This window comes from Gymnodraco acuticeps, unplaced genomic scaffold, assembly GCF_902827175.1.
Source record: "Gymnodraco acuticeps unplaced genomic scaffold, fGymAcu1.1, whole genome shotgun sequence".
Lineage (NCBI taxonomy): Eukaryota > Metazoa > Chordata > Actinopteri > Perciformes > Bathydraconidae > Gymnodraco > Gymnodraco acuticeps.
In genome coordinates, this window is record NW_022990722.1 from 884,190 (window position 1) to 940,472 (window position 56,283).

At 41.5% G+C, this 56,283-nt stretch overlaps 3 protein-coding genes across 4 annotated transcripts in view; all 3 read right to left on the minus strand.

Moving 5' to 3' along the window:
- Positions 1 to 16,536, minus strand: part of asap3 (ArfGAP with SH3 domain, ankyrin repeat and PH domain 3) — a 21,773-nt gene extending 5,237 nt beyond the window's left edge. For both annotated transcript variants that reach the window (XM_034231734.1, XM_034231733.1), the window contains exons 1-17: positions 16,155 to 16,536; positions 12,751 to 12,823; positions 10,237 to 10,382; positions 8,430 to 8,504; positions 7,558 to 7,607; positions 6,944 to 7,058; positions 5,643 to 5,728; positions 5,247 to 5,322; positions 4,119 to 4,205; positions 3,788 to 3,897; positions 2,943 to 3,012; positions 2,755 to 2,842; positions 2,369 to 2,417; positions 1,442 to 1,608; positions 1,122 to 1,255; positions 878 to 969; positions 469 to 649 (exon numbers count right to left, since the gene is read on the minus strand). In XM_034231734.1, the coding sequence (XP_034087625.1) occupies positions 469 to 649; positions 878 to 969; positions 1,122 to 1,255; positions 1,442 to 1,608; positions 2,369 to 2,417; positions 2,755 to 2,842; positions 2,943 to 3,012; positions 3,788 to 3,897; positions 4,119 to 4,205; positions 5,247 to 5,322; positions 5,643 to 5,728; positions 6,944 to 7,058; positions 7,558 to 7,607; positions 8,430 to 8,504; positions 10,237 to 10,382; positions 12,751 to 12,823; positions 16,155 to 16,280 (1,725 nt within the window). In that variant the 5' untranslated portion in view covers positions 16,281 to 16,536. The remainder of the gene's footprint in view (positions 1 to 468; positions 650 to 877; positions 970 to 1,121; positions 1,256 to 1,441; positions 1,609 to 2,368; positions 2,418 to 2,754; positions 2,843 to 2,942; positions 3,013 to 3,787; positions 3,898 to 4,118; positions 4,206 to 5,246; positions 5,323 to 5,642; positions 5,729 to 6,943; positions 7,059 to 7,557; positions 7,608 to 8,429; positions 8,505 to 10,236; positions 10,383 to 12,750; positions 12,824 to 16,154) is intronic.
- A 6,036-nt stretch (positions 16,537 to 22,572) lies between these two features.
- e2f2 (E2F transcription factor 2) lies at positions 22,573 to 33,861 on the minus strand. Its single transcript, XM_034231729.1, has 7 exons — positions 33,055 to 33,861; positions 27,653 to 27,752; positions 26,572 to 26,791; positions 25,949 to 26,110; positions 25,707 to 25,821; positions 25,401 to 25,599; positions 22,573 to 24,474 (listed from the first exon to the last, which is right to left on the minus strand). Exons 1-7 carry the CDS (start codon positions 33,328 to 33,330, stop codon positions 24,209 to 24,211), a joined length of 1,338 nt encoding a protein of 445 aa, XP_034087620.1. The 5' UTR covers positions 33,331 to 33,861; the 3' UTR covers positions 22,573 to 24,208.
- A 5,495-nt stretch (positions 33,862 to 39,356) lies between these two features.
- On the minus strand, positions 39,357 to 41,257 carry id3 (inhibitor of DNA binding 3). The gene is made up of 3 exons (XM_034231730.1): positions 40,841 to 41,257; positions 40,522 to 40,595; positions 39,357 to 40,115 (listed from the first exon to the last, which is right to left on the minus strand). The coding sequence occupies exons 1-2, from the start codon at positions 41,138 to 41,140 to the stop codon at positions 40,542 to 40,544; spliced, it is 354 nt and encodes a 117-aa protein (XP_034087621.1). The 5' UTR covers positions 41,141 to 41,257; the 3' UTR covers positions 39,357 to 40,115; positions 40,522 to 40,541.
- Positions 41,258 to 56,283: the final 15,026 nt, after the last annotated feature.

Below are 56,283 nucleotides of genomic sequence, written 5' to 3' on the forward strand. Positions count from 1 at the left end.
AGACGAGGTGTCGAGCAAAGACAGTCGAGGCGGGAAAACAAGATGAATGGATGCTAAGAGGAAAGGGGAGGAAAGATTGAATTAGAGACTAAAAAGAGAGGGGAGGGCCTCGGATTTATCCACCCACGTGAACCATGCACACAACTGGACAATTAACACATACTTCACATACTGCAACTATCCCCACACACCCATTTAAGAGGGTTTGAGAGGATTTAAGTCTATTTTAAGCTATAGGCTAAAGCAACATGTTAGTGACTTTTTGAAAACATTGCAAAATGTATGTGTAGCTATGTAACACGTGGGGTGGGGTGCCTTGTCGGGATGCAGCTGTCATTCATCCTAAATGCATGACATCTGTGGGAGTTTGTCAGAAGATGATGTGAATTTATCACGCCCATTTCGACCCCTTCAGGACATGAAAAACGCTAGTGTGGGAATCGACGTGTGGCTGTAAATGATCCTCACCTGTCCGTCAGACAGTGTGAGGGGTTTGGAGAGGTCCCCTCCCTCAGCGTAGAGCTGGAGAAGAGAGGTGAGGTCTCGGCTCCTCACAGCGTCGTACAGCCGGCCGGGGTCGGACTCTTCTCTGCACAGGACATACCGGCGCTCAGCGTACTTCGCCACAATGTACTCCTTTCTGGCATTCCTGGTCAATCAGAATCAGAATAAGAATCAGAATCGGTTTGATTACCAAGTAGGTTAACATATGGGAGGAATTTGCATTGGTTTAAATGGTGCATACAGAATACGTTTTTTTAAATGTTTCTATTATTAAAGTTGTTTATTTTGTGTAAAAAAAAACGTCAATCGCCAAATTCTTGTGTACTCCTTTTGAACACTCATATTGTTAGTTTGAAAGAAAACAGGGACTCACATGTCACTTTGTGGCAACGGTTTGACGGAGTCATTTGGAAGGCCCGCCTCCATGATATCGTTGAATCTGGTGTTGCCAATACTGACGGCCAACTGAAGAGACACACAAAGCAGCCACAAAGATGTGACATTAAATGAAAGGCAGATTGTTAGATAATGTCCGTAATTAGGAAAGCCTGACAAAATTCATGTGGACTGTGTCTGTTATTGTGGGAATCGTGTGTTTCCATGTGTGGATTTCGTACAAGAAGCTCAGAGGTGCTCAGCAGGTCCAGAGTGAGAGACTGGATCCTAGAGTAATGGACTCCCAGCTCTCTGTGGATGCCTGAGCACTCGATACAGGTCAGGATGCCCAAATTGGTCGACAGCCATGTTGGATCTGAGACATACACATAGCAGAATAAATCAGTTAGAAACCTAATCACCGCTCCACAAACACAGCTTGAATTGATAAATGTTCTTTCTGAATATTGTCAAGCTCATACAAAATAAATTAAACCGGTTGTAAAACATTATCAGTGTTTCATTCATTCTGCACAAATCATTAAATCAACGAGTGGCCGACCATGTGCTCCACAGTCAGCGCAGGCCTCGTTGCCAGGCATGTGTCGCAGCTCGGCGATGATGGATCTGGATAGTTCCTGGAGACCGCTGTCCTGGACGTGGAGCTGGTCTCCTACCAACGCTGTGTTCAGGGCCTCCTCCTTACTGTTCTGCAACACTGACACCCAACTAAAGCAGAGGAGCAGACATACAGAAAAAAGTTCATAAAAGAGCCTAAATGAAAACTCCCAAGTCCTTCATGGTGTCATGGCTTAATAGGAGCAAAAGTCACAGAGTTTGTGGCACCACAGCTAAACAAAAGATTGATCATTTCAGTCCTTTCCTCCAAAGATCAAACAACGTCCTGCATGTGTTTTGCATTTGTATTTGCTCACTTGTCTAGTGAAAATAAATCATCATCATGCTTACTTTCTCCATTTCATAAATACCACCCAGGCAATACTGAGCCGGACCTTGTGGCTTTGATTTCCGAACCTCCAGTACTTTTCCCTTCAACCCATCTCTAAACTCACACAGCACACCAGAGGACCTGCCTGGAGGCCCACACACAAGGGGAGGGTAAGGGACAGAAAACCCCACATCACAAAACACAAAGTTCCCTTGCTCGCAGTCTGTGGCTGGAAAGTGAAGTCCCACCCAAACGCAGCTGGGCCAAGGGGCTCCGAGAGGACACATTTTTCTATCTGCATCACTTTAGTTTCTCTCCTTTTTTGGGGTTGTCAGCTCTTTGCTGCTCTTCACCAGACACTAAAACAATCTTTATCTTGTATCATTAGGTCCCTTCTCTTCTTTCTGACTGCTATTTGACCATGCAGACCTGATCTAAAGTAGATGTGCATGATATGTAACAACCTGCTTACACAAAGAGAAAATACAAAAGGCGAAGAAGCTAATAAAGTGAGTAGCCTACAGTAGTTTCAACACTTACATCATACATTCTTGCTCGTCCTCTGTCTGGAAATGGTATGTCCTATTATCTATTGAGAAGAAGAAATGGTGTTTAGAGGTTTATGACTAGAAATGGCATAAAACAAATTGAAGGCTGGAAGATTTCTTTAATCTTCACACATACACACAACACAGCACTGTGAAATGTAGAATCTGCATTTAAACCATCCTGGTATTAGGGGCAGCTGTTAGCGTCCGGGGAGACAGGCACACAATCACCCCCTTGTCACGTCACAACAGTTTATTCACATATTCATCCCAAATAAATGTGTCTGATCCTAATTTCTATTAATGTCGGGGCCAAACAGACGCTTTCACACAGCTTGACTGACATGTTAAGGGTCAAACGTTAAGGAATGAACCTACGAGTGACCAGGTCAAAGGTCCTCCTGTCCTCTGGGTTTGGTCGCACCTGACAGGTCAGCAGGTTCAACTTGGCTGGCGGGCGGTTGATCTAAATACAAGACACAGATGCTAATGTCAGCATGTATCGGAGAAGTTGGACAGATTTCAGATGACACTCTGATCTGAATCTGACGTTCATGTGTCCTCACCGTGCTGTGGGAAATCGTCAGGCAGCCAAACTTCACTCCACACTTTCTCTTCTGCCAAACCTTCCTGATACTGCAGAGAAAAAGAAATGAGAAAACAAAAATTACATTTTATACATAAACTATTGTCATGACCTCATCCACCTGGCACATGGTAACACTTTTATCTCCTAATGCACTGCGCAGAAACCATCTGTGGTGTGCATTAAGAGATAACAGCCTTAACATGTACCCCATCAATTGTTTAATGGTGATCTACACACTTCTTGCCCCGCTCACTACTCTTCCGGTGCTTCCCTCTTGTTTTCATTATCTTGATTCAATCAGTTAAAATGGCTGAGAACGTGTTCTGTTTTCTGTCAGTGGCCTGAGGAAAACTGGCTCTCCCCCGTCTCCCATTCATCCGACTGAACCACATCCTTATCATGCTGTAATCTAGCGCTCCGTGTGTGTATATATGCGTCGACGGGTCATGTGTGCATGACGCAAAAGCTGGATCCGTTCAAAAAGTTCCACAGGAGGGGCCCCTGGTTGGATCTTCATCTCACAGTAATGAGGAACAGACGAGGGAGACAAAGTTTGAACTCCCCCTTCTCTCCTTCTCCATGGCTTACTTGCTTACTCTTCTTTCAGCTCTGATCGCTACTCCGCTTGACAGCAGTTACTTTGAAAACTTTATAATTTGTTTAAAAAACTAAACAAATAACTTTTGCTAAGTTATGAGACATATTAAACTACATGATTATTTATATCACTTTTTTGTATTTGTGTGTTTTTAATTCCTAATACGTGTTTTATAGCTGCTCATGACCTGACATTTGGACACTGTAACTGATGTCTTTACCCACCCGTCACTCTTCTTCAGCAGGAAGCCAGATTTCTCCGTCCCATATTTCTTGTTGCCCTGTGGTTGGTGGATGCTATACCCGTTGCCAGAGTTCTTCCTGTTCAGGTACTCCTGGGATACAAACAGAGATTAAGGACTTCACTCCAAAGGCTCTAAGCCAGCTTGGAAAATTCAAAACATTTGTGGCAAGAAAGTAATCCGACAGCATCAACTGGTAATTAAAGCCGTCTGCTGCTTGGCTCTTTTGAAAACACATTTTGTTTACATACCAACAGAGTCAAGGTACGTAATGTGTAATGAGTATAACAATGATGCATTATGAATAGGCATACCTCTTTCCCCTCCACTTGCAGAAGTAATCTTAGAGAATCCCTCAACTGAGTGAGTTGTTTCACCTCCTCGTCCTGATCCAGACGCACCTAAAACACCCACCAAAAAAGTAAGTATATTTAATACAGCAATAAAAATGTAATTAGTTGGAATAACCACATGATCTCCCAGGTTCATCTGATCAAACACACGTTTTTTTTCAAGAATAGGGTGTGGAAAGACAATACATCACTTTTGTGAAATGACCTAAATAATGCAGAACAGAGCTCAGTACTGGGGTGTGTCGTCCTAGGAGGCACATTCTGAATGAAAGCAACCGCACAGTGACCATTCATGCGTGCAACCAAATTCTGTTTAACTGAAATATTTTAGCATTTTTCCAAGGAGCCATAACACAGATTCTGTTATATTTCCTTCTTGAGGCTAAGGTCTGGCATGTCTGAGCGGGTCTCTGTTCTGCCTATGCAGAACCAGAAAAACCTCTAACGTTCCTTCTATTACAGCTAACTGTCTGTTTCCAGGGCTCGATCCAGCGGACGGACTGGAAACCCGTCGGAGTGGTTGGAGAAATAGGTGTGCACAAGGGAAGGAATGAAAATAAGGGATGCTTTCACTTTTATTTTTTCAAATGGGGGGGGGGGGGGGGAAGCGTTTTCTGGGAAATTACGGCAATAAGAGTTTCTGCCTCTGGGCTAAGCTTGGGGGGGGGGACGTTTCAAAGGAGGGGGGAGTGACTGAGGTTTTGGCTGTTGTAAAATAGTTTGGAGAGCAGGAGAAAAAGTGCTACAGGAGGTTCTAAAATACAAAATGATTTAGTGTAAGATAGTTTCACTTTCTTTCACACAGGTTTTACATCTTGTGACGGAAAGACGGCTGACAAACGATGAAGAAATGAGTCTGTTTGTATAAGAGGATTTAGGATATGATAACATCATTAGGTATATGAATGTGTTTTTTGCAACACAGTTTGAGTCAGTCAGGACCTTTGAACACATATCTTCTTCTGAAATCACAACAAAGCTGAATAACAAAACTTGCAGACATTAGATGGCTAATATGCATAACTTTAAACACTGAAAAAAATAAAGCCGCTGGACGGACACATCAAACAGCAGCTTCTGTGTATTTACCGTGTGAACAGAAGCAGCGAGCTTCTCGATAAAGGGGGTAAGGTTCTCTGCAGCTTTTAGCCCATCCTGAAAGAAACTGAGAACAGAAGAAGAAAAACTGCTGAGTCATGGTGGTACTTCAGTCCAAACATCATAGTTCACACCAACCAAAACATCCCATGCCTAAGCTGGATAAGCAACTCTGTTCCCACATAAAACCCCTGTATTATTAAAACGGGTAAATGGTTAATAGCAATAATAATAGCTTGTAGATGGAATGTAAAACCAAAGAACCTCAACTATTATGTAAAATCTTTCAATGAAACCCTAAGGTCCATGTTTTAAGGCCAGGGAAAGGAAAAATATATATTTCTGGTTCTTATTTTACATCTAAAATGAATGTTGGCTGGGACTGACCTGAGCTGCGCCTGGAAATACTTGATGAGGCTCTGGAGAAGATCAGGGCCCTGACGCACCTTGAGCTCCTGGATCTTCAAAAGATACTAGAGGCATAAACACAGACTGTTAAATATAGCTGCAGAAATGGCAGCTCTCCATGGAAAAGCCAGATGGATATATTAACACATGAAGCCTGAATACGAAAATGTTGCATCAAATAAATCCAAAAATGTTCAGTCCCTATAATTTAAGGCTCATCCTGCACTACCCATCCTTAATATGATGTTTTGAGCATGTTTGTTATGTGTGGCTTCTTCCTTTCGAGTACACTGCTCCATATTCTTCCAAAGGTCATCGCCTTATTTCAACACTCGACCGAAACTAGGAAAAAGTATTAAGATATATGAACAACACGGACACGTTGTGCAAGCTTGACTGTGAATTATTTCTACCCTGCACAGTTTTTGTGTGGAAGGAATAACTACAGTGTCTTCGCTCCATAAAACCCAAGCCTGTATCCATCTGGCTCTTTGTAGCTGAAGCCGAGGCAGTGTCAGTGAAGTGTTTCTGTCCTGTGTATATTTGTTTGAGCTTGTGTGTGTGTGTGTGTGTGTGTGTGTGTGTGTGGTGTGTGTGTGTGTGTGTGTGTGTGTGTGTGTGTGTGTGTGTGTGTGTGTGTGTGTGTGTGTGTGTGTGTGTGTGTGTGTGTGTGTGTGTGTGTGTGTGTGTGTGTGTGTGTGTGTGTGTGTGTGTGTGTGTGTGTGTGTGTGTGTGTGTGTGTGTGTGTGTGTGTGTGGTGTAGGGTGAAGGAGACGGAGGGACAAAGGGGTGGAGCGGTTTGCAACAAGTGGAAATACAATTTTTCACTGCCTCTCCTCTTTGCTTCAACAGCTGGTCTTGGTCAGGATTATAATTCTTTTCTCAGGGGTTTCTCCAGCTACATGTATGTTAACGCACTTAGACTACACCACCTGTATAAAACAGCACTGCCAGTGCATTTCACAAGAATTTGCCTCCAATTTGGCTTCAGGTTAGAGTTATGACGCATTTCCATCTGCCTTTGAACTGCACTTTCTACTGCGTATGACCAAGCTCTACTGCAACTGCAAGACGAAACCAATTAAGTCATGCATGACTTTCCAAGCCATCTTTTTTCCATCATAGGAATTGCTGGAGAGACACAAAAGGGATTGACACAGGCCATCCAGTCGACCATGGATGAAATATGAAATCCACAAGCAGACCACCCATGTGAACTAAATCACCATTTCAGGTTTGTGAAAGGTGCCTGGGTATTTTGACTGGCACTAATCCCTCACCTCACACATTTGCAGCTGAAAGGCTCTTCTCTCCCTCTCCATGTCCTCCCCTCCGTCTGATCCCTCTGTCCTGATCAGACCCAGCTGCCGCGTCTTCTCCTTCTCCAGCTTCCCTCTGATGGGTGGGGAAAGCATAAGGAAAAGAGCAAATGAAATAAAATCGTATCCCAAGTAATTTCACAAATCTTTCATCTTTCAAACTTTCTGTCTGTCATGATGAACTTTTGGAGCATTTTAAGTGTTTTATTTCCTTCTTACTCATAGAGACAGCAGTGAGAGGAAGATTAATGAGAGACAATAAGGAAGGGGGGATGGGGGGTGAACTTTCCTTACAACATTATGAAACACTTGAAACAATTGCCCAAATGATGGCTGCAAAGTGCAATGCCTCAGTTTTTCTCTCCGAAATGTAATGGAGAAAGGCAATAGGGAATGAACTATTATCCTATTAACCTCTGATAAAAAAAAAAAACAGCAAGAACTGTGAAACTGCAAAGTGATTCTCCTTAGGCAATAACATCCCTCTCAGGCGTAAAGGTGAGTTATTGGACACTAATCACATAATAAGCAGATATATGAGTGTTAGGTAACAAATTAGACGTATGGTTAATTACATTTTTATGTCATACTCCTTCCAACTCTTCTCCATCTGTTTCTTGAGCTCCTGCAGAAAAGAGAAGAGAAGTTTCAATTGTGTGGTTCAATACATTTAGGTAAAGCAGTATATTGCCACACTGTTTATCATCTGCGTAGCCAGACAGAGACGTGATTACTCACATTATGCTAACTAATCTGCTAACTGGCTGAACAGGATTTCAGTAGCGCGTTGCCTTCCTCACAGTTATAGTGAAGCAATGTTCAGCTGTCGAATCAGCTGTTTCAAAAACAGGGCAGTGACAGAAGCTCACAGGAGCATTAGCGTGTTATTACTCACTAGTCTGTCGGCATGGCAAATCTAAAGGAAAAATACTGAGCGAGACGGATCGGTGCAGTATTGAAACATAGCTCAGTCTTACTCATAATCTGCATAAACAGCCTCATTTTATCCAATATCTTACTAGGCTCAGCTGCGTCTGCGACACAGACAGACCTGCTTGAAGAGGAAATCCATCCTTAAACTGATAACATTGTGATATTATCTTGGAGAGTAAAGTCAACATCTACTGTATTCCTGAACTGCAACATGCCAAACATACTAATGAATTCAACATGGCTCCTCTTGTAAAGCTTGGTCCTCTAATCACTGGAGAGCAAGAACAAACCTCGATATGACTCTTCGCTCTTTGAAAACCAGACAATATATAGTTATTTTACTGAAATTCTATGATCGAATGTTATCTCCTCTAATGTAACTCAGGATATGTCTCCCTGACAGCCTCACAACAGACTGGCTATTTGCTATCGAAGTACACAATTAAACAGAACTGTAAAATGTTTAGCCAGCAGTTTTTTTATCGAATGAATTTGTAATTAAATGTAGACTCACTAGTCTGCTGTCCCGGAGTTCTGACTTCAGCACATTTTCCAAAGGAAATGCCATGATGTTGTTGAGGTTTTGTACCTGAACATGTTAAAAGAAAATCATCAAAGGAGTTAAAAAAAAAAAGCAATCCACACAATATCCCAGGTGTCCCTTATCTTATGCAGTATGAGATAAACACTCACAATGCACACATCTTCTACACACTCTTATCTCCCTATGGACCCCCATTTCTGGGAATAAGTAAGGAAAGCTCAAAAACATGGTGATTCAGTCACTTTAAACTAGTGATTCATCAAAACAAAAGACTGGATAATAATCTACACCAGTAAAATGGTTTTCATCCAAAGCATGACACAATTTATTTGATTACCGTTTTTGAAGTGAACCAAGTCTATTGGGAAACAGAGTTGGAGAATGAATCAAAGAACATCTAAAACATACCGCTAATAGGTTTTGCTTACAGTAAAACTCAATTACCACAAAGCCCCTTGGAAATACTTCACATCTTTATACTCAGACATGCAGTATGAATACATACATGATGTACAAGTCTGTAGTAACTGCAGCCTTTCCCTGGATCCTTGTGGATTTGATCTTAACATAAATAATGTCCAACCACTTCCGTGAGCTGACTGCAGAGCTGACCTTCATATATTGACACAGAGGCCGGGAAACTGGTCAGATTGTGTTGGTTGACATCCAAAAGCTGAGGTAACTAGTAGATCATACATCGAGTACTGACACGGTGGAATAACCCACTCTCAAAGTGTCAACAACACATGTGCGGATGACACAGCTCAATGCTGTTTAAACATTGGGACAAGTATGCTATCAGACACGGCATTAAAGGGACACTCTCCGCTCTTTAAATCCCCCTCCTGTGAGTCTTCTGGACCCCATTTCCTCTTAACATCTGTAAAACCCAGGCAGGTCTTTTTTTCTTAAGGAAGGTTCCTAACTAAGCGGAAGCCATGATAAGAGCTGTTAAAATTCTCTAAGAGCTAAGGAAATGAGCTTCAATGCTTCTTTCTTATCTAATTTAGTACAGGAAACGCCAACAAAAAGGAGGTAATGCTGTCCCTCAATTGTACGGGTCAGCAACATTTAAAGGGACTTAACAACTGACGTGACTGTTTTATTGTAAGCTATGCATTCATTTAAAAACATGCTTCTTTGGAGTTGTGGTTCTGTTTAAGATAGGAATCCTTACTTAAAATGTCCCTCATTGTCACTGTACTGTATGTGTTATAAATAAAGCTGCTTAAAAAAAGAAAAATGCCTACGTGTAAGTACAGTCTTAAACTCTCCTTTAAACATCTTTTATTAACCTCATGACGTTAACATTGAGTTCAAGGCAAAGTAGATTGAAAAAGACAAAGGAAGTAATTTCTTTGACTTTCCCACCTCAGCCCCAGTCTCCCCTGTGAGGCCTTGATTGACACATCGGAGGGAGCGTGTGCGACGGTGTGTGTTGACTCACATGGAGGTCTGGGATAAATTATCATCGCCATAGAAACTATCAGTGGGAGGGTTTCAGACGGCCCCAGCTTTTGGAGTCAAGAGGTGCTAGCATGCAGCTGTTGAAAACACTTTTGACTTTGCCATAGTGAACAAACACTTCAAACATCAGGGGGAGAGATATGGGGTTTCTGTCACCTGGTGTTGTTTTAAATAAACTAAATCCTTCCTTGTTCCCTCAGTATTCTAAGGTTTAGTGTGTGGTTTGAAATCTCTAGTAAAGACAGCTAATTTGAGGAAGCCTCTATTTTCACTTCCCCTTTTCCTCCACACTTCTCTCCTCTTTCCTTACCAGATTTTTGAAGAGGGCTGTGACCTCTCTGGTGAACACAGCCAGGTTGAGGAAGCCTGTGGAGACTTCGTTGTTGTCCTGGGTCAGGTGGCTATTCCCCAGATTCTCCAGCACCTCAACATACTGCTCCTTGTTCTCCACATGCGCTGCAAAACAACACGTATTCACATAAAATAAGTATTGACATAGAAAGTTAAAGGTTACTTAGACTTGAGTTGCATGTGGGGGATAATCTTAACATGATGGCAGATTGACTTGCTCTGTTGCAGTGAGAGTATTTTACCCTGACATGTGGGATAAATTAGTCCTGGTTTCCACCCATCCTGGAGCTGGAGACAAGCTAACATGAGGGCTTATAGGTCACTTTACCCAGGGTCATGACCTTAGTAAGGTCTGTTTTATTTATGTAGGAAAAGGCTGATGTGGAAAATAATCTGAGCTCTAGCCGGCACCACAAAGGTTTACATTTCACTAAAAGAGGTTTTACCCTACAGCTATTTTAATGTTAGGCTTAGACAAGGACATCAAATAAACAGACGTCACGATTCCAAGCCACATGGAAATAATCATATTTAATCAAAATACAACCAAAGTCTGTTTACTGTCATATAGTAACATTCCGGTTGACTTTAGGAAACCCCAAAATCAGATTTCTTTATAGCTGTGGATTAAAAATAACAAAAGGTATGGAGAGCATATGGCCTAGACATCTGCAGAAGTGTTGCAAGCAGACTAAACAGAATAAGTAGAAATAAGCAGAAGTAAGGAAAGTTGTCTCTTTTACTCCAGTTTCCACCCCAAGACAAATATAAAATGGTAAACTGGCTGTAGCTGGAAGACAGACAGACAGTTTTACTAACAGGCTGAAAAGGAAAGTCAAACATGTTGTGCAACAGAAAATCTGTGTATTTAAGGAAAGTAAGCACACAGAGTGAAAGATGGAAAACACAAAATCAACGGGGAGCAGGAGAACAGAGCCATTATGGCAGCATTCAAAAAGTATAACAACAACTAACATGCATGCATCTATCAAACAACAAACTGCTGAGTCACAGAGGAGATGAGAGGATGATTTCACAGCTGACCTTTAACTACCAAATACCAACAGGGCAACTCTACTCTTTCACTCCTCTGCCAGAACACACACGGACTCGTAGGCCACAGCATCTTGGCAGAAAAGTGGTACTTAGCGATTTATGGGAACAGAGATGGAAAGAAGAGATGTGTGTGTGTGTGTGTGTGTGTGTGTGTGTGTGTGTGTGTGTGTGTGTGTGTGTGTGTGTGTGTGTGTGTGTTTTTGCATGTGGGACAGAGAAACGGACCATCGGCGCAGTGAGGGGGAGGAGTGGGCGTACGACTGGGTCTGAATGCGTGGTGAGTCAGACCTTCGATTAACATCAGGACTGATTAAGGGGTTCAACAACATAATGAAGGGGAGGGGAAGGGGGGGGGGGCTTCCATGGTCATATTACTGGAACTAACCCATATGATTCTAATTAGAAATAAAAAGTGAATACACATGGAGTAAACATGGATAACTTCTCTGCAGCCACAGTGTTGCTGCTTTCTGGTTGCCTAATTCTGGGCAGCGCTCTGACTCACATTTACTAAAAACTATGAGTTGAAACCTCAAAATGGGAAGCAGACTTGTAAGAGAGTGCAACAAAAACAACTTGAGGATATGTTGAGCTAATCCTCTCCTGTGCATTTTGAGGTGAACACTCACATCTTGTGCATTTTGACTTGCAATGGATCTAAAGTTATTTGAATGTTCTGTAGTGACGCATACAATCTGACAAAACATTCACTTAATGACCCAGTTGATCCGTGAGGTCACTGTATTGCACCCCGTTGTTGCCGAAACCACACACACATACACCACAAAACCATACACTCTGTATGGATATAAACACAATCACCCCACATCCCACGCTCTCTGGTCCCATAACAAGGGGCCTCACTCATAAACACCGCTGCCCACATGAGCCTCATGATGTCATCTCAAGGCTTGTACAATGAATTATGCTGAGGCTCCCCTATGCACTGAACGGCTCATCCTGCCAAAACAGAGAGTGACCTTTGCCTAAACACGACATGCCGTGTTGAAATTGCTCATGAGTAGCGACAAACATCCTTATGATAAGCAGTCAAAAGTTGTGCTGGGAATAGTAGTTTGACAAACCAATCCCAACTCAAGGTCCACATACTGTTTTCTTGGTGGAGCATTCTTCTCTATCAAATGGCCTATGTGATGATAAAATCTACAGAAATGCAATTAGATATGGATTCAATTGAAATAGTTTTGTCAAACTACACATTTCATTTCAAGGACAAAGGTGAACTCTTATAGCCAACATTGATATGGACTAGGAGTCCTCTGGAAGCTGTGGATGAAATAATTTCAGCTTCTGATCCAACTGACCAAATATCATCTGTAGGTTTGTTGAGAGGCTTACTTGAACTAGTAATGCATTATGTGAATGAGACTATATTTAGTGAGCCAGAGATACTTACAGAGTCCAGAAGTGTGTATAGCCTTGATCATCTTCTTCATCCTCTGTAGAGTTGTGTGGTCCATCTCCAAAGACTGCCATAAAACGAGAATAATGAAAAAGTGAGACAATGACAGGGTTGGACATTTTATATAATGGATATAATGGCTAGTACTATCAACTAAATAACTATAAGTTTAAGCAACAATAACAAAACATCCTGTAAATCAAATGTTGCCATACAGTAGGCTTGCTTGATGATTTGCCTAATAATAAAGCAAAAACACGTGGGTTTGCTATCCTGGCTCCAGGATGGTGGAATGAGCTCCCCATTGACATCAGGACAGCAGATAGCTTGCACATCCTCCGGCGCAAACTGAAAACTCATCTCTTTCGACTCCACTTCGAGCGATAGAATTATTAACAAAGCACTTATATACTAATAAAGGACTGGCTTATCTAAAGCCAGTTGAGTAGCACTTGAAATGTTTGGCTCTATGAAACCTGATGTACTTATATGATTCTGTTTTCTTCAAGGTTGTGTCCTCCTGGTCGAATGCACTTATTGTAAGTCGCTTTGGATAAAAGCGTCAGCTAAATGCAATGTAATGTAATACATTCAGAGATAGCAAAGGGATAGCTCATGGAAGGTATAAACAGTAAAACTTCATCCTTCAATCGTCTCCTATCAACATATCCTTTTATCGTCGAACCATACAACATTCAAGCCTCCCTCTTTCCAATGTTTAGACTATGGGTTACAATCGTTCATAGATTCAGTATAAACTTCTCAATTATGACGATGTTTGACTAGTGTTACTGTTCTCAAGGCTTACAGTAGGAATACGTTTGTGTGATAATATGCTTATTTTTCTCACGGCGTGACTAAGGTGAACAGGTGAGTCAGGACTTACGAGCAAGACAATCGTCTGTCTTGTGTTGTCATGTACAACCCTGACTGATGTCATGGAATTCATTTCCCTTTTTGCAACACTTTTTCACCTTTTCCCACATGATTCAGGGCAAAAAGCAGAGTCAATTGGCGTCATTGAAGTTGGACAATCAATCTCCCAAACCAAAAGGGTTGGAAACTACTTCCTGTTTATCCCCAACACACAGGCAACTTGTTTGACTGGGCTAGACATGCAGCTCCACCTACATTAGAAATAGCTTTAATGAGGCAATAATATAGGTTTAACACAGGCTCTGCCTAGTTAGATGGTGTTGCTTACATGCCCCAGTCCTCGACGGTCAAGTCCACTCCCTAAATGTTAGTTAGCTAATTAAAAGGTGGCGTGGGTTTGGGTAACCCTGCAGAATGGGAAAGGGATTTTGTGGCGACTGGAGATGGGAGTTGCTCGCTGATGCTGTGGCTGCAGTTTCCTCAATTTTGTAAGTTGGTCGGCAGACAGAGGATAAACAGTGGAAACAAGCTGGTGCAGGTTAAGGAAACAGGTTGTGTTTGTTGAATTTAGTGAAATAAATGATGGCACAAGGACAAACCAACATACAGACAACCCACCCTTCAGCCGAGACGGACACACTGACACACATCCCTTCTGGAGAGGGTAATGAGGTCCACCCTACTGATGTAGAGAAACTTCAGTGTCTTTTACAGAGTCTCCCTACACCCGTATGCAAGCTTATGATCACCTTCTGTCAGGGTGTGTGCGCGACTGATATGTGATCCTTATTTACTGCATTAACTAGCATGACATAAATAGCTGTAGGAAAATCCACAGTGTATGATTTCAACATGTTATCCATAGTAGAAACCTTTAGATCTGTATGAAAAAACTCAAACAAATTATAGCTTACAGCTGTAGAAAATGAAACCAGTCCTTATCCCCTTCGTTCTCCTTTTATCAGCGCCTCTAATCAGGAGTAATAAGTAACAAGCAGCCGAGTGTGTGTTGGGGTAAATGGTGACTCTGTCTGCCGGCCTGCCGCAGTAAACCACACACATGCCCACTCATTGCCTAGCCATTAATCAAGCTTGTCCCTGCTAAGCAGACTAAACATTATAAGCATAGATCTATCTATAAAGGCCAAGGGACTGTCGCATTCGGGTGTGTGTGAGTCTGTCTGTCTGTAAATGAGCATGTGTAGGATTCCCACATGTCCCTCCCCAGAGTAGCAATTCCAGCTATGTATTTTCCAGTGTGTCATTGCCATAAAAAGGATATTATCCCAAGATAAATAGATCAGACAGCTGTGTAAAACTCTTTATAAGCCCTGGACGCTGCCGTCTCCATCTCTGCTCAGAAGTCAGTTTCCAGCCAGAAACGTCTTAATGGAAACCTTTCATCTTTCACAAACTTTCTAAGACTTATTATTGGAAAATGTATCAACTGGATACAATGCATGGATGCAACCATTGAAAACGATGTGATCTTCCCCAACATGGCCCAACTATGGTGACTCAAACTGATGTGAGCTCAGCTGAAAACAGACACACATCTTGAGTTACAGTAGAACAGTGTACCATAGTGTTTATGTCACAAGGAAGACAGACACGGAAGGATCGACTTGTGTGTACACTTGGATTATTTGTTTTATGGCAGAGTTCATGGCTGCCAACCTGTTTCCTTCTTTGCCGGGAATGTTTGGAAAAATACATTTCAAACAAACACTAACAGACAAGCAAATTGGCTTTGAGCCAAAGCACAAGTTCAAACAGAAAAAATGCAAGGACTGGCCTTCACAGATATGTTTGCAACCATGGACAAATGTCTGTTTACACTTACAAGAACAGTACCACTGTCAAAGGGCCACATTTGTTTCTGGCATGTCTTGAGAGTTGTCTGTAAGTGTCCAATCTCAGTCTGACACATATGAGGGGCAAGTATACTCTCTCTGTAAACTACATTACCTCATGTAACCTTCACTTTTCTGCACCACATAGAAAACACAGGCAACTTGACAACCCGTAGTGTGCAAAAACAACTGTGAAATGTTCCAGTTCAGAACCAGAATATTAGTCCAATGGTCTCAAAGGTTAAAAGGAGAGCACCAGTCACCCCCAAATCAGCATACCACAGACATTCATGTCAGAAAGTTTTCCCCAACACCAGTTTGTGCTTATTAAACACACTGCACCTGTCCTTCAGTGAAAGTACCCTGTTAGCATTGGTTAGCTTTTACAGCTTGAAATTACTGTTTTGTCAAAACCTCGGGCTGGGGCAAAGACTTCATGTTTAGTTTGTCTCTGTGCTCACCTGTGCTCACCTGCAAATAAACGTTTTGACGACATAAGGGCTCATCTTCACATTGCTGTAAACCCCCTCAAGTTGTTACATAAGAAAAGTAAACTAGCTAGCCTACAGGTGACTGTAGCCTCCTTCAGCCAGCCAGGCATTATGGACAGGTAAACAACAGACAAAAGGTGCACGTTTCCTTGCACCACCTTGCCTTCACATCTCTTACCTCCTCCACGGTTGAAACTGTGTTTCGACAGTCGCTCATTTTGGACTGGAAACTTGAATTCCCCGGCGAAGACATATCCTCGTTTGTGAGGACCACGAAGTCCGAAATGCTTATTCGCTCCGGCATGTTTGGAGCGAGAAGGGTCTGACAATCACTGAGGAGAAACGTGAGGCAAAGTTTCAAGCGCGCTTGTAATTCCACTTAGAAGAAAAATAACTAGTTGATTCCACCATTGTGCGCAAGAACTGAAAAGAGACTGTATTCCTTTGAGCACTAGTCCCTAAACAGCGTGTTTCAGGTAGAAAGTTGTCTAAAAGCGGACCTGTGTCCTGACCGAAGTTTAGGCTCCACTCTGTGAATGTGTGCGCGTGGAGGTGCGCCAGCGCGCTATTGTCCGCCCCGAGAGGGAGGGAGCAAACTTCATCATCACGTGGGAATGTTTGTGCTTTCTGGCACTCGGCAGAGAGAAAATAGAGTTTGTGTGTGTCCTCTTGCCTGCTTCTCTTTCATTCTTATTTCTCATTTCTATGCAAACTGCAGAGAGTGCCGTGTGGTCGCCATGGTTATACATAATACCTCATTCAGAGACTAAACTGAAGGGGAGGATTTTCACTGGATGAGGTGATGATGGTGCTTTGCAAGAGCATTTACACTGAGACAGTTAATCGAGTATCACTAAACAATATTATAACTAAAAGCTTTGATGTTTTATTAAAAGTGTATTGTAGATGAAAAATGAGTACTTGCACACATGTATCTGAGGTGGTGCTTTTGCAGCTGTGCAACTGCCCTTTAATCAAGCGTTTGGAGGTATAACGCCCCTGGCTATCCCTTTGGCTCAGGCTCCAAAGCTTCTTCCTCTTCCTTTTCATCTCATGAAAAGACATTTTTCATTGAGGGAGTTTTTCTAAAGACCCTCCCACTGACCTCCTCCTGAAAAAAATCGGATAAAGTCAAAGAAAATGAAAGAGTGCATCAAAGAAGGAAAAAAAAATCATGAGTTGTGTTAGAACATAACTCCTGCGTGCCTATTGTCAAACCTCAAAGCAAAGGGTGTATCACTGATCCTTGCCTCGGGGAGAGCAGTGATATCATACACTATGAAGTGCAGATAGGTAATTTTAGGAAGCTATCAAGTACAGTGGCTCCCTTTGGTTTAACCACAAAACCACACATTTGCCTACATTAGCTTTATGAAGGGAAATTTGTCCCAGCTCTATTAGGACACTTGAGTGTATTATAACCACACAAACAGACTCAAGTTGTGGGGAAAGTGTGTTTTTCTGTTCTCTGTAACTACTTTTTTCTGTCAAACAGTGAATATTTGATGCTGCGTTTTAACTATGTGTACTCACAGTTGTGCTATGTTCACATTCACAAACTCCTTTTTGAGCTGCAAGTCTCTTTCCTAACAAATAACTCTAAAAGCACAAGATTAAACATCTGTTGCATTTAGACATACATTAAAGTGTAAGCTTGAGGTGCCCATCAATCATTTTTCAGTAGACACACAAAGTGATAATCACTTGTAGGCCAAATACATATTTATTATATTTCCTCAAATGAAGGCAGCACACCATTCAAAATGTGTGCTTGATTCTCCAGAGGGAAAGCAGGGTGCTGGAAACCAATCAATCATCAAGAGAAAATGTCCACTCTTGTAAGGAAGTGAGAGCACGCGACAAACTCCAAACAATGCAGAGCCAGATAAATAGATTGCTGACCCAGTTTAACCAGGGCCTCATTCACTCATTGTTTCTGTTGCACACATGTATGCATGCAAGATCAGTTAGGGAAAGAGAAAGAAAGAGGTCCAAATGCATATAAACAGTTTGCACGACTACATGTAGGTGACCATTGTTGTACAATATATGTGCGTCTGCATGCTCATTTCCCATGCACACATTTGTCTTTTTCATGGATCTGGGCTGATGTAATGCCGAGTCTTGCTGTGTCCCAACAATACCCTCCTTCAGTTTCTTTGCAGCCCCTTGTAAAGAAGCAGAGCCTTTGTGCGTCTGCCAGCCTTCCAGCCTGGGTCCTATTGTAAAACTGAGCAAACCGGTCTGTGCAGGCAATGCACAAAATATAGCTGGGACAGGGTGGGGGGAAGAAAAAAAAAATAGGGAATCAGCAGAGGGAAATAGTTTTGGAAGGTGGAGGGGAGGAAGGGAGGGGGAGATGCACAGCACAGGGAGGTGGTACGACAAAGGAAAGGAGGAAAAGATAGATAGAAACTTCATTGTTTGAGTACACAGACTGGAGTGACTCACTTAATGTTTTCCCTCCTTATCTCCACCCTTTTCCTTCCTAAATAGCACATACCTATTCATTGTTAACACTCTCTCTTGCCACTGCCTATAATAATTTCACTCTTTACTTCTCACATTAACAGGGGCTTTTCTATCTCTTTTTTCCACACACCATTTCTCACTTTTGCTGCGAGGAAGTGAGGTACACCCAGTGCAGCTTCTCTCTTTCTGACGCAGCAGCACAGAGGTTGAAAACACATCTTCCAGTAAAGATTACAGCAGCCAGGATTTCCTTGCTGCTTCCCAGCAGCTCAGTGGAGTTGCAGCAGTAGGTCCCCCAACCTCCCCCCGAAAAATCTCCCTCTCCTCTCTGGTTGTTGACTCAGCTCCACTAGTTCTGCTATCAATTTACTACCCCTGTCAAGCCAGGAGGCCCAGGCTTACCGTAAAAGAACCCCTCTTCTGGTCGACATGGATGACTGAAAAGTGAGTGATTATGAGAGTAAGAGAGGGAAGGGTTTGATGTTTTGTTAAACACAGTTTTCTACAGGAATGAGCATAAGAAGTGTCTTCAGAGGGGCAGGGCCCTTACTGTCAACAATCTGTTTCAGGAACCTGCACAACTGCACTATTAAAAAGAAGGACTGGGGAACACCTTTATTGCAAAAAGAGCTGCGTCACCCAAAAATATACATAATCCCTTACACAATTGACTGAAGTTTATCAGTCTCAGGAAAGAAATTCAAGTTGTCTGTGGTATGGCAGCTGGCAACAAACTTTACCAAGCAGCCACATCCTCTCCAGCATGCCTGTCATCACAGTTGGTATAGCAACAAAAAGCTTTCCAGACTGATAAGAGGTGGTAAAACTTGTTTGTGATTCATTATTATCAATGCAGTATAATGTCAAAATCATGACGTTACAGGAACTGCACACTACTAAAACTGCATCCCTCTCCTCTGTCATCATCCTGTTGGACCTGTCTGCTGCATTCGACACGGTGAATCATCAGATCCTCCTTCGCACTCTCCAAAAACTTTGGGTTTCAGGCTCTGCACTTTCCCTCCTCACCTCATACCTGAAAGACCGTACCTACAGGGTGACTTGGAGAGGGTCTGAGTCCGACCCTTGTCAATTAACTACGGGGGTCCCTCAGGGCTCTGTTCTTGGTCCCCTCCTCTTCTCCCTGTACACAAACTCGCTCGGATCAGTCATTAGCCCGCATGGTTTTTCTTACCACTGCTACGCTGACGACACCCAATTAATTCTGTCCTTTCCCCGCTCAGAGACCCAGGTCGTCACACGCATCTCTGCTTGTCTAGCTGACATCTCTCAGTGGATGTCTGCTCATCACCTCAAGCTCAACCTTGACAAGACTGAGCTGCTCTTCCTCCCGGGAAAAGATTGTCCCACTCTTGACCTAACAATCAACATCGGCACCTCAGTTGTTTCCCCGACTCAGACTGCAAGGAATCTGGGTGTGACCCTAGATAAAAACCTGTCCTTCACTGCAAACATCGCTGCTACAACCCGTTGCTGCAGATACACGCTTTACAACATCAGGAAGATACGTCCCCAGCTGACTCAGAAAGCGACTCAGGTTCTGGTCCAGGCTCTCGTCATCTCACGCCTAGACTACTGCAACTCCCTCCTGGCTGGTCTACCTGCATGTGCCATCCGACCTCTGCAGCTCATCCAGAATGCAGCGGCTCGTCTGGTCTTCAACCTTCCTAAATTCTCCCACACCACTCCGCTCCCCCGCTCCCTTCACTGGCTTCCGGTAACTGCTAGAATCCACTTCAAGACACTGGTACTTGCTTACCATGCTGCGAATGGATCTGGCCCTTCCTACATCCAGGACATGGTTAAACCGTACACCCCAGCGCGTGCACTACGCTCTGCATCAGCCAAACGACTCGTTGCGCCCTCGCTGCGAGGGGGACCCAAGTTCCCATCGGCGAAAACACGTGGGTTTGCTGTCGTGGCTCCAAGATGGTGGAATGAGCTCCCCATTGACATCAGGACGGCAGATAGCTTGCACATCTTCCGGCGCAAACTGAAAACTCATCTCTTTCGACTCCACTTCGAGCGTTAGAACTATTAACAAAGCACTTTTATACTAATAAAGGACTGGCTTACCTAAAGCCAGTTGAGTAGCACTTGAAATGTTTGGCTCTATGAAACCTGATGTACTTATATGATTCTGTTTTCTTCAAGGTTGTGTCTTCCTGGTCGAATGTACTTATTGTAAGTCGCTTTGGATAAAAGCGTCAGCTAAATGCAATGTAATGTAATCTAATGTAATGTAATGTAATGACGTCACAGTGTTGTTTGAATACTTTTTTTCTAGGAAGTCTGAGAACACCTGTTGAATACTGTTGCATTGCATGTATCCATTCAATAATGATTACATTGATAACTATACTAATAGACTATAGGTTTTATACCTGCTAGGATAAAATGATTGCAGAATCTCTACATTAGATGTGTATATAACTTATACACAATTATATGTTATAATAGCTCCAACCCTTAAAGGTCACCTATTATGCAAAATCCACTTTTTCATGAATTGTATACATAAACATGTTTCCGGGAAAAATATTCGCACACTTTTTGTCCTGATCCATTTATATAAAAACCTGTCTGAAAATGAGATGATCAGATTTTAGCCACTTTATGATGTCATAACGATGTTTTGGTTTGTGTAACCATTAGCCAATAACCAACCAACACCCGTCCACCTGAATCTCCCTCTAGAGCACCATTGTGTTCTTTTTAACCAAATATCTCTCAGAGGGGCGTGGGGAGGTAAAGTAACAGACAGAGAATCAGCACTTTTGAAACAGGGCTGAAACAGAGGGCATTATGGGATGCTACAATGCATGATCTGTTTGGTATTTTGAGCCAAACACTTCAGAGACATGTTTTGTATATATCTGAGACCTCTAATATATTGATGTAAAACAGTATAATAGGGGACCTTTAATGAAAATAATACTACCATTATGTGTCCCTTTAAAGCGGCAGTAAATAATGACATGCTACATTTTGGCCTGAGGTTGTTGCTGCTTTCTGACGAGCTGTCACTTTGGCACACAGAGGGTTTTCAGTTTCGGGCAATTGAAGCGTTCAGCTAAAAGCAATTGGTGTCAAGGTGCAACGTGACAGAACTGAGGTGGTCTGGTGTTTAGATGGCATGTAAACCCCACCGTCAACTGCAATATATGTGTACGTGGTTTCTGAAACTTCGGTTTACCACCTCTTGTTAAGCACACAAGCTGTTCAACGCAACATTTGTTAATAGATACTTAGCGCTAATAGAGACCTGATGTTGGTTAATAAGCATCAGGCGCAGGAGTTAAAAAAAAAATGCAGAGACAGGATTTCTTTGTAAGGGTTAAGAAAAAAAAAGCAACATGTGGCACCCTTAATAAGTGTGTGCTTCCTGTTTTTGTTAGATACTTTTAAAGGCCATAAACTTGTATGTAAATGGCTTCAGGGAGAATAGAGCATCCAGCATGTTGGCCTTTTTTTAGAGCATTTAGTCAAAGACATCAAATCATCATTCCCAAAAGGCAGCCAATGTGCAGTGAGAAACCTGCAAATCCATAAATGTATTGGGCAATTTGAGATTCATCTCCTTGCAAATGTCCCCCTCCCCCGAGTGTGTTAGCGCTATTCCTCAGTGACCCACTGAACTTTGACCTCATCGACCTCGGCTCCTATTGTGAGCTAGTTTCCAAAGCAACCAACTCACTAAGAATGATGGGTGTTTTTTGTCAACCTGTCCGATTGTGTTTAAAGCCCATTCAGTGTCATTGTAGCTCTTCATGTCGACCTATTCTCTCTCCTCTGGGAATGTCACTTCCTATTAAGTCGATATCCTCAGTTGCCCGAGCTGGTTTTAGACAGAGAACACTCTATTATTAATAGTAGACTATGTTGAGTTGAACCTCTGGGTACCTACTCCAGTATTGATGAAGAAATCCCATGTGCTAGTCAGGTCCTATTAAGATAAATCTTGTATAGGCTTGAAGAAAACAAATGAAAAGCAATGATGCATAAATATTATAAATGTTTCCCCTGAATTTTTTTAAACAAATGTTCAAATTGTGTAAGGGAATTACACGTTTATGACATAAAAAGTGAGTCATGGAGCTCAATTCCAAATGTAAACAATGGCTTCAGTGTTTATTTAATAATTTCAAACAGACCACACAATATTACAAAATATTAAGTGCCGCATGTCATACAAAAACAGTTTTGCCTTCTGTAAAAATAAAAAAGGCAAGTATCAACTTTCAAAGATGCAGGTATAAATACAAAACAAATTATGTACAAATACCAGAAAAATAATGCTCATTGAAAAAAATAACTACAAATTCTGAATTCACATTAACTAATCTACATCATAAAACTCACAAACACACCATGAGACCCATTTCCCAAACTGTCAAATATACACACACACATAAACACACACACACGTTTCAAGTTTTGTTAGGACAGGACAATTAGCTTATCTCTGCAGTTTAGAGGGAAAGCCACAATTATATCTGCATGAAATTCAAATTTCCGAATGTCTAGAACGCTGCAAAAAAAAATAATGTAAACAGATAAAAGACACAGCTGCTCTGACGAAATTTTAAATGGTTGCACCAGCATGCATTAAAGCAATTATGGGCGTGAAATTTAAACAGCTAAGACAATAATTATTTCTTATTTATGTTGCTGCTAGACAGTAAGCAGACTTCATCCATTTCTGAACAACAGCAAAAGCAAATAGCTACTCTAATTAAACCTTAATTACATACATTAACACCCCCTTCTATCACACCTGCAACACAGAATTAGATTTATTTGGGGGTATTGCCTCAGAAATACAATAGTAGTGTCACACTACTAAATCTACAAACTTCTATTCAAATCAGCAAATTCGCATTTATAGAGAACCTGGATTTGAAAGAAAGCTGCCATACCAACATGAGTGAGTGTAGCCTTCTAGATCAGGCAGAGATTGTATGTGGTCCCAAAGAACCCATTATCAGTCATTGACTCTGGATCTGGCTCCATTATTGGGTGTCAGAAGCTGCCTTTCACATTTTGGCACACAATGCAGCCCCAAACAGGTACGAGGCCAGGAATAAAGCTTAAGGCGAAGAAAGAGAACCTGATCTGACAAAGCGACACAAGCTCAAAATCAGATATTGTTTATGCACCTACAAAAACTGGTATTATTCACAGCAAGATTAATAGATGGCTCTTGGTGGCTTTAGCTCTCTCTCATCCAGTGATTGAATCATGTAAAGCTGCATGTCAGTTAAAGCTGACATTATACAAGGCTGCCCCCTACAGGCCAAAGAGTGGCACAAAACCTTAAGACTTTGGAAACAAAAATAAACAAAAAATTCCTGAGTTGTCACTGTAAACACCGCCTGATGAGACGCATCAGATTTTGTCGCTGGGGATGTGAAATGCATAATAACTCCTATGTTCGTTCAAGTTAATACATGCTTTTAAAACAGTGTTTCCTAATGGTTGGAGATTACACATCCATGTCAATCTAAACCTAACCAGACCTCGCAGTCTGATATTTAATTTTACAAAAATATATACAGAATTTAATAAAATAATCAAAAGGGGGTAACTCCTCCTTTGGGTTCATTGACATCAAAACAGGCATGGTAAAAGCAAAGAGTTATGGCTTCATAGTGTAATATGTACTACCTCGTGAAGGCATTTCATTAAATATTCCCCTTTAATCCCCGCAGATTACCTCCACCCTCCTTCATCTACACCTCAGCTCTTCAAAAGTTCTCCGAGATCGTAGGTGTCGAAGAAGTCTGACACTCCCTCGCTATCCTCCAGGCTCCAGAGGTAATCGTCGTGGTCCAACGGGGGAGAGAAACTGACAAAGGGGGTGTTGGGGTCGGGGGCAAAAGAGGTGCAAGGAAGCTGGTCTTCTGTCATCTGCATCAGGCTGGGGGGCAGACCCAGCAGACGCTCCACATCCAGCAGGGCGGCGGTGGAGGCTGCAGCACAGGAAGCAGCTGTGGAAATGTTGCCTGGGAATAAAAACAGAGAGAACAAAGGTTAATATTTGTAGCCTGACATGTCTTATTTTTGTAATTTAAATACATTCGTTTTTCATCTTTCAACACGTTTTGTTTTTAACTTTATCCATGAGTTGTATACCTTTATGTTCATGTATTAAAGGTGGGGTAGGTAAGTTTGAGAAACCGGCTCGAGATACACTTTTTGTTATATTCCATGGAATGCTCTTAACATCCCGATAGCAATGAATATCTGAAGTGCTTTGACAAAAAATCCATTCAAAAATGTCATCTGTGGAAGCCGTAGTACTGTAAAAAGCACGACCAATCATTTTAGCCGGCCCAGCTAAAATGATTGGATGGCCTGCCTGTCAGCCTTCCATCTGTGCACAAACTTATCTCATGCCCTCATTGGTCATGTGCGCGTTTGAGTGTGTTGGAGGAGGAGCTCTGTAAGGAAGTGGCAGATTTGTGTATTTTCAAATTCTAGCGCACTCGAGCTGGTTTCTCCAAAATGACCTACCCCACCTTTAAGTATTTCTTTTTAGAAATGTATAATGTTTATTAATGTTCTTTTCTACACAAGGATTTATTGTTTGAAATGTTCCTTAATTTTAGTATTGGATTTATTTTAATTACATATTTACTAGTATGGCACTTTAATCTGCACTAATGTCTTTAATTGATGCATTATCTTAAAGAAGTAGTTTGAGGTTTTGGGATATAATAATATCTTTATACACTTGCTTGAGAATTAAGCTTGAGCCAGCCGGTGTTAGCTTAGCATAAAGAATGATTGTTTAAAAAGGTACCTAAAGCTCACTTGTAACACTACTTATATTAAAACGTCCTTTAAAAGTTTATCATAGCATTCCTATAACACTGTGGAATTAAAGTGAGAATCTAACAGTACTGACCCCACAGAAAGCCCAGCTTACATTCAGACGGCTCCTCTTTGACGCTGTAGCACGGTGGAGCCATTGGGGTTGCTGATGGATGGCAGAGGGGCTGAGGGAACTCCTTTTTAGGGGTGATAGCGCTTTTTACTGGGCTAGCATCTTCAAGACCCTCCTCTGGACACAGGTAGACTTCAATGGGTCCATTCTTACTCTTTAAATATATCTGTAATGAGCCCTGCTGTAATGAGAAGGAGAAAAGAATATTAAACATACATATAGATGTTTCGCTGCAAGTACTCTGTGTTTTTGGAGAGTTTTTATTATGTGATGACTACGTTGTCTTACCCCTGCCGTGTCTGGCACCTCCAGTTTGGTGTCAGCGGGGGCCTTGACGGCGATGACTGTCTGATCTCGGAGGGTCCCGATGGAGCGGATGTCTTGATATGTCACATAGCCCAACGTAAAGTGTGTGGTCAAGGATATTAACAACAGCAGAATTAACTAGACAATTATATGTGTAACCATACCCATAAGACCAACAGAGAACCACGAGGACAGAAACAATCACTTCCGGTTGTAAAGGATATCTTTTATTGTCTTCATATTCTGTGAGTTGTTTGAGCTGTGCGGTGCTGGAGTGGATCAGCTCATCCAGAGACCTTTCTACCCTCTCCAGGTCTCCAAGCTCTTTCCGCAGGGCGCAGGCCTTCTCTCCTCCACTTGCACCACCCTCAAATACATCTCCAACCCTACGAGAACACAAAGAGTACACATGATTGAAAATATAGTTTGACAATCTGAATGCGGTACAAAATATTTAATTAAAAACTCTATAACAATGACACCGTAATAGACAGTAATGGTTCAGTGGATGTTTTTGAGTACAATGCCCCCTAACAGCCACTAGGGGGCAGATAAATACAATATTATTGCAACACACAGCAGCTTTTAAACAACCTTTTGAAAGTTATTTTTGGACTGTGTAGGTCACTGCTCAGATAATGGCATTTCAATTATACTAGTTATGCATTCCTCATTTTTATTGTCCTTAATGCCCACGACAAAACCCCCTGATCACCAGTTAGACTAAAGGGCCCTACATAAACTGGTTGTATCAAAGTATATGAAACTTTTTCCTCAAAACCTTTATCTCCTGTTAAAACTAATGCCTCTATCAATATCAAATGTCTCATACTGTATTGGTACTTACAGCCACTGGATGTTGTTCTTCGACTTCTTTCTGATGAGTTGGACTCCCTCCAGTACGTTGGTGATGTCATAGATGCGTCTCTTCTGGACCTCCAGGACCTCCGTGGCCCAGTTCAGATCTAAAACTCCATCAGGAGACTCTGCGATCAGACCCACAAACTTCTTTGTCAGCAGGCCCAAGGAGGTATCGTACCGTGTCCGCTCACCTGGAGACTTTGGAGCTAAGAACAGAGAAACAGACAAAGGCACATTAAGTCATTTTAATTTAAAAAAGTCTTGGTAGGAAAATGCTAAACATCTCTAACACAGCTAGGTTTTGTCCTTGCTGCTAGGTCTAATAAAATAAAGATACTCAAGGTGAAAACTTCATACGAGTGTCATTGTGTTGATTACCTGTGTGAACGTGACTAATGTAGCACTATCTGTGTTTATGATCCTATTCATTGATCGTTAACAGTCTTCACACCACACAGAGATACATCTCTATTACCTAAAAACACATGTCTTCAAAAGCACATGTTCCAAATATCCACATTATATTTGGAACCGACAAACTCATTAAAGGTTGCTTCTGTAGGATTGTTCTGAGCTGGCCCTTTTTACCCATCATGACCATCTGTGAGCAAAAGTGTAATCTTGAAACAAGCCATTACTTTGTATTCCCTTTGGACCTGTACCATTGTAAAGCACTGTAATTAAACCACTTCCTGGGGCTTATCTGTTTGAACTTATTCTAGTATTTTATTGTTCCTTTAAAATTGCTTTTCTTTATAATGTAATGGGAGTTAATATAACTTTACCATTGACCATATTCCACTACGCTTACAACTTCCTGTTTATTTTTTGAAATGTTCATTTTCCTGTTTAATGTGCCTCCTTATTCCCGAGAAGAAAAATCTCTCTTTATGAATTGAATTTCCCTTTTTTGTGCTGTACACTAAAATCATTAAATAAAAGCACAATTCATCAGCACAGATGCCAATACTAGCATGGGTTAAGTTCAAGTATCTACACACAAAAACTACAACATTACACCACCTCTTTCACATCTCTCTATCCTCCGAGTCTAGTGGTGTACTCACTCCTCGGACTTGGTATCCTCGCTGCGATGCTGCCTTTGCCTTTTGGTGTTCGGAACTCTGGCATGTAGAGAGGGTCCTCTAGATCCAGCTTCCTTTTAGCCTGGAAAGAAAAGAGTTAATGAACATTAGTAAAAAACAAAAAAATGAAATATAAAGCAAAGAGGGTGCTTCTTGTAGTCGTAATAATGAACAACCGTTTGAATTATTTCCTAGACTATGGTCTGGTGGGAACAATGTTCCTTTCTTGACAGGTTAAAAGTTAAATCATGAGAATGAAGTGTGTAGGGCACGTCCACATCCATGCTAAGGAAGTGATAAATAGGGGGTTGTTGCAAAGTGTCGTAAATGTGCCAACAGCCCTCAAGTGCTGGAACAAAGCATCCCCGTCACACTTTCCCCAAGTACTTCAAGCAGGGCTGATGGTGTGGGTGTTTTTGGGGGTGAATAGAGAAAGGGGGTGATCGTCTCTCGACCCATGGCCCACAAAATGCGAGGAAATCCCTGGACTCATTCAATGACCTCTCCTCCCCCCCTCGAGACAGCCTACATCCCCTTTGCCCTACAGCTTAACACCCAGTCTCTCCACACAAACCGATGATTGCTAAACTTTAACGCATAATACACTAAGATCTGCAGCTTCAACCTTTGGACGCCAATATAAACTTAATATCTACATGAGACCATTATTTATTATCAATGACCTACATGGCCCAATGTAACAAAAGTGAAAGTCACATGAAGCCACACCCCCCCTCACAGGATTGGGAAATTACCAACTGATTGAGAAACTAAAAAGTTGTGCAAAGTGGCAACACCCTAAAATGCTGAGTTTTCGACAGTAAATTGTCAACTTCAACACGATTGACAAGAAAGCCAATCCACATTCATTCCCTTCGCCACACACTGCACCCACACAAAACCCTCGGGTGACTGAGCTCACTAGGTGTGGGATTTAAAGCCCGACGATACCGAGGCAGCTGGGTAACTTGCTACATTGGTTAGGAGTCATGTATGACTGTGTCCTCGCTTAACCTTTCAGCTTTGTATGGCTGCCTGTCCTACATGTCTCTTCACAAAGACTTGGCCACAGTAATCCTTTTTGTCACTGCAGTGCTTTAGCTAATAGGTTTAGACAACTGACTCTCAGAGACGTAAAAGTGCTGAATTGACTTAACCACGTGTGGATGCGCCTGTGAGTGTGGGGAAAATGAAGGCTGCCATTGTCTCAGCGTGCCCCCTGACATGTCCACCTGTTGACTGGAGACATCTGGAGCAACACACGAATGTGCTGCTGGTGGACCAGCTTTAAATCCCTAAAGCATACAGTAACTCAAGACAGAGAAACGCACAGGTCAAAATGGTGGCTGTTAGCATTTATTTATGGGATTTTTTTTTTACGTGTTTTTTACATGTGGCCCAGACTACTGACAGTAGCTGCCAAAAAACAGGGTTCACAGAAAGGAATGTGATACTTGTTGAAGTGGCTACAAGCAGGGACAGCTGTAGTGAAAACAGTGATTAGATCTTTCTGGTTTTACTTGATTGTACAATTTCTTCTGTCCCAGCATAATATTGTGAAAAAAGATCAGCCTTGACATTAGACTTAGTTTTAACTTCATAACTTCAATGACCTAAATGTAAAGTTCAACCAGTCTACATTTTTCAGGCGTGTATGTCAATAATTCACAGCATGGTTTCACCCTGCAGCTGTAAAGGCTTGGGTGCTCCCTTTTTTGCATATGGGATTTCTCTGGTGACTCAACCATATTACGCAAACACCATCTATTGTGGTGGAAAGCTGTCATCTGTTTAATTATCGTATTATAGGCCAACACAAAGGCAAAACGGCCAGAAAGACTAAATGTGATCACTTATAAAGCTGGACATTTTGTACATTACAATGTTTATAGTTATCACACATTTAATCTCTAAGACTATCCTGCCCAGTTACACCCAAAGCACAACACATGGCTACTTCTGTCTGCTGTACATTCTTAGGCTGATTGCTGACGGTGCTGTGTTGAAATCTCCACAGTAGTGTTTCACACAAAAAGTCACAGTCACATGAAGGACGTCTGCTGTTAGGGCCTCTCTTCAAACCAACAAACCTCATCTGTCAGGCTGCATGGGAATCGGATTCCATCGAAGCCACGGGCAAGTTATGGTATGCCTACAAATATCTACTCCTCTGCAGACAAACCCCACTACCCACGGAGAGTGAAAAGACAAACAATGCCTGATGCATTGCTGCTGACATTGTCAACAAGACTCAAGAGGTGAAAGACGGGTGGATCTGCCCATTTGGGTTTGAGTGTTTTAAATTAGTTTCATGTCCCGTCTGTTTTTCATGTATTTATGCTATATTTTTAAACAGTTGTTGATGTACAGCACTTTGTTCAACTATATTGTTTTTAAATGTGCTATAGAAATCAAATGGATTGGATAGAGAGAGGGGTTGCAGGCTGCTTTGAAATGCAAAACTGCCTCTATTGAGGACATTATGCTGATGCCGGGGTAAACCAAGGTGAATAAGGGCGCACAGAAAAGCATTAAGAGACTCTGGCTGAGTGCATACAGTTGGAAACGTGGCCAATGTCACACCAGAGTGTCATCATTCTCAATAGGGGCTCGACTCTGGAACAACTAGGTAATTCAAGGCAGCAGTGGAGGGAAGTTTGTGAGAAAAGGAGTCATTCATAAAGCTGATATCAATGCGTATGCAGTCTTGGCAGATTGCGCACATTCCGGTCAAATCTGGGAACACGTACATGTGGCATAAGCAGGGAATAAGAGGGACATTGTTTCTGGTTGACATTATGCAGAAGCATCTTGTTGCTTTACTGCCATTTGGCTGAGGTAAATGGGACTTGTTGCTTTGAGGATCAAAAGTAGCCGTCATAGAGAGAAGGGGCATCCCTGGACTTTGGAGGGAGGCCTGAATCCTATAACACATTTACATCACGATCAATCCAAAATGAAACAAGAGTGACACAACATTATCAGCAGTCCACACACCCTGGTTAAAAGTCATATGACAATCACTGATACACTGCCTTCTACTACTGTCAGAATCATTAAGGAGTAAAGATGACATCCCTGCAGCTAAAGTTGAAACTTTATTCAGTAAAACATTCACTTTACTCAGTGTCGCAAAACAAATGCCCCACAAGTAAGCTTTGCATTCAAGCGTGTGATTATGCATGAGTGATAAAGAGTTGTTTTGTTTAAGTACAAACAAATATAGTGGAAATTGTCTGAACTTAAAGGAACTTAGGTTTAGGTGTTTAGCCAAACATCCTGTTACACAGTTAAACAAACCTAAAGGACGGTTACTGTATTGCTTTTAAAGTTGAAACAAGTGAGCTGAACATGAAGAAGTAGCACTTCCTGTAAACACAAGACTGAACAAACAATGAAGCTGCTGTGTCAGCAAACACATGAAGAGGACACTAGTGTCCAATCCATCTTCTAATTCTGCAATACATTGAAATAAATTCATTACTTCAGAGTGGTATTTTGGCAGGATACTGCTGTGCAACCAAACTTCTGTATACAAATAATTTGGAGTAGAGAAGTATCATTTTATTTGGGACATGACCCGTCAAAAAACTGCAGCTGTAGCCTGTGGTAATAAAGACAAGGACGCACTCAGAACCCCCCCCCCAAAAACAATGCCTACCTCAAAGTATTTAAGCAATAGTGGACACGTTATTCTTGTCACATGAAAGATACACTTTATTTAATCATCTACTTATAGTCACATATTCTTATAACACTTTAAGGTGATATCCTCCCGAGAATTGAACATTTGCCTCATTTACTGAAATGCGGAGGAAGTTTCATAATTATGGGTCTCTGGGGCTTTTGAAACCTGCTCTGTCATTTCAAAAGTGCATCACTCCTTTCCACCTAAACTGATGTCCTGTAACATATGCAACAACGTGTAATATTGTAATAAATTACACACTCAAAAGTCTTAGTTATTGTAGCCACAACAAATCCAAACACATGTCTACATCTAATGTGTGCATCTAAATTGAGCAAAAATGGACAACACCATTATCAGTAAAAAACAATGTCATCTTGACTCTTTTTAGCCGGGGCCAGTTAAAAGGAAAACATCTGTCGCATGAAATGGTCTTAATGCTGGGTTAAATTGTGAGTAATACATTTCCAAGTCAGTCAACCAAATTAATTTGAATTCTCACATGATGTACCAACTTAATATTAATGCTTACTTGTAATGTAGTTTACCTCTGCATATGATAAGCCAGGTGGTAGCCCATTCCTCACTTTACTTATGTCCACCTAATCCTCTTGAAGGGCCTATTAGTGAATACAGGCTCCGAGGGCAGAGGGTTAACATGAGATTTGGAGAGCCTGTACACACTCGTCTAAACCCTAACCCCTTTATCCATGTGGCGATTCTCTAACAAGGCTGCCTGGCCTCAAACAAGAGTCCAAATATAACAAGCAACAGCAGGTGTGGAGCACTAACACGAGTGCCATCCAATCCTCTCAGATCATAAAGCTTTTCAAATAATCATTCAGCAATAATAATAATGGAAGCAATAATGTCAATGCATTGCAGGAACAGTGCTCACATTTATTTCATTTACATTAACAAAATAAGGCACCATGTTTCATAGTAGCTCCTTTCACTTTAGTGTCAACTCTCAAGGAATGACAGCAGTTGTTGGGTTGCGACCTATAACCTCTACCTCTTTCCTACAGTGTTGTGAACAGGTTATACAGGTCCTGTGGTGCCTCCATGACAGGTGCTGTTTGAGCAGCTGTCATTTGTGCAATCACAACAAAAATACAAGTGATACTTATGGCTCTGGACATTTTTGTGTTAAAGTACACATGAATTAAAGCTCCCAAAATGGTTAATATAACAGTGAAATTCTGTGTTTACATTAATGTCTGCCACCAGCCTGGTCATTGTTTGATGCTATAAAAGCTACAGGCTGTCTGCTACTGTGTAGGCTACTCATCCTTCCTTTTCACAAGCGAGGGGCCCCAAACACTCTCCAAACAGTATCAACTCCCCCCCCCCCCCCCCCTTCCCTTACCAAAACCATCAAACCCAGATTTACACACACAGCGTCTGCTCTTGTCTAGCAACAGCTGGACTGCGGGAAAAGATGTCACACAGCCCAACATGGCAGGGGAAAAGACACACACCATTCACACACATCCAGCAGCACTCACAGTGGCTCCTCTGTGGCTTATCACGTCAAAACATATTTCAATGTGCCCCAAACGCTGCTACACATGCATACCAACGGAAATCAAGAATGATTCCGCCCACATAACCCACTGTACTGGACACACTTCGTATTCAGTTATTGAAAAGTGTGTGTTTGTAGTGCAGGCTTAGTGTGTGTTTGATTCCTTACCGGCAGTCGCCCGGAGGATGATCTGATGGGTTTAGCCTCTGGTCCGTGGGGGGTTGAATACAGGCTGTTGGCTCTTTGTTCGGCCACGGCTGTGTTGCAGATCTGGGTGAAATAACCGGCTGGTACCGTGCTCATCGGTGGGCTGGAGAGTCCGGTGCTGAAGAACTCGGTCTTCACTCCTCCGGTGGACAAAACCTTCATCTTCTGCTGAGGACAAGGCAGTCCCACTACCGGCCGACCTGATGCCGGAGAGACGCCTTTAGGCATCCGCATCATTTTCCGAAGTAAACTAAATATAACCGTATTGGTCAAACTGGAAGCTAAGCGCACTGATCGATGCCCTGCTAACTGGCTTCCTGTAATTAGCAAGCTGCTGCTGCTGCTAGAGGCTTTGTATGAACATATACGTCTACCCTGCCAATATAATAACAAAAGAGCCAAACAGCAATGTTATACAGCAGAACCCAGACAATTAAGTGCAAACTGCATAGGTTAAACAGATAATTAAAGCGTATATTTCAACAATATTCTTCAGTAAATACTGCAGGCTAGTCGTTAATATCCTTTGTCCGGTAACAAAGTGCAGAGGAAACTTACCCTACAGGTTACAAAGAAACTGCCTGTTAAATAAATTATCTACTTCAAACATCCAGTTTTTTTAAAGTCCAGCACAAGAAGGCTTCCAGGTCTAAGAGAGATCAGGTTCCAACTTGAGATTTAAGATTTATTTTTGAGTCCTTGTGATGCGGAAACGACCCTGTCTGTGACTCCTGTCCGTCCACCTCAGAGCTCCGCTCTCCATACAAACAGGACAAGAACTAGGGAAGAACAGCTTTTTTACCGCCAAAGTTGGTCCCGCGAAATTTAGATCTCCCGCGGTTAGATCTCGCTTCTGATTGGCTCACGGCACGTTCGGCTTGTCACATTTGCATAAAACAGTTGTTCGCCGGTGTGGCGGGTCATGTTAAAGCGACAGTAGCACCATTTCAGGACAGAATGTTCTTTATTACCAGGAGTGGGAGATGCAGACAATGAACACTTCATATTTTGAAAAAGAATATACCCAGTCTATATAAACTGATATAAAAAATATGTTTGTAACTTTGTTGATACTTCACTTTAGTTATAACAGAACACAATGAGTAACACATCTTGCATCATACAGTATTTTGAGCTACAATTTATTTCAAATGTGGAAAATTACAGGAATATAATTGTCAATACATCTAAAATGTCCTGTTGGATGCATCCATAAAATGTGATTGTTATCAACAATGTAACTTAACAGTCTTTAATATTTAGTGTGTTAATCAGGGGTGGGTTAGGTTTAGCCTCAGATAAGAAGTAGATCACAAGATACAGTGCATTTTCAAATAGTGAACTAGTTTGTCTGAGGAGACTCTTCAGTTTCAACTTAAGTGAAATAAATGACAAATTATACATCATTATATATACAAATGATCTGTGTGGGTGATTTAAATAGTAAGAAAGGAGCTATTTAATTGTTTACATTGAAATCCATATACTCTCTTGATGAAAGTGTATTGTTGCCTGTGTTTTAGAAGGTGTTGCTGTGGATAGTGTGTAGATGGTAATTGGATTCATTCAGTACCACTCTTGCTTATTGGCTCAGAGGAGATATTGAAAGAAAACAACCCCTCCCCCACCAGCAGCTATCAGACCCAAGCCATATGACTTGACCCCCATTGGCCAATGCAAAGCAGCAGACTCGTATCCACAGCAAGGCCTTTTGTCATGCCTCGATTTGAATTACATTTCAAACCATGAACTCAAAAAAAATTCTAATACAAGTTCAGCTAGTTATGCTTTATTCAATCAACATTGTAACAAATAACTTTTTACCATCTTTTTAAACGGTGAGTCCAACAGTTTACCCTGTTGCCTGCTTTTTACACTGGATTAGATGGCCTGATTCTTAATTGGCTGGTATTGGAGACATTTGCTATGTTTTTAATATTACATTCAAGCTTTAAGATGTAAGAGACAAGAAATTGTGACAGAATTGACATATTCTATATAGTGCAACTTCAATCATGTCCACCTTATTTTCTTTTCTATAGAACTACAAAATGCATTCCTACAAAATGCAGAAGTACAACTCATTGGAAACATTGCATTGTTGATAGTCCAGATTAATATTTTGTTCAGATTTAGATCCTTTTTGTAGTATAACGTGGTCTGAAATGTGATTTGTAGATACAGTGTTTAGGTAGGTCTAGTTTTGGTTTTAGTGGTTTTAATGCCTTTCATTTTTGACTTCTTTATAGAACTTGGGCTCACATAAGCCTGCAAAACAAAACGATATTTTGAGCTCAAACGTAAAATTACCTGACTGACAAATATGACACTACGGTCACACAATGAAGCATGCAAATCAGTTTAACCATGACATCATTATTATTTTTAGAGCCTATTGTAACTTGTCATTGAATACTGTGTACCAAGCATTCATATTCAATCAATCAATCAATGTTTATTTATATAGCCCAATATCACAAATGTTACATTTGTCTCAGTGGACTTTACAGTTTGTACAAAATATCAGTATGACAATATGACACCCTCTGTCCTTAGACCCTCACATCGTACAAGGAAAAACTTCCAAAGAAAACCCACAGTTTAAAGGGAAAAATGGGAGAAACCTCAGGGAGAGCAACAGAGGAGGGATCCCTCTCCCAGGACGGACAGACGTGCAATAGATGCCGTGTGTAAATTATATTACACACATATTGAATTCAAATGGTGTTAAGGAAATATGTCATGAATGTTTTGAGTCATTTTAAGTATAGTGTGAAATACCTCACAACAAGGGCTCACTATGGAGCCAAATAAAAGGGAAAGTACTGTGACATCAACTTAACAGAAAAACTTTTGTTTGGCATGCCAAAATGTGTTTATGACACAGCTGCAGTGATTCAGAGTTGGATATTTGTAGTTTGGCAAATTATGAATTTGAGGGGTTACAGTTGTTGCTCAGTAATCTCTGTCTTGAACCAAACCAATTTGGATTTGTTGCAAGGTCAACGGGGTTGCATTTCTATGTCAAAGCGGCACTTGACCTGCGGAAGTTGATTTAGAAATCAGAAGCAACAGCTTATCTTGTTTAGAGTGCTGACATTCCTGGGATGTCAGGAGGACACACGTTGTTGCATTCTCATCCAACACCCCCATCTTGTGGTGAGGACTGCAATCTCATTTTCTTTACTGAAGCCTGAAGCATTGACTGGTTAATCGTTCTCTGTTTCTTTCAATTAAGAAAACACACAAGGTCAAATTATCCATATATTGCAACTAAAAAGTACCCATGCACATACCTTGATCACATTTGCATAATCTACTCCTTAAACCTGCACAGATATTGCAGTTCTTTCTATATTTTGCTATATCTATATTTATGTTTTTTGATTGACAATGAAGTACTGCCATGGGCAGACCAAAGCTCAGTCCTCTCTTTTATTGAGTGAGAATGCTGACACAGCATTCTAACTATCTGTTATGCTTCGCACAAAATTCTTTATTATTCCGCCGGGTTATTTTGCGCCTCTTCTTCTCCCACATTGAACATCGCAGAAACTCCGTTCGAACATCAAAACGTTTAGCTCGGTCGGGAATCAATGGCTATTACTTTTATCATTCATAACTTTCATAATTCCAGAGATACATCCCATAATTCATCACATTTTGAACATGGAAGTCAATGGAGAAACTCTTCAGACTTCAACAATCTTCATGCCACTTCAACTGCTAAATGTTCCTTCATACTTTCACTCAGAAACCTCATTCCAACTTTAAAATGTCACACATCTTTCTGACATTATTCGCGTAACACAACTTTTTAATCTGATTCTTACTTTTACAGATATTAAACATTGTTCAGACCTTGGTAAAGAGGCCTTCTTCAGATTTTAGAGTGCGTGATGTCACAGCTAGATTGGAGGACAGATTGAATTTTGCCTTCATATTTTCTTTTAAACCTGCAATAATTCCCAAACCCTACATTCCTGAGACATTATTTTTCATGAGAAACGTAAGAAAACATCTCATAGCTTGAAAAATAAAAAAAATAAAAAAAAATAAACAAAATGCCTCTTGAGGGCATGAAGTGACAAAAACGTTCAACATGTATCCATTAAACCCCATTGTAAATTCAGCCTAATCGATCCCCACCACAGCATCCGCACACCTTTAGTTAATCTGCCAAAAAGGCCACATTATTGACCCGAAAGTACACAAAAAGTACACTTCAGATGCTCAAGTTCCTTGACATGCTTCACGCTTTGACATTTCACCGATATCTGTTACGGTTCTTCAACAAAACGTTCACATGTAAGAGGTTTATCTCTCATTCAGAACAATGAAATAGCTCTCCTCTCATTGATTACTGCACATCACCATGGAAACCTTTGATCTCTGGACACGTCGTTAGCTCAAATATAAACACCTGTGTCATGGAACACAATGATGTCATCACTCAAACTGACATGCTCAGAGCAGCAGACTTCAGATAATGGTTAACGCTCCAGCCCTCACCAGCTCTACGTCAATTATGGGGTGTCATCATATGCCGTTGCCATGGCAACACAATGCTCGCCATGAAAGACGGTTTTCTCATAACTTCAGTGAAAATGCTCCAAACGGCCCAAAACTTCACAGGTTTGGTAACGATGCAGCCATCAATGCATCTAAGCGTATTATAGGATGTCATCAAATGCCGTTGGCATGGCGACAGATCATTCACCATCAAGTTAGTTAACAAGCTTGCAGTTCAAATATTCTGCTGCTTTTCCAAGCCTATTTACTTTCTTTTCTTCTCTCATCACACATTCAAGCCCCCAGTGTTCATGTATCATTTCAATCTAAATGCTTCACTTTCTTCTTACACATTACATTTCAGCATAGCAGTTTAGCGTCAGCTTTTCAGCATAAAGCATTCCCACTAGCAATTTCTTCAGGAATTGCATTCTCTAGTTTTTCATACTGTTCTTATTATTTCAGTCAAGAAGTGTGCCACTGTAACCCATCCTGTTACTCATATTATCACAATAAGACAAATGAAATTCAACATTATCTCTATATACAAACTTATATATAAGTTTGTCCTTGCCTTGAAAGTAGCATTGCATTCTGCAGCTAGCGTGAATTTATAATGTGAAGCTAACATACGCATTGATTTCCAACCCTGTTACTATAATTCAATCAATCAAGAGCAATTACAGTAACAGAGTTGCATTTACCCTCGTACAATTTATGATCTTTAGCCAAATTAAATGTTTATATATAATTTTGCATAATCTACATGTTTAGTAATATCCCAGATTATGAATTCCTTTTTTTGTTTATTTAAAATGGATTCCTATAGATTTCAAAGTTCTAGCCCACTATTGAGTGCTGTTGAAAAGCAACAAATACATCTTCTAATGATTCCTAAGCTGACTATAAATGTGTTTCTATGATCTATACAAACATTGTCTCAAGTGGTCCACTTATAGCAATAACACACTTTTACCACTAGATGGAGTTGCAACACCATTAGGAGTATGAAAGTTAGAACTACCAACTACGTCAATTTATTCGACCCTCATCACATTGTTTCAACATATTAGAGAGTTAGATGTGTTGTTTCCTGTCTCATTTTGATGTTTGAAAATACTATAAATAACAACATGTTTGTACAGTTGATGATCCAGATGAGGCACTGGTAATGTGTGCCAACATTCAATGTCTGGAATTCCAGATAACTCCACAAGGTGGAGTAGTTGAATCATCATTTGAGATCAACTAAGTACAGTTACTTTAATTTACCAAACTGTCCATGTATCACAGAGAGTGGTATTCATTGTGTAGGCCTGATTACATTATTATGACATAAGTGAAGCTCTGCATAGTAATACAAACAGTTGAAATGGTGTTCTTATTGTTACAGTTCAATAAATGCTATCCTTGCAGGTGATTCTCTAGTTTCAAAGGTCAAGGCTTTTTGCACAAGCAGATCTAGTTCAATGATTAAATGATTTATGCTCGCTCAACATCCTCTGTTCTTACACCATTTAGGAAGTTCAACCTCTTTAGACTGGCGGTAATTCGTTCTTTGGAAAATTAGAAACACTCACAGGAAACTCCCTTTCGTTTAATTTCCAACCACTCAACCTCAAGATTCATCCGAGTACATCCTGTTATATTTCATTGACATCCAGTGCTACGTCTGGATCACTGTTATTTTCTGACTATCATGTTGATATATCACATTCGTTATTCCATAAATGTAAACCACAAAGGCCAAACTGTTTCACAACTTTTTTTTTTATTTCATTTCATCACATAACAAACATACAAAGCAAAGTTTATAATAAAGAGTTTATAAAACTCACAGCACATAGTCTGTAGAAATCACACAATCCCTACAAACATTCACAATTAACTCTAGTATAGAGTCCTGATTATACCTAAGAAAATCCAAACTCCCATTCAGAAAAAATACCAACATCCAAATTGACTCACACCTTACATACCCAGCAGATATGTACACATTTGTATGAAGTTGTAACAGTCTCATTAGAAATCAGATTAGAGGGGAGAAATAATGCAGGGATAATTGTGTGAGATGATGGGAGACTTGGTGTAGAAAGAGTTCATGTTGGGTGTGAAGTTTAACCCCCATTAAGTTGGTTTGGAATGCATCACATAAAGGAAAATTAAACAACAATGTACCAATGTTTCTACTTCTACCAATAAGGGATCCCAGGTTTCTGGAGGAGGGCATACAAATCCGGTCGCTTTCAGTTTCCAATCCTGACTTCTGCTTTGGTGTGTTGATTTGTCTGTCCAGGGGCCAAAGAATGAGTCTCTGTGTTGTTGCTCATGAACCACTGTTGATCCCCACTCATCTAGGAAACAGTCCACTTTTTCCTGTCTTTTCTTCTTTAAGCCCTCCACCTCCCTCCTCCTTCTTCTTCTCCTTCTCTCTCAAATACCTATCCCACCCTTTCTGCCCCTCTTGTCCTCTTGCCCGGAGTGAAGTGGAGACATGTGTTTCCCTGCACCTGCATGGAGAGAAAGGAAGAAAAGTGAAGTCAGATCTCTCCCTCTCATACTCCCTCCCCCCTCCCTGCAGAGGAGAGCAGACAGACTGGCGCCTAGCATGGAACTTTCATTAACCCCAGGCAGATAGCAATGAATCCGCTACACATTCACTGGCCTGTCTAATTGGCAACCATGGTGAATGTGAAGGGTAGGGGGACCTCCGTCTCCAAACACATCAATGCCTACACTATTCTCACAGCCATTAAAAGTTTAGTTTTTTAGCTTTTTCCTTTTCAGTGTCAAAACAAGACACTGTTATGATCATAAACAAGTGCCCTGAAGTTATGAGGGTTAAGAACACTCGGGATTTCTTCCAATTAGGGACACATTAGGGACTGATAATGAAATGATAAATTTCCCACATACCGTGATTTGTCATCCTTTTCCTAGTGGCAAAACCGCCCTTCTTCTTTGGAGAAATTGCGAGCAAGGTCCGCAGTCTGAATGGAAAGCAAAAAGAGCAAAGTGTTAGACGCTGACAATACTTTCATTCTAAATGCATTTAACATGTTTGCAACGACATCACATGGAACATCATCTATAGTAGTCTATAAAATCAATGCCATGCATGCACGCGTGGATGCAAATTTTGGACAACACTTTAAAGGTCAACAACACATATATCTTTAAAGTGCAGAAAGGCAACTATTAGTGAATCTCGGTGTAAGCCCGCATTTCCCCTCACCTTTATTGAGAGAACCATCTCCGGCGTCGCCGTGTCCTCCGCCTCCAGTGCGATCTGCAGGTCGAAGATGTAGTCGATAACGTGTTGCAGGATCTCCACCTGGCTGACCGACTTGTTCTGCGGGATGCTCGGTACCAGCTCCTTCAGCTTGGAGTAGCAGTCGTTCATATCGCACAGGGCGCCCAGCGGCTCCTCCAGACACGAGTGTTTATTCCGGCTAATGGCGAGACTCTGCTCCGAAATGCAGCACACGGCCTTGTAGCAACTCCTCACCGAACGGACGGGACTGATGGCTTTCATGGTGAAAAACAGAAAACAATAACAACAAGACTCGGCTTGGTGTTTGAATATATCGTGGTGTAGGTTTTCCTAGTTCTTCTATCGTTGTCCTGAAATACTACAGTGCTCTGACAGCGACGTACAGTTAGCTCTTTATACACAGCACGCCTTCTTACGCCCCTTTCCTCGCACCGTGCTCTGATTGGCCAGTTGGAAGAGCAAGGCTATTCTCATTGGTTGATTTCACCTTGTGGAAAGGTTGGAAAGAATGAGGAAATTAGGGCTGGGATGCCTAAAGGGTATTGTCAATCAATTAGTCACCACCTTTAGCTGGTTGTATTTGCTGGAAATAGATAGAAATGTTCTTAAAGTGGAAGAATCCCTGTCAACATGAGGAATACTTTTAGTTTACAACCAGACCTCCTGAGTCTAAGACATGTGATGGACTTATAATTATGTTTCACAACAGACTCTATCTCACTTTTACTTTCATAGACAGCTATAACTCCAGGAATTGATATGTATAATAGTGAAAGGGAGATGCCAGTAAGCTTATCGTGGTCCATAATTATGGCCTGTTGTTTTTACTTATTACTGTAAATTAAGTTTGGCTGCATATATGACTTTGTTAAGACTTTAAAAACACTAAATCCAAAGTAATGTCTTTAAAAACTATTTAGAACATAATATCATATTGGTTGATGAATAGTCTAAATATGTAAGGTGTATACGTGATTATTTTGGGTTGCACTACCCACATAATCTGTTTACAAAAATAAATAAAAGTTGAACAAATTATATTTATACAATATAGGTAAAAGGTCAGTGGAAAGACAGGTTATTTTAGACTCTAACACATTTGTAAAAACATTTTATTCTAATGATTGGTAATTTGATATGGATTTATGACTAATTATTCATGTTTTTGGTATGTTATAGTCCTTTTCTTATAGCCCTGTTGCATGTACCAGTGTATTCGGCCATCATTAAAACGCCAACAAATATTATGGGTGCACAAATCTCTCCAGTCACTTTGGCTACTGCTCAAATCAAAACATATTTTGGGCTAAACAGTTTAATTGTGAACATTATATTTTAACAATTCCACGTTGCTACGTTTTAGTTTACATCAAAGCACGTCCCGTTCTGCTCCTATTTGGGTCTTATTTTCCCCTTTTCTCACAATCCTGTTTTGTGGAGGAATGCAGGCCTGAGCCAGCTGTGTGTCCTATCCCGGCCCAGCTGTGTTGATCTAACGCGCCAGTCCCAGACATGCTGGCGCCAGCCTCCCGACGTCATCCATTCACCCCGACGCGCACTCCCCTCTTTGGCAGACGGCCCGCCCTCCCCCGTCCACCACCAGAGGGATAAGAAGCAGAGGCGCTCAGAGATCCGATAGGCTGACCGGTCTGTCACTCATGGACATGGATCCACGCCCCCACGATTCCCTCCTCCTGTCTGCAGTTATACTCAGGAAAAGTTAGAGGAAAGCTCTTCACAATACTCTATTGTGTAATAACAAAAAAGCCAATATAATAAAATATAATGATTATTATTATTAACGCCATTGCAACTCTAAATCTTTACATTGTCAAGTAATGTATGTACAGTTATGTTACGTTACATGAACAACAAATAGTTAATTAATTATATAAAAAAAAGATCACAAACAATTAAAGGTACAGAACATACATTTATCTGAATTGTTTTTGTATTTGTGCGTAAAAGTGCATGGCTGGAGATATCTTCACCATTATACAGAGGTTAACCAGATGTTGGAGTCACTGCCTTCCTCATGGCAATCACCCCCCCCCCCCCCCCTCCTCCACAACCATTGACCCTGCATGACGAGTCACTCAGCGACCTCACTTTAGAGCAAACCACAATATTGAACCGTGAGACAGGACTTCAGTCCAGTGCTATTTTAGAGATATATTGTGTGAGCAGTGCAGAGTATCCAAACAAGACTTTGACCTTAAATATCTTTCTTAAGTATGTCGATGGGAGGGAAAATAATGCACGAAATTTCCCAGGTCTGGTTGGAAAATGATTTTTCGTATTTGCTTATTTAGTGAACTGGGTACGAAGAAATAGATAAGATGTTCTTGGGTTACATAGCTCAGTGTTTTGACCAAAATCAGTAGCTATTTCTAGGAACTATAAAAGCTATTTCTAGATATCAAAGTGGCAACAGAGAATTTCCTCCCATGACAGCGCTTGTCTGCAGATTCCAGAGCTCTCTCACTCACACACACACACACACACACACACACACAACACACACACACACACACACACACACACACACACAACACACACACACACACACACACACACACACACACACACACACACACACACACACACACACACACACACACACACACACACACACACACACACACACACACACACGTGTGTCTGGGCAAGGATCAGGTGCTTGTCGGAAAGGCCCCGGACACAATCGAGTCTCTCTTTCAATGGATGGGAGAATTCCGAGCCTGGCGTCAGTGAGTCTGCCTCTCTCCCCTCTCTCCCCTCTCTCCCCCTCCCTCTCCCTCTCCCCGCTCCTCCGTGCAGCTGGACGCAGACAATCAAGACATCAACAATCGCCATGCATAATTAGCAGCGCCCCCTCCTCTCTACTTCTCCCTCTCAATTAAATTTCAACCCAGTATATTTTATTGGCAGCAACATACTTAGGTAGTAATAAAAAAAACTATACCACATAATAACGAGCCTAAACATCTGTTTCACTTCTATGACTCAATGTGTGTCCAGGATTGAAATCCTAACCCCTCTTCTCACGTCTTTACCTCTTGAAGCACCTTCTCTCAACATAAACAAAGTGTCTCTTTCTACTTCTGGTAACAACAGAACAGAGTGTAAAGTAATGAGGGTCATCTCGTGAGATAAGAGCGACAGAGGCAGGGAAAGCACCATACTGTCATGAGGAGAGGCCGGGTTGTATACAGAAGGGTATCTTTTTCATCCACAAGTGCAGGCCTATTTAAGTGGGGGATAATTAAGTGGAAAGAAACACACTGAAACTTAATTCTTTGCATCCGTGTGACGTGCTGGATTCCTCCTCCTCTGCTCCCTGTTTTCCTTCATCAAAGACGCTACAGTCCTCAGCATCAGCTTTGAACAGCCTACAGATCTAGAGCTTTTGTCCCAAGTGACCCAGGCGGTGACATGACATTTTATGGACATTGTTGATTTGTACTGGTCATTTGTTTTTTATGTTTGAGTCGCTTGTTCAAGCTTAGCAATAACGATCTGGCCTGTTTTTTTGATGAGATGGTCACGATGTATTAAGAAAGAAACTCACCCACGTACTTCATTCATTGATTCATTCACTCAGCCTCTGTGTGGCCATTGTGGCTGTTAGGCATTGCACATTCTATACTAACATTAAGCTACTGTCTGTAGCTGTCTACAGACAGTATCTTGGCTGAGGACATTTTCAAAATACAGGTGTGATTTAATTCCAAAAATAACTAAAATACCTAACAATCTGGCACTGGTTGTAATCTATGCCTGTGTGGTTATAAATGTCACAGCAAGCATTTCCTGTCCATGTCTGTATGTTATTTAATACAATTTCAATATTTTTCTTTAGCAGCTGTAGCAAAATCCCATATCGTGTCACCTGTGACACATTTAGGTCAATAAATGATTTTTGACCTCGTGTGAGAACTAGTTTTTCTCAGCTGTATCTAAATATAATCTGATGTATAAAAAAAGAATGGACATGTTTTTTGTGTCTCAGTTTATGGCAAATACATTTTCCATTCAACATACTTTGAAATAAATACAAAGTAGTGAGGATTTGGTTAAGTGGGGCTTTAAAGTTTTAAAAGACTAAGATCAAGTTAGTCCATAATTATACTGTGGGAACTTTGCTGTTGTCATGATTATGTGGTCATGTGACGCTGCCTATGTCCTTGGGTGTGAATATTTGACTGGTTCATGCAGGGATAAATGGAGCCATACAACTGCATTGCAGGTGGGACACAAGCCACAGAAGACCATAAAGCCCATGGCCAGCAAAACAAGCTGACTGTAAAATGTTCAGTGCGACTGTGCAGGCGGAGAGGCTGCCAGCTGTTGGTCACACTATTGTTTTGTCGTTTTCATCGTCCCTGACTAGAACAGTCCGTTTATTCTGCAGCCATCCAATGAGGATAAACATCTGGCTTTGTTAGTGCCAGACTTTGTGACCATGGTTGGGGCCAGTTGGCGAAGTGATTAGTCATAACACCTTTAATAAAGTGACTTATCCAGAAGAGCGATGGCTGAAGTCTTTTCCCTACAAAACAGACTGTCAAGCAGTCAGACTCAGAATGATTATTTACACCAACTCTAGAGCTGACAGTGAGCCCGCTGCTGTGGTTTTCCACTGGATGACCATTAATGGAAGCATTGAAGGCCCTAATATTCCCTTCTAAAACCTTTCTTCTGTTTTCAAAACCAGCAAATAAACATACAGAATGAGCATCTGCAGACAGCCCATTTGCTAGTCGTCTCCACATTGCCAGGGAAAAATGACTCTGATCAACATCCAGTCTTGAGATTTCTACCATATTTGGAGATATATCTTTAGTCGTCAAACATAAATGAAGACAAACCAGACAAAACATGTTGTTCTTACTGTTGTTTGAAAGGGGGACGTTTGTGATTGATGTGCATTAAACTAGAATTTTGACCTTGCAATTAAGGACGGACTGGGTCTATATTTGCAGTCAATTTGTACTGCTCTTTAATATAATACTTATGAATAAATGTTTTATAAAAACAAAGCTAGCTGGAGGCAAAGCTTGCAAATTGTGGTGGAAGAAGCAACTAAAATGGACATAAACCAACATTTCTGATCAATTACAATGGTAAGTTCTAGTGAAAGGTTTAGCTGGCTGGCCCATCGAGGGGGTCTTAATGTGTTTTCTGACCCCACACAAGGTTAAGTTTAGGCATGTGTTTGTTTGATGAGACAACATGGGCTGGGAGCAAAATGGAGAGATACAAACAAGACATTTGTATGCGTGATCAGGAAGCCCAATGAAGAGAACAAGCTGAGAGGGGCAGAGAACATTAGTGTGGAAAATGACTGCGGGACAGGCTTGATGGCAAGTGACAGAAAGGAGAGAGAAAGAGAGGGATTGAGAGGAAGAAGGACGCAGAGGAGCCTGACTTTGGTTGCTGCTGCAGGGGTTCAGCTGGTCAGGCTTCACAAAGACACACACAGAGGCCATTAGGTCCCTGGTGGGTATCTCTGCACCTGTGTGTGTGTGTGTGTGTGTAATGTGTTTCTAGGTCAAGTGGTTCCCTGACATCCAAGATGCACCACAGCAGTGACTTTCTCCTTCTGTCACTGGATTTGTATTCTTTTAACACTGTCTTTCGTCTGCCCCCCCACCCCCTAAACACACACACACACACACACACACACACACACACACACACACACACACACACACACACACACACACAAATGGATATAGCATACACACACACACACACACACACACACACACACACACACACACACACACACAAATGGATATAGCATACACACACACACACACACAAATGGATATAGCATACACACACACACACACACACAAATGGATATAGCATACACACACACACACACACACACACACACACACACACACACACACACACACACACACACACACACACACACACACACACACACACACACACACACACACACACACACACACACACACACACACACACACACACACACACACAACCCCTCTTCATCTCTCTTCCCTGTGCTGCTAATGAATGACACAGTGGGGACGAAGACATGATACACAGCTGATTCCCACCCCTCTCATACACATGCACACACCCTTACCCTCCCTAATCTGGGTCAGTGGTGCCCCTCTTGGTCACCCCTGTCGGAGCCCCCCAGACTGAGGGGGCAGAGTGGGAGCAGAGAGGTCTGTGCTCTCAGTGACCTGATTAAAGGCTCCTACGCAGACTACTGAGCTCCGTAACCAATCCAACACAACACACAAGCTGCATGCATGGGCCTTGCTGCTGGACGTTCTCTCACTCTGTCTGCCTGTCATAAAGTTGCTTAATCATCCTCTCCATTTGTCATTATGATACGCTATTACGATAATATTTCTGTTCAGCCCCACCCCCATCACCTACAATCGTAATGGCTTTAATTATGGGGTTGTGACGTCCAGGGCATCCCTCGATGGACATAAGCACTCAGGGAAAATGGACACTCCGCCAGCTGGTCATCTAGTCATTACCCTGTAGAGCATGCATTATAGGGCGAGTCTTAATTGGGTTTGGTGTGTAAAAACATCACATCACTAAAGTTGTAATAATCCAGTGTGTGTGTTTTGCTTGGAGATTTAAAACATATAGCTTTTCTTGTTTTGTCCCGGAACCATGTTAGGTAATAAGTTAAGAGATCACCATCCTAATGTGTGTGACCCATTGCAACTTGGTGATGCTACTTCTGGACAGTGCTAAGCAAAAATGCTTGAGAAATATATTTATAGTTTCTTAAACAAAAGCTGAAGTAACACAGCCATGAGTCACTCCTGAAGAGAGTAACACTACCAGGAAATGCCCATATCTCTGTAGCCATGTTTGTTCTGAGTGTATTGTTTCATGGACATTTCCTGCTAACATTCTCTGGCTACTCTGTAATTTACTGAAAATATCCTTGCACCACGATGTTAAGAGTCTGGCCAAAGTGGACGGTCAAAGCCACTCAAGATTTCTATAAATGTTGCTTCTTCCAATCCCCCAGAATGGCCAACAGAGGAATATGGTCTGTAGAAGAGAGTTCTCACAATCTGGAAGTATTTAAAGAGAAGATAACTATATTTATACAGCAACTCATAAATAAAAGAAATGTAAGAGTCAGAAATCCAAGCAAAACTGATATAAAAAGACACAATCAAATGTGTCAATACTGCAAAAAGCAAAAAGCTATTGTACTAGTTTGGATACAGTAAGTCCTGATATTGAACAGAAACACTGCATTGTTATGCAGATACCTCATTGCTTTGAGTGAAAAAAGCAAAACAGAAATATAACCATTATTTGTAACAACTTTACTGCACACTTCTTGTAAAATTGTACTTAACTGTAATAAACCTAAACACTGAGCAGTTTTGGCGTCTGTTAAACTGACATACTCATAGAGGCATTGCTCAAACTGGCTCATATCTTACTGTCTCCCTTGTACCTGAAGCAACACAGACACTATTTTCTTGTTTTTTTGTTGCTAAGCTATTATCGCCCACTTAAGACACCTTCAATGCTCCCAGTTCAAGGCAGGAAACTTGTCATATGTCATCACCCTCTCTTTTTTGTTTACTGTTTCTGTGTGTATACTTTCAAATGAAAGGCACTCTCAACAACATATACAAAATGGCATCGTTGAATATCGCTAAACTTGGGGAAATACTACCAAAAGTATCTGCATGGCTGTTTCCCTTTGGGCCTATGAGTAATTTAGTACATTTGTAATTCAATCTTTTAAAAGCAGAACTCAGAGTACAAATGGTGAAGGCAGAGATAGAGACAACAGGGTCGGGCTGATGACCTCAACACAGTGAGCTCAGATAAAGACAAGCACTTCAAACACCGCTGATAAGCTTCTCAGTGAAGGACGCAGAGCAGTCCTTTTGGCCAAAACAAGAGATCGCCTGACAAAGCCCAGCCTGTGAGAGGTGAGAGGTAACGTAACACTGATAGAACTCACAGCGTCTTTGCATTGTATTCACAAAAGGCTCACGTGTAAAGATATTTTATCGCTGGTTGTGCGTCAGCAGAGTATAGAACAGTGGAGGATTTAGAGTTTAGACAGATGGGACTTCCCCTTTATCTTATCAGCGTTAATATAGTCAACAGTGGCATTTTGTAAGTGAATAGGCCTCAGCCTAACGTGATAGACAAGCTATGACAATGTTAGTGGTCAATCAAATGTGTGAGTCTGTTCATTCACATCACAGCAGCCCTATAATGACTGATTAACAACCCGAGTAGTGCTCACCTGTGTCAACGCGTTGAGTGACTGAGTTAATTATTGTCCTCCAGACGTCTGTAAGGCCTCAGAGAGACAGAGAGATTACAGAGGACAAACGGAAGATCAGATAAACAGAGAAGCTACCTTTCTATTCAGCCGCAACACTGATCGATCTCGAGATTTGAGTTAAACTCTGGGGTTTAAATACCACGTATAAGCAACAGCGCCAGTGTTGTTTTTCACGCTCGTTTAGGATAATGCTCATAAATGACTTTTTCTGTTCATGCTAGATACTGTATGTGCCCCCCTCTTGTCAGGGAGGCAGATGATTCCACCCTCCCCAACCAACAACAACACTCCAATGTTAGGCTAACCTCCTGGTGACTTTATCGCAGCATCTGGCAAACGTTAGGCTTCACCTGAACCCACCGTTTATGCTGTAATCTGAGCAGCGTTCTTACAGATGCGACTTCAGTAGGCAAAGCTTTGTGTGTGTGAGTGTGTGTGCAATCATGTATGTACTTCTGCATCTGTGTGCTCTTTGGGCTCGGCTCCCCTCGCACGGGTTGAAAAAGACAATTGCTCGGTTCAGGATGGGAACCAAATAAGCCGGTGCAGGCACAGCAGGGGAGCCCTTTTCACAGCATGCACAATAACCACCCAACCCCAGAGAACACAGTGCCTGGTTTGCCTTGTGGACGCACAGCAGTGACAGTGTGCCGCGCACGTGGTCGAGACGGCTCTATGTGTCCTTTTGTTAGCAGCGACTGATAACCACAAGAAAAAGCAATACCAGACAAGACCTATAAGACAATAATACCACACTCCCTGCACAGCTGGCATATTTTCTGAGAAGCTATTTCCTGTAAAAAATCTGACACGGGAATAATGATGGCTTTGATTGGGCCCCAGTTAACGGGAGGCACTTCCTGTTCCTTTGTATTGGTTTCATTGTGAAGCGATGGGGTGGGAGGGGGGGACGGGGGCGAGGCAGGGTTTGAGGGAAACAGCTGCTGGAGATGACACAGTCAAGAACATCCCTGTGACCCCCCCACCCCGGCAAACACACACACACACACACACACACACACACACACACACACACACACACACACATCACACACACACACACACACACACACACACACACATTCACACACTATCACCTCTTGCAATGGTAGACCAGTACATTTGGTTTCAACCTGATTTCCCAACGGTTGACCTACTTAAATCTCCTTATAGCTACCAGTGTGAGTCGAGTGGGTTGAGACATTGTTATCACAGTCGGGACGTAAAACATTAACTCTAAATTGTCAAGAAAAAGGTCAGCTCCCAGGCCATCATGCTATCTAAAGGTTCAACAATGTGACATTTAAATCAGTCACTGATGCCTATCGTCTCTGGTTCTCATGGCTGATGAGAATATCTAAATCAGTGTGGCTCTGTTTAGACAGCAGATGGGTAAAACCTATTGCACCCAATTACAAGACACCAGGGTTAAACTGAATTTCCCAGAAGTTGTGAGAAAGATGTTGAACCTGCTCGTAAAACACAGATGGATGCTTTCAACAGCAGCACTCAGGGAATTTTGATTGTTACACTAAGTATTTCCTGTGATTGTCTGAACGCTTGTGCGTACGCTCTATTGCCATATGTGTCACCTAAATAGTATTTAAAACACTGCATAGAATGTAGTGAGAATATAACCCAGGTTTGGATTGATAGTTGTCAAACGAAACCATTACAAATTGAAACAAGGCTTAAAAAGTAGATTCATATTTTTTTTTTAAATCAGCACTTAAACTAAATATACCAAACTTTAAAAGATAAAGTGTTTTGGTTTAAAAAATCTGTTACGAAATTTGAAAAGGTTAGAGTTTGTCTGTTTTGTTTGCACATCTCTAAGGGAAGTCTCACTTGTTATCTCCAAAGAGAGTCTGTGGTTCTCCAGTTAATTGCTGCTCTGGCAGATGTACGTTGCATTTAATCTTTTTAAAGAAAACCTAGCACATACTCCAACTCATGCAGGTATTCAAATGCATGCACAACAACACACACTTGCTTTTGTGCATTCACACCTACATTTTCTATCTGAGTGAGGTTTTCCATTAGTGTTTTTGCAGAGATGACAGGCTGTTGTGTTTCCTGCCACACAGAGTGTTTCGCCACAGCAGCTAACCAGTGTTCATTCTCTCTCTCTGCTCTGCATTGAAGATGATCACTGGGAAATCATGAGCAAAACACACACACAGACCACAAACACAGCTGTATGAACACAGCTCTATTCAGATCTATTGTGCACTGATCATTTTTTTCCCCTCACCTCAAATTTTTTTTGACATGTCTCTCATCTCCTTTGTCTTTATGATTATTCTCCTCTGTCCATTTTCTCATCCCTATCTCCTGCAGTGCCAGTCTCTGAGGAGCGCTGATGTGAGCTCCAGATGTTGCAGCAGACTGGCTGGAGACAGAGAGGGCAGAGGCCTCCCTTGTACCTCCCGCTCCTCTCCTCCTTGCACGCTTTCATTGCCTGATGCTGTTGTTGTGTTGTGTGTGGCTTCTGGCCCCCACATCATTTCTTCCAAACGCCTATATCTAAGTCCATCTCTGTTTATAATGAAACAAATATAAATCAATTAGCAAAACTATGCCTGTGTATTATGTGTTCATTTATTATGTGGCCAGAAATAAACATGTGTATCCTAAATACAAGCAATGTTAACCCAATTTGTTCAAAATAACTTCAAATAACAATAAACCATGCACTATTTTTTCTTTGTTAGATGAAGACTGTTTCATAATGCTGAAAATTGTATGTGACTTTTTTTCTTGCACGCAACCGTTGCAAAATCAGAAAAAACTTCGAATGCATTTTGGGGGAAAATGACCTGAGAAATCAGTGAATCAGAACTGGACCTTTTCTGGGGCCCGGCGATTTCTGTGAGTGTGAAACTCTTGAAATACTATAAATGCTTGTAAAAGTGATAAACCCTGTAGAAGTCAGGTATAGGAAGAATGTAATGATGTAAATGCTGTAAACAGGAATTCCTAGACATTTCTACAGATGTTAGGTTCACAAAGGTCAGAGAGGTCAGATGCCGATAGTGTCTCTCTCTAGTTGTTGTAGAGACTAGTCTCTTCTTCTCTTCACCTTAACAAACACGTCTCTGCCTCATGACCTCTCTCTCTCTCTCTCTCTCTCTCTCCATTTCAAAACAAAAGTTGTTGTCTTCACATAAGGCCTTATGGGTTGGTCAGGGGTCACCTACCTTCTAAAGATACAATCTCTCTATATGTGAACATCCATCCATCACTGTGGATAAAATGTCACCTTCCTCACCTCTTGTCCCATACTGCACTACTACTCCTCTCTTTCTCCTCCCCCCTGCTCCCCGCCATCCACTCGGGACCTGCGTTCGCTCACCCGGTCCCCTCCCTCGGTCCCCTCCCTCGAACGCCTCGCTGGTGCTTCCCTTCAAAGCACACATTGATCACCGGGAGACACAGACAGACATTTAAAGGGAGGTGTACTCTGTGTGAGTGTGTCTGTGCAGCAGCAGGGGTCACACTGTGAAATTAGGCTGCATGCCGGGGCTAATTGAACTCAGGGGTCACTAAAGCGCATCGTTGACCATGCACGTTACTTAGCATATCTTAATGTGCTGATAAGATCATGTGTGTGTGTGTGTGTGTGTTGCAGGTAATTTCAAGTTAAAATAACAAAGTGAACAACAAGGTAGCTGTTAGATAAGTCGAGGAAAGAGGAGAGCTCAGTGTTCACAGTTTGCTGCCATAAAAAAAGTAACTGAAACATGTTGGTTCTATGTAATTAGACAGAAGCATGATTGCCTGGCTGTTGTTTGGGAAACACAAGGTTTGAATTTAGATGCAGTTTGTCATTAAAAAAAACAAGTACAGTAAACACATATATAATAAAAAGGGCATTGCAAGTGTTTATTGCAACTTCTCAAGACGGCTCCCAGGCAACTCCCCCACCTTTCTTTTCTTCATATAAGAGACCACAAATCCTCCGTAACTCAATTTCATATACTCGTAACTCTCAAAATAGATTGTCCACATTATCTTTACAGCCACATCAATAAACTTAAATAACCTAGTCTACTCTGCAAAAATAGTATTGTTTTCTATTAAAAATATGCATTAGATAGAGATTGGGCATTTTGAAATAGCTGCTAATCGACTTTGCTGTAATTAGAGCACTTACCCGCACACCAATGCGTAATGCATTAGTCCGGTCACCTCTAGGAAATTAAGACATGTTTCATTTCACCTGCTGTGACCCGACATCTCATGAATATTATTAAGAAGCAGCTATTCTGGATTTCCTGTGAGAATTGGGAAACAGAATAAGGCCACAGTTAGTAGTTCATGCAGTTCTTAAGAACTTATTCACTTGTCAAAATGAAACTTTGCTGAACAGCAGTCATTGAGTTTACAAGTGACAATTTGCAGAGGAATGGTAAAGGCTAAACTAGTTAAACAGTGGCAGAGAAGCTGTGTCAAACATTAGCCAAATAAGCTCCGGGTGACTCCAAATCCAGTAAGGCTGTAGATCATCACCTATTGTGAGGTGACGTGCAATATATTCTCTGTGAATTCAAGTTTTCATCAGGATGATAAAGATTGTGTTATTTCATCTTTCAAAGGAACATAAGCTCACTTCAGCACATGCTACAACATCAAATTATATAATATATATACAATATAACATATTTACCTTAAAAGAATGAGGGGAAGCGTATATATAAGGAACTGATCTACTGATTTGCTGCTTGGATGTTGACCTACCTGGCTTCTTATCGAATGACCAAAACTCTGACCGACATGCTGATGAAGGGTCAGTGTGTGTGTTGGTGTGTGTGTTTCATTTGGACCAAACTGCCTCTGCTTACAGACAGACAGAGGTTCTCTGCCTCCTTTGCCCATCTGGAGCAAAGGCTCAGAAGTTGCGACAGTGTTGATGATGACTTTAATAAATGTGTGTGCATGGTGTGCCTGATGCCCTCGTGCTCCCCCTTTCCTCCATTGCGTTTCTTTGTGGCTTGACCTTTGACCCGGTCATTTGACCTTCCCAGTGTTGACGGCTCCTTGGTCGTCCAGCTGTGAAATAGACTGTGTGTGTGTGTGCACATCTGTGCTCTCCTGCCACATCCTGGAGAAGCTCTGGGCTCTTTGAAAGAAACCGCCTGATAGACACATTTGTTTGTTTCCTCCTAGCGTGGGTTCCCACGTGGTTTCCTCTTATCGTTGGCCTATTTGCTCACACTTAAATCTGAACTGTGAAAATCTTTCTATCACTGCTCTTCCATTCTTTTTCCCCCCAGATTCCTTGCCCCCTCTGCAGAAGGACAGAGGAACTGCATTCTGGTATGGACTGACACATTTTCTAGTTAACCACAATATAATTACTTAACTATACATACAATATTTTAAACCAACTGGGTAAAGGATCATTCAGCAGCATAAGCTTTTTTTTTTTTTCTTGTTAGAGATTAATAATAACGTTTGACGAGACCTCATTAAATAATATTATAAACCCACGGTTGGTTAATTAGACTGAGAGGAATCATTACGATTATTGTTAAATCTTTACTAAATCTTCACATGTGGCTGATGCAGAAACTCTACCTCACAAATCCATCTCTAATAGATTGATGCTATAAACAGAATATCTCCTTTTAAAGGGCACTTCCAACAACTTTGTGGATACAAGGCCCGCTCATGCTAAACTACTGTGCCTCGATATCGTGTCCCTCCATTTCTCCGCACATTTCTTTCTATTTGAACTCTTCGGGTCCCCAGTACAGCACACACAGGGCCCCCTTTTCGTTTCCTCCCATCCCTCTCTTTCCCTCCTTCCTCTATCTCTCTCTTTCCCCCCTGCTAGGATCCCCACAGCTGCGCGGACCAGGTGCGTTCCGCCCCGACACACACACGCACACTGACACACATATACACATATATATGGACACACACACACACACACACACACACACACACACACACACACACATACACACGCCAACGGACGCAGCAGGAAATGCCTAATACCAGTTTTAGAATGATACCACTATGCCAGCTTGACAGGAGGCTGCAGGATATGTCACCAGAGAAGGAAACGGAGAGAAAGTGAGACAGAGAGTAGTAACTCGCAGCTGATAGGATAAAAAGTTACAAATGAAACAGTTACTTTTTTTTATCTGGACGGTATGTTCTAGTTGAAAGTTGATTAAACTGGCTCCTAAAAACATCTATATGGCCTACTTCACTCTCCATGGAGGTCCATTTCCAGCTCTGGATATCAACACACTCAATCTCTCCTCTCATGGCCAAAATATATCCAACTACACCTCTCTCCAGGGATCCTCAAATAAAAGGGACCTCTGTCTGTGTGAGAGTGTGTGTGTGACTGTGCACGCATGTGTGACATTATGTGTGGGTGGATGCACATGTGTTTTTATAAAAAAAGTACCAGTTATTTTGGTCTGTGGCTCACCACAGCTAACACTCTCCCCTGTCTTGTACTCATCTCACACGGCCCCGAAAAAAGACGGGGGAAAGAGTTTGACAGACGGAGACGAGGGTGAGTAAGACGAAGATAAGTAAAAGTAGAGGAGACGAAGAGGAGGATGAAGAAGTACTTGTCATCAGAGGTTATGGCAATTATTAAGTTTAATGTAATGAGTCAGACATCTGTACCAGTCACAGAGCGCTTCATTCATGTTTCTTCTAAAACATACTGTATACCTACACTGTCTCTTAAACATCTCTCAAAAGGAACTTTTCTGAAGTTTAGAAGTACTTCTAGTTTTTTTTATGTAAAAAAAGTATCTTGTGTACTGAATACAAGACAAAAAGAGTAGTAAGTTGTTTAATTCAATAAAAAAAATATTCACTAATACCCTTAAATACTTAAATGGAAATGCATTTTTTTATTTCAAAACTTTAAAGTATTTTATGGAATTTGTTCAAAGATCACCCCAAACAGTTTGGAGCGAATCCTGTTCTGTAATTTGCCAAAAACTCTAATTTCCTTCAATAACAGCAATCCACTTTGAACTGGCACCACTGTAATGTAATAGTCTGTCACAGTGTTTTGGTGCTAGCACGTGCA

Bases quoted from the DNA above. Each gene is read 5' to 3' on its own strand.
- id3 (XM_034231730.1), bottom strand. From the start codon at position 41,140: ATGAAAGCCATCAGTCCCGTCCGTTCGGTGAGGAGTTGCTACAAGGCC. The intron at 40,596-40,840 runs GTGAGGGGAAAT...CTTTCCATTCAG, and splicing joins AGATGGTTCTCTCAATAAAG to ACTGCGGACCTTGCTCGCAA.
- e2f2 (XM_034231729.1), bottom strand. From the start codon at position 33,330: ATGATGCGGATGCCTAAAGGCGTCTCTCCGGCATCAGGTCGGCCGGTA. The intron at 25,822-25,948 runs ATATCCTTTACA...CACACACTTTAC, and splicing joins GAATATGAAGACAATAAAAG to GTTGGGCTATGTGACATATC. The intron at 24,475-25,400 runs GTAAGCTGGGCT...TTTTATTCCCAG, and splicing joins CAAAGAGGAGCCGTCTGAAT to GCAACATTTCCACAGCTGCT.